Source organism: Tiliqua scincoides, chromosome 2 (genome assembly GCF_035046505.1).
Source record: "Tiliqua scincoides isolate rTilSci1 chromosome 2, rTilSci1.hap2, whole genome shotgun sequence".
Lineage (NCBI taxonomy): Eukaryota > Metazoa > Chordata > Lepidosauria > Squamata > Scincidae > Tiliqua > Tiliqua scincoides.
This window is the reverse complement of record NC_089822.1, coordinates 269611149-269668854: the sequence shown is the minus strand read 5'-3', so window position 1 is coordinate 269668854 and position 57706 is coordinate 269611149. Positions and strand designations below refer to the sequence as shown.

At 49.8% G+C, this 57706-nt stretch overlaps 2 protein-coding genes across 3 annotated transcripts; one reads left to right on the top strand and one right to left on the bottom strand.

Moving 5' to 3' along the window:
* Positions 1-9414: 9414 nt before the first annotated feature.
* LOC136640479 (major histocompatibility complex class I-related gene protein-like) lies at positions 9415-22163 on the top strand. Its single transcript, XM_066615643.1, has 8 exons — positions 9415-9653; positions 9982-10263; positions 11958-12233; positions 14983-15267; positions 15646-15735; positions 18051-18089; positions 19116-19148; positions 19693-22163. The coding sequence occupies exons 1-8, from the start codon at positions 9593-9595 to the stop codon at positions 19695-19697; spliced, it is 1071 nt and encodes a 356-aa protein (XP_066471740.1). The 5' UTR covers positions 9415-9592; the 3' UTR covers positions 19698-22163.
* Positions 22164-36666: 14503 nt separating this feature from the next.
* Positions 36667-53290, bottom strand: LOC136640477 (major histocompatibility complex class I-related gene protein-like). Of its 2 annotated transcripts, XM_066615641.1 has the most exons (8): positions 53176-53290; positions 47086-47361; positions 44833-45108; positions 42808-43092; positions 42292-42381; positions 41278-41316; positions 40187-40219; positions 36667-39643 (listed from the first exon to the last, which is right to left on the bottom strand). In XM_066615641.1, the coding sequence occupies exons 1-8, from the start codon at positions 53240-53242 to the stop codon at positions 39639-39641; spliced, it is 1071 nt and encodes a 356-aa protein (XP_066471738.1). In that variant the 5' UTR covers positions 53243-53290; the 3' UTR covers positions 36667-39638. The 2 variants fall into 2 exon arrangements, with proteins under 2 accessions (XP_066471738.1, XP_066471739.1); XM_066615642.1 differs by lacking the exon at positions 40187-40219.
* Between the last annotated feature and the right edge of the window lie 4416 nt (positions 53291-57706).

Here is a 57706-nt window from a genome sequence, read left to right as displayed (position 1 = left end):
CTTGACTTTGACCCAGAATACTGGACAAGGAGCTGCTGGGAAATATACATGTTTTGGGAAATAGATTTTTATTTTAAAAGTTTCATACTAAAATAAATAATACAAAGGAATTTTACATTTTCAACTACAGTCACATTGCATCAACTGTTTAACTAGAACACAGATACATCTCGTTATAGGTGGATTCACCCCATCTAACCACTCCCACCATTTTTTCCACCTGTCTACCAGTTCTCACCCTTTCGTAAGCCACGACGCCGTATATTCTGGACACCACAAAGCGGACCCATCCCTGTGTGTTGGTGGACTTTTTCTCCTTTATTTCTTTGCCCCTTTGGATGCCCAGCACAAAAAGGATATACAGATTTATCAATCTTACTGTAGACCATGGCACCTCCCACCTATCGTCTCCTCCCCTCAATTGTCCTGCATTACTTGTCCTCTTGGGTCCCCTCATACCTCCCGCTGGCTCCTTCCCAGAGACGATAGTCTCCCAGGCCTTTTGGGCCAGTTCGGACCACTTAAAGGCCCTCGCTACTCCCCTCCACAACTCCTTTGCCGGCATACACTCTTGGACGAAATGGGCTACTGTTTATATCAGCGGCGGGGCGCCTTCTGATCTAGAGGGTCCCGACCCCGAACAGGTCGTCCTCTTGCACCTCTTCTGATCTTCTTACAACCATGGGTTTGCCGCTCCCACCCTGAGGACCTGATGGAAAGCCCTCCACCTTAATTCACATACACTAAAGGGGATTCTCTTCTCGCTAAAGGCGCTGTGCACCACCTTCTCTTGCAAGAGGTACACGGAACAGTGCGTCTTACTTTGCTGTTTCTCTTGGTGAGGCCTCATGATATACTCCTGTACCATCGTTTCATACACGTAATGCTTGAGTTGTTTCCCTTCCAACCCGCTGGGTTTTTTTGTTTTTTTAATAAATATTTTATTTATTTATTTATTACAGATGGTGTAAGAACACAGCCCTGCTTCACGCCGCTTCGGAGGTCAAAGGGGTCTGATGTGGAGCCATCGAAGACAACAGTGCCCTTCATGACCTTGTGGAAGGATATGATGATGCTGAGGAGCCTGGGTGGACATCCAATCTTGGGGAGAACCTTGAAGAGGCCATCCCTGCTTACCAGGTCGAAGGCCTTCGTGAGATCTATGAAGGCTATAAAGAGTGGCTGTCGTTGTTCCCTGCATTTCTCCTGCAGTTGTCTAAGGGAGAATACCATATCAGTGGTGGACCTGCTGGCTCGGAATCTGCACTGTGATTCTGGATAAACGCTCTCTGCAAGTACCTGGAGCCTCTTTAGTGCAACTCAGGCAAACAACTTTCCTACAACGCTAAGGAGAGAGATGCCACGGTAGTTGTTGCAGTCACCCCTGTCACCTTTGTTTTTGTACAGCGTGATGATGTTTGCATCCCTCATGTCTTGAGGTACTCCACCTTCTCTCCAGCAGAGACAGAGGATTTCATGCAGCTCAGTAGCAATGATCTCTTTGCAGCACTTTAGGACTTCAGCAGGGATGCTGTCTTTTCCAGGTGCCTTGCCAAAGGCAAGGGAGTCCAGGGCCACGTGAAGTTCTTCTAGGGTTGGTTCACTGTCAAGCTCCTCCAGCAAAGGCAGGCACTCAATGTTGTTCAGCGCTTCTTCGGTGACTACATTTTCTCTGGAATATAGCTCAGAGTAGTGCTGCACCCAGCGTTCCATCTGCTGCACCCGATCTTGGATGACCTCGCCTGTGGCAGACTTCAGAGGGGCAATTTTCTTCTCTGTTGGACCTAGGGCCTGCTTGATAACGTCATATATCCCCTTGATGTTGCCTGTGTCAGCTGCTACCTGTATCTGGGAGCAGAGTTGAAGCCAGTAGTCGTTAGCACATCTCCTGGCAGTCTGCTGGACTTTGCTGCGAGCAGCTCGGAGGACCTGCAGGTTGCACTCACTGGGACAGGCCTTGTGTGCTGCTTGAGCTCTCCTCTTTTCCTCAATCCCTCCTTCCCTCAAAACGGCCATGGTGCCAGAAGATTGGAGGATAGCAAAAGTCACGCCTATCTTTAAAAAGGGAAAGAGGGGGGACCCGGGAAACTATAGGCCAGTCAGCCTAACATCCATACCGGGTAAGATGGTGGAATGCCTCATCAAAGATAGGATCTCAAAACACATAGACGAACAGGCCTTGCTGAGGGAGAGTCAGCATGGCTTCTGTAAGGGTAAGTCTTGCCTCACAAACCTTATAGAATTCTTTGAAAAGGTCAACAGGCATGTGGATGCGGGAGAACCCGTGGACATTATATATCTGGACTTTCAGAAGGCATTTGACACGGTCCCTCACCAAAGGCTACTGAAAAAACTCCACAGTCAGGGAATTAGAGGACAGGTCCTCTCGTGGATTGAGAACTGGTTGGAGGCCAGGAAGCAGAGAGTGGGTGTCAATGGGCAATTTTCACAATGGAGAGAGGTGAAAAGCGGTGTGCCCCAAGGATCTGTCCTGGGACCGGTGCTTTTCAACCTCTTCATAAATGACCTGGAGACAGGATTGAGCAGTGAAGTGGCTAAGTTTGCAGACGACACCAAACTTTTCCGAGTGGTAAAGACCAGAAGTGATTGTGAGGAGCTCCAGAAGGATCTCTCCAGACTGGCAGAATGGGCAGCAAAATGGCAGATGCGCTTCAATGTCGGTAAGTGTAAAGTCATGCACATTGGGGCAAAAAATCAAAACTTTAGATATAGGCTGATGGGTTCTGAGCTGTCTGTGACAGATCAGGAGAGAGATCTTGGGGTGGTGGTGGACAGGTCGATGAAAGTGTCGACCCAATGTGCGGCGGCAGTGAAGAAGGCCAATTCTATGCTTGGGATCATTAGGAAGGGTATTGAGAACAAAACGGCTAATATTATAATGCCGTTGTACAAATCGATGGTAAGGCCACACCTGGAGTATTGTGTCCAGTTCTGGTCGCCGCATCTCAAAAAAGACATAGTGGAAATGGAGAAGGTGCAAAAGAGAGCGACTAAGCTGATTACGGGGCTGGGGCACCTTCCTTATGAGGAAAGGCTACGGCGTTTGGGCCTCTTCAGCCTAGAAAAGAGACGCTTGAGGGGGGACATGATTGAGACATACAAAATTATGCAGGGGATGGACAGAGTGGATAGGGAGATGCTCTTTACACTCTCACATAATACCAGAACCAGGGGACATCCACTAAAATTGAGTGTTGGGCGGGTTAGGACAGACAAAAGAAAATATTTCTTTACTCAGCGCGTGGTCAGTCTGTGGAACTCCTTGCCACAGGATGTGGTGCTGGCGTCTAGCCTAGACGCCTTTAAAAGTGGATTGGACGAGTTTCTGGAGGAAAAATCCATTATGGGGTACAAGCCATGATGTGTGTGCGCAACCTCCTGATTTTAGGAATGGGTTAAGTCAGAATGCCAGATGCAAGGGAGCGCACCAGGATGAGGTCTCTTGTTATCTGGTGTGCTCCCTGGGGCATTTGGTGGGCCTCTGTGAGATACAGGAAGCTGGACTAGATGGGCCTATGGCCTGATCCAGTGGGGCTGTTCTTATGTTCTTATGTTATGTTCTTACCATTAGCACAGTGGCCAGCCTGGCAGCGCAGCACAGAGAGGGAGGAAGCGCCTGCAGGTGCTCTGAGATCAGTGGCATAGCAAGAAGGGATGTATAGCGCTTTTGCAGGGAACCTCACTGGAGCGGGCGAGGGCCCCTGCCCTGTGGAGCCATTCCGGGCTGGGAGAGTATGCCTGGCTCCAAGGAGGAGGGATGCTTGCACACTGTGGGGAGGCTCCCTGCAAGCACGCAGCTCTGCCCCCCTCCAGCTACGCTACTGCCTGAGATTCAAGGACAGGGCACCAGACTCCAGAGGGCTGAAGCCCCTCCTGGGCCACGCCAACATGCTGCATTTGGACCCCCCCCCCACAGGCAGCCCCCTTTTATCTATGCTGCTGGAAGGTCTGTTTTGGGTTCTATTCAGGTTGTAAATGAGAGCCATATGTGGGACTTGGGAAGGGATTCTCTTCCAGTCAAAACTGCTTAGTGTCCCTGCAGGGTGATGAAGGGTCGCTTGCTTGCTTGGCTCGCTTGCTTGAGCCACCCTCTGAAAGCCTTTGCTGTGCAGGATCTACCAAGTGGGGATAACCTCCAGAAGCACCTGAGCTCTGCTTCTGGCATGTTTTGGGTATTGATCGCAGGACAGGGCCTCAGTTGTGAAGCCTGGAAGGTCAGAATTTGTCTCTCTCTCTCCCCCCCCATATAGGATTCTATTCCCATCACACCAGACCCTCAGTGATGTGGGCTGGACGTTTCCCTCTTCTATTTTTGGATTCTGCAGCTTGATCTCCTCTTGGCATGTCAGAAAAGAGCAGAGGGAGCCCATCAGTCATGCTGTGAACACTCCGCTGCCCCCTGCCTGCCAGTCTTTCACTCCACTTCTCAGGCAACCTTATCCCGGCTCAGGCCTCACTCAAGTGTCCTGTCTACAGCTGGCAAAGCGATCTGGATTTGGGCGTATCTGAGTGGAAATATCTTTCTGGCAAAATCATCTTGATTTTCAGGGGACTATGAGAAGCATATCTGTTGATGGGGAAAGTGACACATATTTGCAGATAAAAACCTTTTTAATGGGACAATGTTCTTTGAATTGCACTAAGTTTACACTCTGACTTTAGCAGTGATTTGCACTAAGTTTAGCTGTGTGAGAGCTCAATCCTATGCCTGTCTACTCAGAAGTGAGTCCCATTATAGTTAATGGAGCTTACTCCCAGGAAAGTGCGGATAGGCTTGCAGCCTTAATCTCTTACCACCCAAATTGAATTACACACATATATACAATTGAAAATTGCTCTAGGTATATTATATGTGGAGTAAGCAAAATCCAACCATTGCCTGTGTGCTGCAAGCATCTTTGGTGTTTGGCTGGGCTGCTTTGATGCCATGGAATGTTCATAAACATTCTAACATCTGAGGATGAATGAGAACATGGACAGCACAGGTTCAGTGTGAGGGCACGGGGACCATTGGCAGGAAGAGGGGACGCTTAGCGGACAGAGAAGCTGAAGATAGGTACTTAGGAAGCTGAAAGCCAGGACCTCAAAGGTAGCGTTCTCTGAACCTGTTCCACACGCAGGGCCAGCTAGGCAGGCGGAGATCAGGGGTCTCAATGCGTGGATGAGACGATGGTGTAGGGAAGAGGGGTTTAGATTTGTTAGGCACTGGGGAATGTTTTGGGACAAGCGGGGCCTGTACAAGAGGGATGGGCTTCACTTGAACCAGAATGGAACCAGACTGCTGGCGCATAACATTAAAAAGGTGTCAGAGCAGCTTTTAAACTGATCCCTGGGGGAAGGCCGACAGGAGCTGAGGGGCATCCAGTTTGGGACTCCTCATCCCTATGGGACGAGGATGGGGAGGTTAGAGAACAACAAGACAAAGGCAGAGTAGGAGAAGAAATTGGGAAAGGTAGCGTGATGGGATGTGATAGACGGTTTGGCACAGTGAGAGGATGCAGGGACAAAGGAGCAAATAAGCAGCCCACCCTGGGGCATTCCATGTACAAATGCTTTTATGTGAATGCCCGAAGTCTCCGAGCAAAGATGGGAGAACTGGAATGTCTGGTGACTGGAGAAAACATTGACATAGTGGGCATAACGGAAACCTGGTGGAATGCGGAGAATCAGTGGGATACCGCAATCCCGGGCTATAAACTCTACAGGAGGGACAGGCAGGGGCGTGTTGGAGGTGGGATGGCTATTTATGTTAAGGAAGGGATAGAATCCAGCAAAGTAGAGATTGAAGGTGGGTCCGACTCCACCATAGAATCTCTGTGGGTTAAATTACCAGGCTTGTGGAGTGATGTAATACTGGGGGCGTACTATCATCCTCCAGACCAGAAATCTGATGGGGACCTTGAAATGAGGAAACAGATCAGGGAGGTGACAAGGAGGGACAGGGTTGCAATCATGGGGGACTTCAATTATCCTCACATCCACTGGGTCAATTGGTGCTCTGGTCACGAAAGAGAGACCGAATTTCTTGACATGCTAAAGTGCCTTAGAGCAGCTAGTCATGGAGCCCACCAGAGGAAAGGTGACTCTGGATTTAATATTGTGCGGTACTCAGGACCTGCTTAGAGATGTCAATGATACGGAGCCATTTGGGAACAGTGATCATGCTGCGATCCGTTTCGACATGCACGTCAGGGGAAGAATACCGGGCAAATCTCTCACAAAAACCCTTGACTTTCAACGGGCGGACTTCCCTCAAATAAGGAGGCTGGTTAGAAGGAGGTTGAAAGGGAAGGTAAAAAGAGTCCAATCTCTCCAGAGTGCATGGAGGCTGCTTAAAACAACAGTAATAGAGACCCAGCAGAGGTGTATACCGCAAAGAAAGAAGGGTTCCACTAAATCCAGGAGGGTGCCCGCATGGCTAATGAGCCAAATTAGAGAGGCCATAAAGGGCAAGGAAGCTTCCTTCCGTAAATGAAAGTCTTGCCCTAATGAGGGGAATAAAAAGGAACATAAACTGTGGCAAAAGAAATGTAAGAATGCGATATGGGAGGCCAAGCGAGACTGTGAGGAATGCATGGCCAGCAGCATTAAGGGGAATAATAAAAGCTTCTTCAAATATGTCAGAAGCAGGAAACCCGCCAGAGAAGCGGTTGGCCCTCTAGATGGTAGGGAGGGGAAGGGGAGATAAAAGGAGACTTAGAGATGGCAGAGAAATTGAATGAGTTCTTTGCATCTGTCTTCACGGCAGAAGACCTCGGGCAGATACCGCTGCCCGAACGGCCCCTCCTGACAGATAGAGGTTAAAAGAGAATATGTTTCAGACCTCATTGATAAATTAAAGATCAATAAATCACCGGGCCCTGATGGCATCCACCCAAGAGTTATTAAGGAATTGAAGAATGAAGTAGCTGATCTCTTGACTAAGGTATGCAACTTGTCCCTCAAAACGGCCACGGTGCCAGAAAGATTGGAGGATAGCAAATGTCACGCCTATCTTTAAAAAGGGAAAGAGGGGGGACCCGGGAAACTATAGGCCGGTCAGCCTAACATCTATATCAGGTAAGATGGTGGAATGCCTCATCAAAGATAGAATCTCAGAACACATAGATGAACAGGCCTTGCTGAGGGAGAATCAGCATGGCTTCTGTAAGGGTAAGTCTTGCCTCACGAACCTTATAGAATTCTTTGAAAAGGTCAACAGGCATGTGGATGTGGGAGAACCCATGGACATTATATATCTGGACTTTCAGAAGGCGTTTGACACGGTCCCTCACCAAAGGCTACTGAAAAAACTCCACAGTCAGGGAATTAGAGGACAGGTCCTCTCATGGATTGAGAACTGGTTAGAGGCCAGGAAGCAGAGAGTGGGTGTCAATGGGCAATTTTCACAATGGAGAGAGGTGAAAAGCGGTGTGCCCCAAGGATCTGTCCTGGGACCGGTGCTTTTCAACTTCTTCATAAATGACCTGGAGACAGGGTTGAGAAGTGAGGTGGCAAAGTTTGCAGACGACACCAAACTTTTCCGAGTGGTGAAGACCAGAAGTGATTGTGAGGAGCTCCAGAAGGATCTCTCCAGACTGGCAGTATGGGCAACAAAATGGCAGATGCGCTTCAATGTCAGTAAGTGTAAAGTCATGCACATTGGGGCAAAAAATCAAAACTTTAATTATGGGCTGATGGGTTCTGAGCTGTCTGTGACAGATCAGGAGAGAGATCTTGGGGTGGTGGTGGACAGGTCGATGAAAGTGTCATTCCAATGTGTGGCGGCAGTGAAGAAGGCCAATTCTATGCTTGGGATCATTAGGAAAGGTATTGAGAACAAAACAGCTAATATCATAATGCCATTTTACAAATTGATGGTAAGGCCACACCTGGAGTATTGTGTCCAGTTTTGGTTGCTGCATCTCAAAAAAGACATAGTGGAAATGGAAAAGGTGCAAAAGAGAGCGACTAAGATGATTACGGGGCTGGGGCACCTTCCTTATGAGGAAAGGCTACGGCGTTTGGGCCTCTTCAGCCTAGAAATTCATTCATTATGGGTTACAAGTCACAGTAGGTATGTGCAAGCTCTTGGTTTTAGAGACAGGCTGCCTGCCAGATGCAGGGGAGGGCACCAGGACGCAGGTTGTGTCTGTTGTCTTGTGTGCTCCCTGGGCATTTGGAGGGCCGCTGTGAGATACAGGAAGCTGGACTAAATGGGCCTGTGGCCTGATCCAGTGGGGCTGTTCTTATGTTCTTATGAAGAGGGATCTCGTCTCCCCCTGAAACGGTGCTGTTTTTCTCAGTTGAGTGCTGAATCCAGGCTAAGATGTTCTGGGGCAGCTTCCTCCCCTTTTTCTTGCTGCATGTGTGAACCCAGTATTCCCCCCCCCCAGCCTCCTGCTGTGTTCTTGAAGGCCTCCTGGAATTGGGGGCCAAGTGCAGGCAGGGGGGCTTTTTCTCGTTCTCTCTGATTGGATCTTTATCTTGGTACTGGGGACATTCCCCTCCCCCCACCCCATCGTGGAACCCTGTTCACTTTGTGGCTATGTTTGGAGGATTCCCTGTTGTTGTGGGTGTTTCTGGTCAGCTGCTTTGGGGGTGCTTTTGTGAAGTATGAGGCATGAGTGTGGACAAAGAAGCACATCAGATGTTCTGGTGCCTGAGGAGAGAGGTGCACAGAGGGGGCCATTGAGAAGGCCTTTCGAGTTCCCAAGGTGCCCCGGACAGCACATCTGGTGGTCCTAACCTGGAGTGCCTGCGCCCAGCTTCTGGGGTCTTTGTCTGCGAGGAAGACTTTCCCAGGCTCTCCACCTAGATGGTGGAGAGGTAGTTTGATCAGAGCTCAGGTCTCTTGTTGTCTTGTGTGAGCTACAGGAAGCTGGACCCGATGGGCCTGTGGCCTGATCCAGCGGGGCTCTTCTGATGTTCTTATTGGACAAAATTCTGGAGGAAAAGTCCATCACGGGTTGCAAGCCATGATGTGTACGTGCAACGTTCTGATTTTAGAAGTGGGTTACCCCAGGGGCTGGACCAGGAGGCACAGGGTGAGCAGAGGACACGGCGCCCCAACTTGTAGGGAAAATGTAGGACATGCCAAAACGAAAGCTAAAAACACTTGTCTGTGGATTTCATGAAGTTAATTTAAACACTATGACTTATTGTTGAATGTGAAACTACAGGATATGACCTCGAATTTATGGATTCCTGGAAGGCTCTGGGCTGCTCACAGGGCCAAGGAGGACGCTTTCCAGGACGCAGGCTGCAAAGGAGGACGCTGTCCGGGCACCGGGGCTCTTGGAGATGCCTTCAGGTTGCAGAAGGCCAGCTGAGGAGGGGAGTGCGCTGGGCTGCACTGAGCCCGCCCTCGGCCACGCGGACCTCCCCGCAGCCGCGCCCTTCCCGGACTGCTGCCGGAGGGCAGCCCCGCGCTTTCGCTTTCGCTTTCGCGGGAAGCGCTCCCCCGCGGTGCGGCAACGGCGCTCGTCCCACTGGCCGAAGATTCCAGCCCGCTCCTGCTCCGAAGGGCTGGACGGGCGTCCCCAGCGCCGCAGCGCGGAGAGGAGCGCGAGAGGCTCCGGCTCGGCTGGGGATGGGGCGGCTCGGCTGGCTGCTGGGCGCGCTGCTCCTCCTGCAGGGCGGGGGCTGCTGCGGTGAGTGCTGGCGGGGGCAGGGCCTGAGCCCGGCGCCGGGCCGGGCGTTTCCCCGCGGGCAGCCCGGAGCGCTTTGCAGGGCGCCCCCCTCTTCGCTTGGCGCCCGGTCTCCGCTGCTGCGCTTCCCTGCCGCTCGCCTGACGCCCCACCGCCGAGCCCTCCTTTCTCCCGCGCTCTTTTGCTGCTGCAGATTCCTCCCTACAGCGGCTTCGTGCCGTCCTCCCTCGGGTCTTCTCCAGGCACCTGCCACCCACCCCTGCCAGGTGTCCTCCAGGAGGGCTGATCCAGGAGTGTAGGAGGCCTCCTGACTGCCCCCCTCTCTTTCCAGGCTTCTCTTCCACCTCCCACTCTGCACGGTTTTTCTTGATGGAGGCGTCCGGGCCCACTCCGGGCCTGCCCCAGTTCGTCGCTGTGGGGTATGTGGATGGCCAGCTCTTTGGTGCCTACGATAGCAACGGGAAGAGGATTATGCCTAAAGTGCCTTGGTTTAGCACAATGGAGAAGGAGGAACCCCAGATCTGGCACATGCATCTACGGAGAGCACGCCATACTGATCTGGGTCTCCGAAAAGACCTTGTGTCTGTGCAGAATCTTTACAACCAGAGCACAGGTGAGTGGAAGAGGTGGAGCTGCAGCTAGAACTCTCCCCCCCACCTACTCCTGCAGGAAGGGACATCAGTCACTGTCTGTGACAGCTCAGGAGAGAGATCTTGGGGTGGTGGTGGTGGACAGGTCGATGAAAGTGTTGGCTCAATGTGCGGCGGCAGTGAAGAAGGCCAATTCTATGCTTGGGATCATTAGGAAGGGTATTGAGAACAAAACGGCTAGTATTATAATGCCGTTGTACAAATCTATGGTAAGGCCACACCTGGAGTATTGTGTCCAGTTCTGGTCGCCACATCTCAAAAAAGACATAGTGGAAATGGAAAAGGTGCAAAAGAGAGCGACTAAGATGATTACGGGGCTGGGGCACCTTCCTTATGAGGAAAGGCTACGGCGTTTGGGCCTCTTCAGCCTAGAAAAGAGACGCTTGAGGGGGGACATGATTGAGACATACAAAATTATGCAGGGAATGGACAGAGTGGATAGGGAGATGCTCTTTACACTCTCACATAACACCAGAACCAGGGGACATCCACTAAAATTGAGTGCTGGGAGGGTTAGGACAGACAAAAGAAAATATTTCTTTACTTAGCGTGTAATTAGTTTGTGCTCTTTTCCCTTTCATATAACACCAGAACCAGGGGACTGGGTTGGAATGGCCTAAGACAAAGCCCAGGGGGAGAGGATTCAGGCACCCTTTTCTTTCTCCCTCAGGTGAATTGCTCACAGGGATGGAAGGGAGGTCACTGGCCTTGGTGGCTGGCCACCAAGAACCCTGACGGCCTCCCACGTCAGGGTTGAAAGTTGCCCCAGAAGGCCCTGTGGGAGAACAGCCAGCCCTTGCAGCTAGTTGAAGATGTGGCCACCACATAATCTCCCTCTTGGCCCACTGCCTCACTATGCATGACTATACAACCACCACCTCCCAACGGCCGGTCCTGTCAGACTGCAGGCCACACTGTGGGGATCTCACCAGGGCCTTGCTGAGGGCACCTGCCAGGAGTGGACTCATCGCGTCACGCTGGGTGTCCATCTGGGACCCTGATTATTTTAGTATAGAACAGTCCAGGTCACCCAACAAATCAGTAACCAACAAAAATCCAGTGGCCAGCTTGATCCATCCATAACTCTGATCCATGGAAAGAGAGTTGACTCAGACTAACACCTGACTGGCTCCCTGCTGTGTTATAACAACACCTCATTGGCTCTTGGAACAATCAGTCTCGTTGGTCACTTTCAAGTTAGAGAAATTCACTTTTTACTTCAAAAGGCAGTTGTGTTTTCCGTTTCTGGCTATTTGGTGATAACATTTGATAGAATGCAGATATTTCAGTGTGGTTGTTTCATTACATTCTGCATTAAAATTCACATCAAATAATATATAACATGATGGTATTAGTCATCAAAACCACAGTTTCTACAATTTTGGTAACTAGTGTCATTCCCCCCCCCCATAGGTGTCACATGGTGCAGTCTTCCCCCTGCCCCTTCTAGTTACACCAGTGCCTAGCAGTCTGGTATGGGTGAGGAGGCAGCAGTATTAATGGTGGTGGGGCAAGAGAGAGAGAGAGAGTTTTAGGGGGGCTGCTTTAGGTGGCCTTTGACTCAGACTGGGTCTGTTCTACAGGGAAGGGGTGGGAGAGTGGGGGATTGGCTGGTCCTGCTTTAGCTCTGATGCCCCCACGTGTGTCTCCCATTCAGGGTTCCATACCTTGCAGTACATGTGGGGTTGTGAGCTGAGCGAGGATGGGCAGAAACGGGGGCTTGCCCAATACGCCTATGATGGGAGGGACTTCATCGCCTTTGACAAGGAGACTCTCACCTGGACGGCAGCCAGTGCCACAGCTCAAGTGACCAAGAGGAACTGGGATGCTAACTTGCCCAGATCGCAGCTCTATAAGTTTGATCTGGAGGAGACCTGCACTGGGTGGTTGCGGAAGTACCTGCAGTACGGAAAGGAGACTCTGTTGAGGAAAGGTGAGGGGGGAAATGGCAGGGAGGGGGGGCAATTCCCTCATGCTGCCCCTTCCCTTGTAGGATCCCAGACTGAGAACTGCACTTGAAGCAGGTGAGAGAAGCCTGCGTCTGTCCCAGCTGAGTGAGGAGAGTGCATTGTTCAGAATTATCCCAGATAAAAGGCCTGGTGCAGCAGAGACAGAACTCTTGGTCTTTCTTGTTACTTGCTTATGGAAAATTATTCCATATTTTAAAAACAAGAACCAGTATGGAACCTGCCTTCGGGGAAGAAGACTGGCCTGGATGTCCACATGCAAGATGAGAGCAGCCACGCTTTCATATTAATACCAAACTGACCTAAATGTAGCCCTGTCACACCCTGAAATGGACTCACATTCCCAGTTTGTATATATTTTGCTTTTATGATTGTCAGGGTCAAGAGGGGGGCTGCCAGAGACCACACGCTGATCCAGAACAGTAAGGAGTAGTGGTTAGCGTTTCCTCTCCACCAAGCTGTCTGTAATTTGCATCTCAGCTCTGAATGACACAGGGTGGGCTATTGAGTTTTAAGCTGGTTCTCACATATGAAAACAGACAAAACATACCCAGAAATGCACAAAATATAGACACTTTAGGACAACGATCAACACCAGTCACTGTATGAGATTGAGATGGTCCTACTGGGATCTTGTATTCACTGTATTCACAGCAGCACTGAAACATCCTCCAACAGTCCTTCTCCCCTGTCTTTTGCATGAAGTGATATAGTTAGAGGTGTTTGACCACAGTGCAATTTTTTTTAAGTTGAATTAAAATGCAAAATGTGATGTTTTGTGTTTTTATTCACAACTGAATACATGATTTCCGTGTTACTAATTCATTAGCTATGGACAGAGGTGTTTGAAAAATGTGGAGTTTTGTGTTTTTATTTAGTTATGAACAAAAACAAACACCTCTGGATACAGTCCACTCTCCCACTTCAGGAACCTCCTGCCTTTTTATGCTGGATGGCAAGAAACACAATGCTCAGAGTCCCACAAGCAGTCCTTTTTCTGGACTGAACCATGTCATACTGCATGTGGAAAGTAAAGACCCCTCCTCCATGCATCTGGAAAGTTCCATTTGCTTTGTACTGTTTGCTTCTGAGCTGATGGACACCCCCTCCCCATGGTGGCTCCATCTCCCAAGATTGGCAGGTTAAGGTTTCCCCCCACCCTAAATTGGGTACTCCAGAAAGTGGAGGAGGAGGAAGGAAACAGGTGATTTTTTCCTCTCTTCTCTGCAGGTATTTTCCTTTCCAGGTTGAGCAGGGTTGTCACTCCTTTGGGTCAAAAATTCAGACACTTTCCACTGATGTATCTCAGCTTCTGTAGAATAACTTTCCCCTTCTGACAGGAAGCAGATTGGGAAGAAAAGATCCATGTCATGTAAGGAGAGCCTTGGAGCAGGTGCAGAGAGCCCTGTGATAGATGGAATATTCTTTTCTTCCAGTATGACATCCTGTAAGAAGTATTTCTAGTTCTCAAGTGCCAACCAGGCTGTTTATGACTCTGGCTTGCCTCTCCTCTCGGTAGCTCTTCAGTGGAGGCCAATTTAAACCTTGTCAGGCCTTTGGCATCCCAGGCCCTGAATTGTTGTAAGCCAGGATGTGGCAGGAGGGGCCTTGATGTCCAGGCCTGGTATGAAATGTAAACAAAGGAACAGCAGCACTGTCTATGTTTGTGATTAGCAATTAGAAGCACCTTGTTAGGTGGGAGCCATGTGACCTGGGGAGATGTGTGCAGAGACATGTCGGCTATGGTGGAGTGGTGCAATGCACCACTGGACAGCCAATCAGAAAGGGTCACAAGACTGTCTTGTGAGGATGAGGTCGCCCTGTTCTGATTGGCCAGCCCCAGTATATAAGGGGCAGACACCATATATAAGACACCGGTATGTAAGAACAGACACCAAGTATGGGTTACTGTGGTGGAGTTTCTGTGTGTTGTGCTGTTGGTTTGTTCTGTGGCTTGGACTGCTTATTGTGACTGTGCCTCTGTATCCCTGACTCCTGGACCGCCTGACTGACTCCTCTTCTGCCTGCTCCTTACCAATACCTGCTTCTGCAACAAACAGGCCTTTGTCTGCTTCTCTGGCTCTGTTTGGGACCGTCTGCTTCCAGTGCTATCTCCCTACGCTCCCGTGCCACTCTGCTACGGGGAAAGCAAGGGCTATCCTCCCCTGCTGCCCTGACAAACCTCAGAGGAGCCAGTCAGAGTGCACAAGAGTACTGGTCATTCTTCAGTGCATGTTTGCACAGCTAATGTACGACTTGCACTTCATAAAAAGAAAGAAAATGCAGGAAAGGTGATAGTTCTGGAACCGCTAATAGTGACAATTTCAATATCCTTCCCTTGGAGTGAAAGCCCTGATCCCTGCAGTGATGTTCACTTGATACTCTCCAGTTTAGCAGGATCTGAACCAATTCAGCTACAGAGGTTGTACTGGTCAGTGACCGTAATAAAACATTCTTCTTCTTCTACAGAGGAGGCCTTGTGATATTTGCCCCAAAGCTCCAAAAGAGCTCACTGGGCAGTCCCAGAACTGCTAGTTATTATCTTGGAGAGTTTTCCCAGTTGGGTTGCACTCTCTGCATCTCCTGAGGAAGCTGCCTGGGTGGGACCAGTTCTGGAGTATGGGGGTTGAGTCACAGTACAAATGGGGGGTCTCTTTCTTCTGATAAACTACAGTATCCAACAAGCAAAAACCAAGATATTCCACTTTCCCACAGAGCGCCCAGTGGTGAAGGTGACCCGCAAGGACAGCCACGAGGGCTTGGAGACCCTCCTCTGCCGGGCCCACGGCTTCTACCCCAAGGAGATTGATGTTACCTGGAGGAAGGATGGGGAAGTCAGGGAAGGGGACACATTTCGTGGAGTTGTTGGCCCCAACGCAGATGGAACTTACTACACCTGGCTCAGCATAGAGATTGACCCCAAGGAGAGGAGCCACTACCGGTGCCATGTGGAACATGATGGGCTAGAGAAGCCTCTGGATTTGGCAGTGGAGGAGTCTGGTGAGAGACTGCGGGGGGGGAGGGAGGCCTCGGTTTTTTGTGGGGAGGGGGCTGGAGTGCTGGCCAGTTTCTGGGAGGTGAATTTTCACCTAAGGAGGAGGTTAAAGAAGAAACTCATCCGCAATTCCCAGTGAAGCCCCATTTTGGATGGGGCTGCCAGCAAGGGGGTGGATGAATAAACTGTGAGAGGCAGAAACACCTGCTTTTATTGCTCTGAATGAATGACAGGAGAGTGCCCAAAACTCTCAAAACTGTATGAACTCCATGGCTTGCATGCCTCAGGTTTCAGCTTCAGTGCCCCCATCTCCAGTTTCTGGGAATGTGTGCCCCAGACTTTGGAGAGCAAGTCTGAGAAGAGATGTGTTAATTTCATTTCAGCCTCAGTGCCTGGTTGGCTCATTGCTGTGGGAATCGTTTCTGGGGTCCTGGCGGCTCTTCTGCTTGCGGTTGTGATTGTCGTAGTCCTCAGTAAGTGTTTTTCCGAATGCCTTTCTTGGGCCAGTTGCATTCCTTGTTTGGTGATGGGGTTCAGATTTGGACCCCTGAGAGAGGGAACCGGCTTCTCATTCTGTGTCTTGCATCTCATACAAAAATGGCACCATAGAAATGGATGGTGATAAAGATGGAGATGATGTGCTAGAAATGGAGACCCCAAAGCCTGGCAGTGCCCTTCACTCTCCCCTCCCCCAAAATGACATTTTATGCTAGAGCAGGAGATACCTCTGGAAGGCCATCTCATTCCCCCACATGCTTTAGAAGGAAAGAACTTTGCATTTGATGTGAATAATGTAATACTGTTGTGATGAACCTGTGAAATTAGATCCTGAAATTAAAATGCCATGAAGCTGGAAGGTATATACGGTTTATATTTTCCAGCTACAGGGCAGCAATTAAGAGATGGGCTGTCCATTCTTGACATTTGCTCCAAAACTATATTTTCAAGAAGCACAATTACAGGGTCCTGATGGCAGCGTCTGACATCTCTCTGATGCTTTGCAGTGCCAGAATTCAAATGGGATGATCCTGAGACATGTCCAAAACAGATGTGGCAGATCTGCCTCTGGTTTGTCATGTCCACCCCAGCAATGATCAATCCAGTGTAGATTGACAGTGTATTCTGTCCGTCCGTCCGTTCTCCCCTTTGTTGGATATCCCATTGGTAAACCAAGGGCTTTTTTTGTAATGGAACGCACCAGAACGGCGTTCCGGCACCTTTTTTCCCCCCTGAGCATTTGAACTTCTGACCTTGTGCTCCACCTTTTTTTTTTTTTTGCACTGCCGGCTCCACCTTTTTTTTTATTTTTTATTTTTGCACTGCTGACTGGGGAGGGATTTGAACCTCCAACCTAGTGGTCCACAGCCCAGCACTCTCTCCATTGGGCTATAGGAAAGCCTATAGTTCAAGTGTTCAGAACTAATATATAAGGTCTTGAGCCCAGCTGGTGGCCATTAGCGCCTCAAGTATTAGTTCCGAACACTTTGAGCCTAAGAGCTCCTGTGGCTCAATTGCTAAAGTGCTGGTTTGTGGAGCCAGAGGCTGAGGGTTCAAATCCCTATGCGGAATAATTTTTTTTTCTTTTTTAGGTGGGGAGGTGCTCCATGGCTGCAAAATGTAAAGGTTGATTGCCAGTTGCCAAAGGGGGGGCCAGTTGAGGCTGCAAAACTCCTCAAAGTTCAGTCCCAGGCAAGCTTTTTTAGGACTTAAAAAAGTCTGCCTGGGACTGAACTTTGAGGAGTTTTGCAGCCTCAGCTGGCCCCCCTTTTGGCAACTGGCAACCAACCTTTATATTTTGCAGCCATGGAGCACCTCCTCACCTGAAAAGAATTTTTTTTTATTCCTCATAGGGATTTGAACCCCTCCACAGACCAGCACTTTAGCAATTGAGCCATAGGAGCTCTTAGGCTCAAAGTGTTTGGAACTAAGACTTGAGGTGCTGATGGCCACCAGCTGGGCTCAAGACCTTATATATTAGTTCTGAACACTTGAACTATAGGGTTTCCTATAGCCCAATGGAGAGAGTTTCCTATAGCCCAATGGAGCACCTCCCCACCTAAAAAAATGGGATGTTTCACTCCAGCTGTGGCAGGAGTGCTTTTGCTATCAGGGAGCTCACACGGGATGGACGTGTGTGTGTGTGTGTGTGTGTGTCTGTGTCTGTGTGTGTAGTTATTGACTACATCTAGTTGTATCTTATTTCTTATTTCTCCGATAAAAAATGGTTCAAAAATAAAGATTAACAAGTTGTGAGTTCCTGCACCTTTTTTTTTTTAAACAAAAAAAGCACTGGGTACACCTGTGTAGAAGATTCCCTCAGGATTGACACTGACAATCCTGGGTATTTTATGGGTGTTTTCTCTACCCAGTATCAAGTTCCTTCAGTGTTTCTCAGATCCCTTTCTTCTTTTCATGGATGTTCAGTTATGTTTTTCAGTACTTTTCAATATGAGGGCAAGAGGCTCTTTAGTTCTGTGCTCTCAAAGCGACCCCCAGCTCACTTCCTTGGCTGCTGATCTCAGTCACTGTCTGTGGTCATTCCAGAGCAAAGGTCCAGAGGCAACAAGAGTTGCAGGGAAGCCCAGCAGGTTGGGGCTTGATACCAGGACAGGCCTCCTCTAACTGTTGCCTGGGAAGCTTCCAGGGCCTCCTCCCCTAAACCACAAACTGGAGGAGCATCTGCTACCTAGGGATAAAAATCTCTCATTCCTTTCTCTTTGCAGGGGGTGGGATTGGATGGCCTCTGTAGGTCCCTCCCAGGCCTGACTTTTTGATTTTGTCTCTGCAGAGAAATGTCCAGAGAAAGCAGCCTACAGAGCAGCATTAAGTGAGTGCCTCCTTCCTCTTAGGAGTCCTGAAGTTCAAAAGCACTCTGTGTGTGTGTGTGTGTGTGTGTGTGAGTGAGTGAGTGAGTGAGTGAGTACATGCATGTGATGATCAGACTTGTTTGAAGGTGACCCATCTGGAGCACATTGTGTAACCCTGGGAGCAGGGTGATACGTGGGCCCCTTGATTTTTCTGAGTCCAACCCAAAGGTTATCTCCTTTAAAGCCCTGCTGTGCCTGGGCTGTCTTAAGGACTGAGGTGCTCTGGGGAGGCACTGCTCCAGGTGTCTGTTCCATCTGAGGCTTGGTGGGTGAGCACTCGGAGTAGAGCCTTTTGTAGGCTCTGGAACTCCCTTCCAGTGGAGGCTCCAGGTGGCCTGTCCCTCTCTGCCTTCAGAGGACTCACGAAACTCTGGCTGTGCAACAGAGAAAGAGTTTTTGCTTTTGTGCAATTGATCTGTATTATTGCTGATGCAGGATATTTGAAGTGCCTCCTTCCCTTCTGTGTGTTTTGCCATCTGAAGCGGTTTGCAGATGTTGAAAGGTGGGGCCCAAATGCAAAACTGGACATGTGCAAGAGCGCGTGTGTGCAGAGGGTCCTGGGCCTTGGCTTTTGGGGACCAAGCTGCATATTATATGAAACATGCAGTATGGCCCTGTGAATTTGCTACTCTAAGGTAAATAGTTGCTGGGGTGGGGGGATCAGGACCAAAGTCTAGAGGGGGTGCTTGAAACACTTTGCTCTTGCTACAGTCCCAGTTCAAAGCCCTTATCTCCACCTCATACTCTTGAAAGGAAGCTCCCACTGGTGATGGCAGCTTCCCTCCCAGGGCAGGTGGCAGTTGTGAGGGAGGGGCCATCCTGACTGCGTTTCCTCTGCAGCTGCTCTCTACTTTAGGATGAAAGAGCCATGCAGGGCCCTTATCCACTGCCCTGAGCTCCTCAGAGGAAGGTGGGAGACAGATGTAACCACAGAACATCTAAAGATGAGCAGCATCCCTCACTCTTTCTCTCTTCTCCCTCTGCAGCAAGCGATCCGGGTTCCGACAGCTCCGCTAGAGGTAAGAGGGGAGCATCCATCTTGAGGAGAAGACCTTTCCCTCAGAATCTGTCCTTCTGCTTTTCTGTGGGCCAAATTTGAAAACTTTCCTGTAGGTAACAGGAATTGGGGTGGAGATTGGATAAGAAGAGCTTCTGCCACTTTTGGCCCACTTTAGTTTCATCTGGATGGTGTGTTTCCTCCCTTGCTTTGAATATGGGTTCTGCTCAGGTTACGAATGATGGCCATATGTGAGCCTTGGAATGGATTCTCTTCTGGGTCAAAGTGCTTAGTGTCCCCATCAGATGGCTTCCTTCCCCTGAAGGATGCAGCATAACTTGCTTGCTTGAGCCATCCCCTGAACGACTTTGTTGCACAGGCCGCAAGTGGTGGGGCACCTCTAGAAGTGCTTCAGCTCTGCTTGTGCCACATTTTGGGTACTGGTCACAGTTTGGGGCCTCAGCTGTGAAGCTTGGAGGGATAATATTTGTGCACCCCCCAACTGTAGGATTCTAATGCCTTCACACTGGCTGAACTTTTCCCTCTCCTGTTTTTGGTTTCTGCAGCATGATCTCCTCTTGGCGTGTGAGAAGAGAGCAGAGGGAGCCCACCAGATCCATGCTGTGAATCCCCCCCCCCACACGCACCTCCTGGCTTTTCACTCCATTTCTCATCCTGGCTCAGGCCCCACTCAGGTGTCCAGTGTCCAGCTGGCAAAATGATCAGGGGTTGAGTGTATCTGTGTGGAAATTTTTTCTGGAGAGCTTGAACTAATCTTGGTTTTTCTGGGGACTTCAAAAAGAAGTTATTCTGATCCCATCTATATCACATATATTTCAAGTTAGTTATTTCACACATATTTTCAAGTTAGAAAAACTCTTCAACCCTTTCTCTATATATGCTCTAAGTTTAGCCTGTGATTTTAGCAGTGTTTTGCATGAAGTGATTTCAATGTGTCATTTCTCTGGTCCGTTTGTGGCCCCCACCTGCATGCTGTGACACCCCCTGCAGTAAGCTCAATCTTAATCTTACCCTGCACGTGCCTGATCTCGGAAGCTAAGAAGGGTCAGGCCTGGTTAGTACTTGGATGGGATACCGCCTGTGAATACTGGGTACTGTAGGCTTATACCATAGTCTTTCGAGACTGAAGGTTGCCAACCATCTCCCTATACTGAACACTATCTCCGGATCTTGTCTGATCTCGGAAGCTAAGCAGGGTCAGGCCTGGTTAGTACTTGGATGGGAGACCGCCTGGGAATACCAGGTGCTGTAGGCTTATACCATAGTCTTTCGAGACTGAAGGTTGCCAACCATCTCCCTATACTGAACACTATCTCCGGATCTTGTCTGATCTCGGAAGCTAAGCAGGGTCAGGCCTGGTTAGTACTTGGATGGGAGACCTCCTGGGAATACCAGGTGCTGTAGGCTTATACCATAGTCTTTCGAGACTGCCAACCTAAGCTACATCTGGCTGTTGCCTGCCTGCTGCAAGCCTCACTGGTATTTGGCTGGGCTGCTTTCTGTACCTCGGAATGTTCTCAAGCGTGCTAACAGCTGAGGCTGAATGAGAACATGGACAGCAAAGGTGCAGAGTGAGGACCATTGGCAGGAAAGGGGATGCTTAGCAGCCAGGGAAACTGAAGATTTGAAATACAGAGAGACAGGTTGGCTTAAGAGGCATACACATCTGGATTGCTTCTGATCTGGAGAATTCCCAGTCTACGTCACAGGATGAAGAGAGGGGATTATGTCTGCATCATTTATGAGTCAGGCCTCATGGGTGCCAGTGAGTGTGTTGCCCCCACCCCAGCTCCCATTGCTGCCATCGACCAAGGCCAAGAGGCTCTGAGCCGGAGAAGTTGCTAAAACTCGGCTTCTGCCTCTGATGAAACTAATTCCTGGAGTTTCACCAGTCTGGGAATGGAAGAAATCTGAGGATGCTGGCAACCTTCATTGGGAAAGAGAAATTGCTTGGCTCCTTCTCTGCAGGTGAGTTCCTGGCCAGTTCTCCAGCCTAGTTCTTGGACCTCCTGACTTCAAGGTGACTTGCTGCCACATTCTGGAGCTCTGCTGGGATCCACAGCAGAGCTGGTAGAGAGCCAAGAGGCAGAGATCTGAGGGATGGAGACACAAAAGTGGAAAGCAGAGATGAAAACATGGAGGTGAGAGAGAGAGACTAAGAAGGGAGATGGAGAAAGGGAGCAAGAGGTTTTTTGTGCAAGTGATATTCTTGTAGACAAGTATTTTTCAACTGGTGGTACGCATACACCTGTGGTACTTGAGGGACTGTCCGGTTGTGTGTGCAGCTCCCAGGGGACACCCGCCATCCAGCACCAAGACTGCAACACTGCAAATATCAGTAGGAGGCTTGGCTCAGCAGGCAGAGCTCCAACATGTGGTTTTCATGCACTTGAAAATCCCACCCGCTCACCTTGAGCCTCTTGAGCCTTGAGTTTATGGTGTCACATCTGGCCTCCTAACCTGGAACTAACTGTTCATGATGTCATTGCTAGTTGCTTCCAATGATACTTAAGATAACTAGATCACAAGAAGTGGCATATCCAGGAACAAAGGTTGAAAAACTGTGGCGGAGGATCAGGAGGAACATGTGCTGTTGGCAGGAAATGCAAAGATGGGCAAGGTGATTTCAGAGGCCAAAGAGGCACAGCAAAGGCTGATTTTCACCACCTTATTTAAGCCTTGCTGATCATTGTCTGACTCTCAGGGCCCTCCTGTCCATAAGGACTGGCTGGAGAAACTCTAGTCAGTGGCTGAGAAGGAAAAATGAAGTTAGTAATAGTAGCAAGGTATAATTAAGAACCTAAGAAGAGCCCTGCTGGATCAGGCCAAGGGCCCATCCAGTCCAGCTTCCTGCATCTCACAGCGGCCAGAAATTTGTCCAATCCACTCTTAAAGACATCCAGGCAAGATGCCATCACTACTTCTTGTGGCAAAGAGTTCCACAAACTAATCATACAGTGTTCTTTAGCACTAATTTATGTATTAAAAAAATAAAAGAAATCTAGAAAGAAAAACATTTGTATATCTGTTCTTTGAATGCAGCTTGTTCTGAGTTAATCTTTTGCTTAAAAACTATTTTGGAAAATAATGGAGAGGAAAGCTTTGCAGCCCAGCTGTCCATTCCCACCAGTCCAAGGTTGTCGGCACATTTGCTATCCCAGAAACCAAATGAAAGTAAGAGGAGCCCTGCTGGAGAAGCCGAGGAGATGCTTAAACCCGTAACAGAAGATGAAGTGCTGGAGGTGATAAGAAAGGGAAGAGACGGCGCCGCTCTGGGTCCCAATGGACTAAATTACACCGTTTATAAGTTGTTTCAGAAAGAACTGGCCGAGCCCCTAGCCGCGGCCTTTTGGGAGGAGGACACATTTAGAGATAGTTTTTATGGAGGAATCTTAACCTTCATTTATAAAGAGGGCGACCCTACGCTGCCTAAAAACCGGAGGCCCATTACTCTGACAAACATCGACTATAGGATTTTAGCAAAGATTTTGAATGACAGACTTTCCAGAACAGCCCCTAAGTTGATTATGAGGACCCAGACTAGTGCTGTCCCAGGGGGGAAGATGACTGATTCCTTAGTTCTGGTTAGAGAGATCTTTCAGATGGTGGAGAAGGGACAGTGGAAAGGGATACTTCTACAAATTGACCAATCTAAGGCCTTTGACAGAATGAACAGAAAGTATCTCTGGCAAATGCTGATGGCAAAGGGTGTCCCAGAGGTTTTCATAAACTGCAGTGCTCAAAACAATAAAGGGAACACTTAAACAACACATCCGAGATCTGAATGAACGAAATATTCCTATTAAATACTTTGTTCCTGACATAGTTGAATGTGCTGACAACAAAATCACACAACAATCATCAATGGAAATCACATTTATTAACCCCTGGAGGCCTGGGTTTGGTGTCATACTCAAAATTGAAGTGGAAAAACACACTACAGGCTGATCCAACTTCAATGTAATGTCCATAAAGCAAGTCAAAATGAGGCTCAGCAGTGTGTGTGGCCTCCACGTGCCTGTATGACCTCCCTACAACGCCTGGGCATGCTCCTGACGAGGTGGCGGATAGTCTCCTGAGGGGTCGCCTCCCAGACCTGGACTAAAGCATCCGCCAACTCCTGGACAGTCTGTGGTGCAACGTGGCACTGGTGGATGGAGCAAGACATGATGTCCCAGATGAACTCAATTGGATTCAGGTCTGGGGAACGGGCGGGCCATTCCATAGCATCAGTGCCTTCATCTTGCAGGAACTGCTGACACACTCCAGCCACATGAGGTCTAGCATTGTCCTGCATTAGGAGGAACCCAGGGCCAACCAGGCCAGCATATGGTCTCACAAGGGGTCTGAGGATCTCATCTCGGTACCTAATGGCAGTCAGGCTACCTCTGGTGAGCACATGGAGGGCTGTGCGGCCCTCCAAAGAAATGCCACCCCACACCATTACTGACCCACTGCCAAACTGGTCATGCTGGAGGATGTTGCAGGCAGCAGAACGTTCTCCCTGCCGTCTCCAGACTGTCACATCTGTCACATGTGCTCAGTGTGAACCTGCTTTCATCTGTGAAGAGCACAGGGCACCAGTGGCGAGGTTGCCAATCTTGATGTTCTCTGGCAAATGCCAAACGTCCTGCACAGTGTCGGGCTGTCAGCACAACCCCCACCTGTGGATGTCGGGCCCTCATACCACCCTCATGGAGTCTGTTTCTGACCATTTGAGCAGACACGTGCACATCTGTGGCCTGCTGGAGGTCATTTTGCAGGGCTCTGGCAGTGCTCCTCCTGTTCCTCCTGGCACGAAGGCGGAGGTAGCAGTCCTGATGCTGGGCTGTTGCCCTCCTACAGCCTCCTCCATGTCTCCTGGTGTACTGGCCTGTCTCCTGGTAGCGCCTCCATGCTCTGGACACTACACTGACAGACACAGCAAACCTTCTTGCCACAGCTCGCATTGATGTGCCATCCTGGATGAGCTGCACTACCTGAGCCACTTGTGTGGGTTGCAGACTCCGCCTCATGCTGCCACTAGAGTGACAGCACCACCAGCATTCAAAGGTCACCCAAACATCAGCCAGAATGCATAGGGACTGCGAAGTGGTCTGTGGTCACCACCTGCAGAACCACTCCTTTATTGGGGGTGTCTTGTTACTTGCCTATGATTTCCACCTGTTGTCTACTCCATTTGTGCAACAGCATGTGAACTTGATTGTCAATCGGTGTGGCTTCCTAGGTGGACAGTTTGATTTCACAGAAGTGTGATTGACCTGGAGTGACATTGTGTTGTTTAAGTGTTCCCTTTATTTTGAAAAGAAAGTGTATTTTGTGAGGACTGCTATAAATTATAGCAGGCTAATCACATTTCACTTGCCAGCCTGATCAATCCTCGTCTGTTGAATGTGATGGCTGAACAAAGCAAAATCTCCCCATCTCAGGCCTTTTTAGTTTTGAATATCTTGTGAAAGTTACATTTTATTACAGCATACTTAGTTTTTTAATGAAGTATTGGTGGGCTACTCATTAAATTGCCCTTTTTCTAATTTGATTCTTGACAAAAAATATTCAGTAACTTATCAGAGCTGAAGCAATTCCGTAAAAACATAATGGTCTCATCACCAAGAATTCTCCCTGTTCACTCAAGCAGCCCTTCATTTACACAGTTCCTGAGATCCCATAAGCCTGTATGGGAGCTGTTTGTTGCACATATTGTGGCTGTCACTTAGCAACCCACATTGTGATGCACACCTTCCGTATGCTGAAATACTAATGCCTATGAGCAGTGGAATGGAAAGGAGGGACAAAAAACAGTGGAGGCCAAAGGACCAAGGGAATTTGATCACAGCATGTGTGGCAAGTTCTTAACATAACAAAGAACATTGCAAGGTTGGTTTTTTAAAAATGTGTTAAAATGTTTGTGTAACTTCTGTAATTAAATTACACACCATGTATAGGTCCTCTTTCTTTTATGAAAGCAATTTTCAGTTTATTTGCCCTTAATTAAAATATTTTATTCAATTTAGTGTTTAGGGTATTCAAAGTCAATTTTGAGTTTAATCACCAGTACACTCTGAGTATAAGAAATAATACATGTTAAGGTCTACTCACATTTTCTTTTGATGGTGTCGCTTGTAGTATTTTTTTCTGCAGGAAAATACACTTGCAGGCGAAATAGTCTGGTCATGCACTGCTGTGTGAGGCCTGTTTTTGAATTGGCATCTACAGATACTGATTTCTGGAACTAAGAATAATATAGCATCATGAGTCTAAAGTGCCATGTTCACAGCATGGAAACAAAGGCATGCTTCACTGCTGTAAGGATTACAGTAGTTGCCAGGACTGTCACATGGAAATGATGAGGTTCTGCATGCCGTTGGTTTAGCAACGGAGTGCAACCTCAATATCTGCTATCTGAAGAGTCAGATAGGAAAAACTGCTGTTGCCTTTTGAATCTTGGGATCTTTTCATGAGACTGGCCATGTTTTATGTATCTAATAATCAGCCAGTAGAGAGGTAGCAAAGATGACTACCAGAATGTAAATGAGTGGAGCAATGAGTGGGTTTGCAGAGGGCGAGCAGGGAGGAGACAAACGGAAGTATTGCTCTCCCTTGCAATACCGGGTAGATGGGACTCGTCAGCCTAGGAAGGCAGCTCATCTAAGAGAAGGAAACTCTGACCTCAAACCTCCACTGACTTGTGGCTACATCCAGTTGTGGAAAAGGCTTCAGGAGTCAACCTCGAGGCAAAATCAGGAGCCGGAGTCCCTGAGGCAGTTCATGGCTGAACACAGTCATGTTCTGGCAACTCCTGCGACGCCGCTGGAACCAACCGTATTGGCTTCTGCCTTTCCATTGGACCATTCCAGCGACGTGGAGAGGGGGGATTTGCTGCATGGGTAACAGCCTATCCTCCATACCTTCTTTACTCAGGCTTCGCGCACTGGAGAGGACACTCCAACTTCGCCATACGGTGTCGGCACAACACGGGAAGCAGCAGTTTACCGGTTATAAGTCTTTGCTCGATTGGCGTAGAGCGTGACGCCAGGGGCTGCTTCCGACGGTGGGAGAGATCATTGCATCTCATTGGGCAGCTACCGCCCGCCTTAAGCTGGGCAGTCCCCAGCCAGTAAGGTGTTGCCTCGCCACGGTCCGTTAACCTCATGGGGTGCGTGGGGTTTAGGTTGAAAACCAACAAGCGGATCGACAACTCTGCACCATGCAACAGAAAACAGAAAACTACTGCCCTAAAGCTGGGCACCTGGAACGTTAGGACAATGACACCTGGCTTCTCTGATGACCTGCAAGAAATAGATGACACACGCAAAACAGCTGTCATCGACATGGAGCTGAGCAGACTGCAGATGGACATCGTCGCCCTTCAAGAGACTAGGCTGCCAGATTCCGGATCTGTCAAGGAGAGAACATAAGAACATAAGAACAGCCCCACTGGATCAGGCCATAGGCCCATCTAGTCCAGCTTCCTGTATCTCACAGCGGCCCACCAAATGCCCCAGGGAGCACACCAGATACAAGAGACCTCATCCTGGTGCCCTCCCCTACATCTGGCATTCTGACTTAACCCATTTCTAAAATCAGGAGGTTGCGCATACACATCATGGCTTGTACCCCATAATGGATTTTTCCTCCAGAAACTCGTCCAATCCCCTTTTAAAGGCATCTAGGCTAGACGCCAGCACCACATCCTGTGGCAAGGAGTTCCACAGACCGACCACGCGCTGAGTAAAGAAATATTTTCTTTTGTCTGTCCTAACCCGCCCAACACTCAATTTTAGTGGATGTCCCCTGGTTCTGGTATTATGTGAGAGTGTAAAGAGCATCTCCCTATCCACTTTGTCCATCCCCTGCATAATTTTGTATGTCTCAATCATGTCCCCCCTCAAGCGTCTCTTTTCTAGGCTGAAGAGGCCCAAACGCCGTAGCCTTTCCTCATAAGGAAGGTGCCCCAGCCCCGTAATCATCTTAGTCGCTCTCTTTTGCACCTTTTCCATTTCCACTATGTCTTTCTTGAGATGCGGCGACCAGAACTGGACACAATACTCCAGGTGTGGCCTTACCATCGATTTGTACAACGGCATTATAATACTAACCGTTTTGTTCTCAATACCCTTCCTAATGATCCCAAGCATAGAATTGGCCTTCTTCACTGCCGCCGCACATTGGGTCGACACTTTCATCGACCTGTCCACCACCACCCCAAGATCTCTCTCCTGATCTGTCACAGACAGCTCAGAACCCATCAGCCTATATCTAAAGTTTTGATTTTTTGCCCCAATGTGCATGACTTTACACTTACTGACACTGAAGCGCATCTGCCATTTTGCTGCCCATTCTGCCAGTCTGGAGAGATCCTTCTGGAGCTCCTCACAATCACTTCTGGTCTTTACCACTCGGAAAAGTTTGGTGTCGTCTGCAAACTTAGCCACTTCACTGCTCAACCCTGTCTCCAGGTCATTTATGAAGAGGTTGAAAAGCACCGGTCCCAGGACAGATCCTTGGGGCACACCGCTTTTCACCTCTCTCCATTGTGAAAATTGCCCATTGACACCCACTCTCTGCTTCCTGGCCTCCAACCAGTTCTCAATCCACGAGAGGACCTGTCCTCTAATTCCCTGACTGTGGAGTTTTTTCAGTAGCCTTTGGTGAGGGACCGTGTCAAACGCCTTCTGAAAGTCCAGATATATAATGTCCACGGGTTCTCCCGCATCCACATGCCTGTTGACCTTTTCAAAGAATTCTATAAGGTTGGTGAGGCAAGACTTACCCTTACAGAAGCCATGCTGACTCTCCCTCAGCAAGGCCTGTTCATCTACGTGTTTTGAGATCCTATCTTTGATGAAGCATTCCACCATCTTACCCGGTATGGATGTTAGGCTGACCGGCCTATAGTTTCCCGGGTCCCCCCTCTTTCCCTTTTTAAAAATAGGCGTGACATTTGCTATCCTCCAATCTTCTGGCACCGTGGCCGTTTTGAGGGACAAGTTGCATACCTTAGTCAAGAGATCTGCAACTTCATTCTTCAATTCCTTAATAACCCTTGGGTGTATGCCATCAGGGCCCGGTGACTTATTGATCTTTAATTTATCAATGAGGTCTGAAACATCTTCTCTTTTAACCTCTATCTGACTTAACTCCTCGGTCAGGAGGGGCCGTTCGGGCAGCGGTATCTGCCCGAGGTCTTCTGCCGTGAAGACAGATGCAAAGAACTCATTTAATTTCTCTGCCATCTCTAAGTCTCCTTTTATCTCCCCTCTCCCTCCCTCACCATCCAGAGGGCCAACCGCTTCTCTGGCGGGTTTCCTGCTTCTAACATATTTGAAGAAGCTTTTATTATTCCCCTTAATGTTGCTGGCCATGCGTTCCTCATAGTCTCGCTTGGCCTCCCGTATCACCTTCTTACATTTCTTTTGCCACAGTTTATGTTCCTTTTTATTCTCTTCATTAGGGCAAGACTTCCATTTACGGAAGGAAGCTTCCTTGCCCTTCACAGCCTCTCTAACTTGGCTGGTTAGCCATGCGGGCACTCTCCTGGATTTAGTGGAACCCTTCTTTCTTTGCAGTATACACCTCTGCTGGGCCTCTATTACTGTTGTTTTAAGCAGCCTCCATGCACTCTGGAGAGACTGGACTCTTTTTACCCTCCCTTTCAACCTCCTTCTAACCAGCCTCCTCATTTGAGGGAAGTCCGCCCGTCGGAAGTCAAGGGTTTTTGTTAGAGATTTGCCTGGTATTTTTCCCCCAACGTGCACGTCAAAACAGATCGCAGCATGATCACTGTTCCCCAATGGCTCAGTAACGTTTACATCTCTAACCAGGTCCTGCGTACCGCACAAAATTAAATCCAGAGTCACCTGTCCTCTGGTGGGCTCCGTGACTAGCTGATCTAAGCCACAGTCATTTAGCACGTCAAGAAATCCGGTTTCCTTATCGTGACCAGAACACAAATTGACCCAGTCAATATGAGGATAATTGAAGTCCCCCATGATTACAACCCTGTCCTTCCTTGTCACCTCCCTGATCTGTTTCCTCATTTCAAGGTCCCCATCAGATTTCTGGTCTGGAGGACGATAGCACGCCCCCAGTATTACATCGCTGCACAAGCTTGGTAATTTAACCCACAGAGATTCTACGGTGGAGTCGGACCCACCTTCAATCTCTACTTTGCTGGATTCTATCCCTTCCTTAACATAGAGGGCCACCCCACCTCCAACACGCCCCTGCCTGTCCCTCCTGTAGAGTTTATAGCCCGGGATTGCGGTATCCCACTGATTCTCCGCATTCCACCAGGTTTCCGTTACGCCCACTATGTCAATATTTTCCCTTGTCACCAGACATTCCAGTTCTCCCACCTTTGCTCGTAGACTTCGGGCATTCGCATAAAAGCATTTATACACGGAATGCCCCAGGATGGGCTGCTTATTCGCTCCTTTGTCCCCGCATCCTCTCATTGTGCCAAACCGTCTATCACATCCCATCACCCTACCTTTCCCAATTTCTTCTCCTACCCTGCCTTTGTCTTGTTGTTCTCTAACCTCCCCATCCTCATCCCATAGGGATGAGGAGTCCCGAACCGGATGCCCCTCGGCTCCTGTCGGCTTTCCCCCAGGGATCAGTTTAAAAGCTGCTCTGCCACCTTTTTAATGTTATGCGCCAGCAGTCTGGTTCCATTCTGGTTCAAATGGAGCCCGTCCCTCTTGTACAGGCCCCGCTTGTCCCAAAACGTTCCCCAGTGCCTAACAAATCTAAACCCCTCCTCCCTACACCACCGTCTCATCCACGCATTGAGACCCCTGATCTCCGCCTGCCTAGCTGGCCCTGCACGTGGAACAGGTAGCACTTCAGAGAATGCTACCTTTGAGGACCTGGCTTTCAGCTTCCTGCCTAAAAGCCTAAATTTGGCCTCCAGGACCTCCCAGCTACACTTGCCCACATCGTTGGTGCCGACATGCACCACAGCCGCTACCTCTCCCCCAGCACTGTCTACCAGCCTGTCTAGACGAGAAGTGATGTCCGCAACCTTCGCACCAGGCAGGCAAGTCACCATGCGGTCCTCACATCCGTCGCAAACCCCCCTCTCTATGTTTCTAATAATCGAATCCCCCACTACAAGAAGCCCCCGACCCCCCTCCCGCCGAGGAGTATCCCGAGTGTGCTCGGATACGGGCCCATCCCCTGGAGAAAGGGTCCCCCCTAGGGGATTGTTTCCCTCCTCTCCAGGATGACGTCCTCCAGTCCCGAGACTTCCCACCCGGGCAGCCGAGGAGCTGCACGCCTGAGGTTGGGACGAAGCCTGATCGTCCCCAGAAGTCTCCCCACGGTCCTCCTCTGGCTGCCTGCGCTTCTCCAGGTCGGCCACCAAGGCTTCAAGGGAGCGGACGCGTTCCCTGAGAGCCTGGAGCTCCTTGCATCGAGGACACAGCTCCTTGCATGAGGAAATTTCTCATTTTTCTGGCAGGGAAAACCACCAAACGAAACCAGGGAACATGGCGTTGGCTTTGCGGTCAGAAATACCCTGCTGAAATCCATCATCCCACCTACTGTGGGAAGTGAAAGAATTTTGTCCCTGCAGCTCCAGTCATCAGCAGGACCTGTCACTCTCATCAGTACTTATGCACCGACTCTGTCGTCTCCAGCAGAAGCCAAAGACAAATTCTATGATGACCTGGCCACCACTGTCAAGAAAATCCCTGTAAAAGAGCCATTGTTCATCCTCGGTGATTTCAATGCTAGAGTTGGTGCTGATAACAGTTCATGGCCCACTTGCTTAGGTCAGTTTGGCACTGGGAGGATGAACGAAAATGGCCAACGCCTGCTAGAGTTTTGCTGTCATCACGGTCTCTGTGTCAGCAACACGTACTTCAACACAAAGCCCCAACATAGAGTCTCTTGGAGACATCCAAGATCAAAGCACTGGCACCAGCTCGACCTGATCCTCACCAGACGCTCCAGCCTTCCCAGCATCAAGATCACACGCAGTTATCATGGTGCTGCCTGCGACACTGACCACTCCCTGGTGTGCAGCAGAGTGAAACTGCAAACAAAGCAACTGTATCACACGAAAAAGGAAGGAAGACCTCGCATTGATACCAGCAAGACCCGGGATCAGAGAAAAGTGGAAGAATTTGCACAAGCGCTTGAGGAATCTCTTCCAGGCCCGGCAGACGCAAATGCATTCAACAGATGGGAACATTTCAAGAATACTGTTTACAACACCGCCTTGTCCATATTCGGCAAGAAGACCAACAAGGCGGCAGACTGGTTTGAAGCCCACTCTGCAGAGTTGACACCAGTCATTGAGGAAAAGAGGAGAGCTCAAGCAGCATACAAGGCCTGTCCCAGTGAGCGCAACCTGCAGGTCCTCCGAACTGCTCGCAGCAAAGTCCAACAGACTGCCAGAAGATGTGCTAATGACTACTGGCTCCAGCTCTGTTCTGAGATACAGATAGCAGCTGACATGGGCAACATCAAGGGGATGTATGATGGTATCAAGCAGGCCCTAGGTCCAACACAGAAGAAAATTGCCCCTCTGAAGTCTGCCACAGGCGAGGTCATCCAGGATCGGGCGCAGCAGATGGAACGCTGGGTGCAGCACTACTCTGAGCTATATTCCAGAGAAAATGTAGTCACCGAAGAAGCACTGAACAACATTGAGTGCCTGCCTGTGCTGGAAGAGCTTGACAGTGAACCAACCCTAGAAGAACTTCACATGGCCCTGGACTCCCTTGCCTTTGGCAAGGCACCTGGAAAAGACAGCATCCCTGCTGAAGTCCTAAAATGCTGCAAAGAGATCATTGTCACTGAGCTGCATGAAATCCTCTGTCTCTGCTGGAGAGAAGGTGGAGTACCTCAAGACATGAGGGATGCAAACATCATCATGCTGTACAAGAACAAAGGCGACAGGGGTGACTGCAACAACTACCGCGGCATCTCTCTCCTTAGCATTGTAGGAAAGCTGTTTGCCCGAGTTGCACTAAAGAGGCTCCAGGTACTTGCAGAGAGCCTCTATCCAGAATGGCAGTGTGGATTCCAAGCCAACAGGTCCACCACTGATATGGTATTCTCCCTTAGACAACTGCAGGAGAAATGCAGGGAACAACGACAGCCACTCTTTATAGCCTTCATAGATCTCACAAAGGCTTTCGACCTGGTCAGCAGAGACAGCCTCTTCAAGATTCTGCCCAAGATCGGATGTCCACCCAGGCTCCTCAGCATCATCAGATCCTTCCACAAGGACATGAAGGGCACTGTTGTCTTCGATGGCTCCACATCAGACCCTTTTGACATCCGAAGCGGAGTGAAGCAGGGTTGTGTTCTTGCATCAACCTTGTTTGGGATTTTCTTCGCTGTGCTGCTGAAGCAGGCCTTTGAAACTGCAACAGAAGGCATCTCCAGACCAGATCAGATGGAAAGCTCTTCAACCTCTCCAGACTGAGAGCAAAATCCAAAGTCCAGCTGAAATGTCTGCGTGACTTCCTCTTTGCCGACGATGCAGCTATCACTACCCACTCTGCCAAAGATCTCCAGCAGCTCATGGATCATTTTAGCAAGGCCTGCCAAGATTTTGGACTGACAATCAGCCTGAAGAAAACACAGGTCATGGTTCAGGATGTGGACTCACCTCCCTGCATTACAATCTCTGAGCATGAACTGGAGGTTATCCATGACTTTGTGTACCTTGGCTCAACGATCTCTGACACTCTTTCTCTCGATACCGAGCTAAACAAGCGCATTGGTAAAGCAGCTACCACGTTTTCCAGACTCACAAAGAGAGTCTGGTCCAACAAGAAGCTGACGGAACATACCAAGATCCAGGTCTACAGAGCTTGCATCCTGAGTACACTTCTGTACTGCAGTGAGTCATGGACTCTTCGCTCACAACAGGAGAGGAAACTGAGCGCTTTCCACATGAGCTGCCTCCGACGCATCCTTGGCATCACCTGGCAGGACAAAGTTCCAAACAACACAGTCCTGGAACGTGCTGGAATCCCTAGCATGTATTCACTGCTGAAACAGAGACGCCTGCGTTGGCTCGGTCATGTCGTGAGAATGGATGATGGCCGGATCCCAAAGGATCTCCTCTATGGAGAACTAGTGCAAGGAAAGTGCCCTACAGGTAGACCACAGCTGCGATACAAGGACATCTGCAAGAGGGATCTGAAGGCCTTAGGGATGGACCTCAACAAGTGGGAAACCCTGGCCTCTGAGCGGCCCGCTTGGAAGCAGGCTGTGCAGCATGGCCTTTCCCAGTTTGAAGAGACACTTTGCCAACAGTCTGAGGCTAAGAGGCAAAGAAGGAAGGCCCATAGCCAGGGAGACAGACCAGGGACAGACTGCACTAGCTCCCGGTGTGGAAGGGATTGTCACTCCCGGATTGGCCTTTTCAGCCACACTAGACGCTGTGCCAGAACCACCTTTCAGAGCGCGATACCGTAGTCTTTCGAGACTGAGGGTTGCCAATACAATTATTGTTTTGAGCAGTGTAGTTCACATTTCACCTGGAAAGATCCTCAACAAGACGACATCTTGGCCCCTTCCGCAGGCCAAGAGCTCCACCTCTCAGTTCTTACATTTTCCAGGCCATCACTGCCAAGGTCCTGCTGCTTGCAAAAGCTCTCCTCTGACTGATTACTTACAAAATGGACATTCGAACCTTCCTCGCAAAGATTCAAAGTGACTCACTATGAAAAAGTTACAAGCAAAATAAAATAACAGTTAGAACATAAGAAGAGCCCCAAGATCTGGATCAGGCCAAAGGCTAATTGAGTCCAGCTTCCTGCATCTCAGGCAACCAGATGCCTCAGGGAGCCCACAAGCTAACAAGAGACCCCCATCCTGCTGCCATTCCCTCGCACCTGGCATTCAGAGATAGGCTACCTCTAGAACCTGGAGGTTGCATGTAGTCAACAAGGCTGCAATCCTATCCACACTTACCTGGGATTAAGCACTATTGACTATAATGGGACTTACTTCTGAGTAGATATGCATAGGGTTGGGTTCCAAGGCTTGTAACCTGTGATTGACTCCCCCCCCCAATAAATCTGTCCAATCCACTTTTAAAGGCATCTAGTCCAGATGCCATCACAAGATCCTGTAGCAAGGAGTTCCACAGATCAACTGCAAATCAATTGTTAATTTTTCCTTCTCAGCCACAGACCAGCATTTCTCCAGCCACTCCTGATGGCCAGGAAGGCTCTGAGAAAAGGATCTGCATCAACTGAACTTATTAGCTCAAATAAAGTGGGGACATTCAGCATTTGCTGTGCCTTTCTTCCTCCTCAGCTCTTGAAATTCCCTTTCCCTTCTTCAGATACAGATACAAACACACAGTAAAAGAAGTGATTTATAAAAACAACCCTTATAAGGGCTTGGAGGCTTTCCTAAGTGAAAAAAAGTCTTCAGGCTCCACTGGAACATTAACAATGAGGAAGCTGTCCTCAATTCAAAGGGGAGGGAGTTCCATAGTGCAGGTACCACCACTGAAAAGGCCCTGTTTCTGGCCGACATCCCCTTCACCACTCTCAATGATGGCACAACCAACAGGGCCCCTTCTGATGACCTCAGAGAATAGACTGGACGATGCTGAAGAAAGGCCCTATAGATTTTGAACCCCCATCCTGGGTGGCTCTTCTGAGTTATGCCAGGAGCAACAGGGCTGATGTAGCTCAGAGGAGTCCTCCAGGGGCTGTGTGACAGCTGGGTCAGGAGGTGTGTATTCCCCCCTTGCACCCTTCTCATCAGGACAACACATTTTATGCAGTGGCCTGCTCAGCAGCAACCCAGCATCAGATGTGCCATCTCTGGATAGGACTGAGCTGTAATTCAATTTCTGTGACAAAAACGCAACAGAGCAGGGGCCATGCGAGGCCACGGAGCAACCACAGCAACAGGTCAAACAGATCAAAATAGCCTGGAAATTCCATACAGATAATAAGAAAATATCTTCATACAAATAATAAGAAAATATTTCATCTTCATTCCTTTGCAAAGATTGTTTAGGTGGACACATGTGGCATTGTCCTATTCACAGAAATTGTTTTTGAGATCAGCTGAAACACACACACACACACACACACACACACACACACACACACACACACACAAGTCCAAGTCTCTTTGCCAGCTAGGAGGACGATACTTGAGGAGGGCCAGAGACAGATCTGGGCAGTGAAATGGTGAGAAAAGCTGGCAGGAGCTGTCCCCAAAATGCCCAGCTCACAATATTGAAATACCCACAAGGCCTAGATTTTCAAAGTCCTGCTTCTCTGGCTTAAAGCCTCTCTCTGACCCTTGTTCAAGAATGCTACCAGTCAGTATCTAACATCCTTCTTAGAAAACAAGCTGGCTACAAAAATAAGCCTGGTATGGGCCGCCAAGGACTAACAAACAAGACCAAGGATGTGAGACACTGGGAAGACGAAGGTCGTAGTGTGATTGATTACCAAACCTTCAATAACCCATCAATGCACATTGTATGGTCCTTCCAACCAAACATTCCAAACTGATAATGGGTGCTGATTTTGCTTTTCTGCCTGCTTACGTGATATTTTTCCCAGGGATGCTTTCCCCTCTCTTGCTACAACTCCTCTATTTAGAATGCTCTATAAAACCTGCATTATTTTAACTGTTCGGGGTCCTCCACTTGTGTTTGCGGGGGTCCCGTTTGCAGACGAATAAAAGCTTTTCCTTTCAGAAGTCCTCTGAATCGTCCTGACCTGTGTTGCTTCTCTGCTGATTCAGGAACAGTTTCTGGTGCCGTGACTCGGATGGAAAGCAAGGCTCTGCGAGAACCGAGACGAAGGCACGGCAGGGGCAGCACATCACCAGAAGTGAGCTGGCCCCCACACCCTTTGTTGTGTGTCTCCTTCTTCGCAAGAAAGAGCCCAGGAGGACAGGGCTTCACCCGTGGGAAGTAGAGCACGCTTAAGGTGAGAATTCTCAACAGGGTCCTAGTGTGGGGCCCTGGGTGAAGGGAGGTCCTAGTGTGGGGCCTCAGTGGGGAGGGTGACTGTGTTTTCATAGTGTTGTGCACATTGTTGTGTTGTGTGTGAATGTGCCCATCTCCGTGGTTTCAGAGCAAGGCCACATGGGTCTTTGCCTGACTGAGTGTTGTGTGACTGAGACATAAATGAGAACACGAGTGTGTGTGTCAAGGCAGCAAACCCCGAGGTTTTGAAGGACTGGCCCTGAGTGAGTCAATGTTTTGGGCAGTGTCGTACCCTTGGTCTCACACTCCCAGGGTTTTGGGGTGCTCAGAGTTGTTGGTTCTGAACCCTAGAGCCCTCAAAGATCCCTGTTCGGTAGTACTGCCACCACCCTGTAAGAGCCAGTGCCTCAGTCCAGGGACACCGAGACCCTCTAGGCTTAACTATATCCCTTGTAGGCACTGAGCGCTCTCTTTACTTAAAGTCTCAGTCCTCAAGTTACTAGTCCACAATGAGGATTTGGTAGCTTGCTGAATGGCTAGGCAGGATTCTGAACCTTTGTCCCCAACAGACAATGAACCAACATGGTAAAAAGATTTTTACTTTATTAAGTACATAGGGTTACAAAAAGTTACAAAAGGCAGCAAATGCTAGAGGTATGAAAACTTCTAGGAAACATATCAGCATAAAACACAAAGCTAAACTGGCTAACTCTATTATTCTCTAACTCTCACCTGGGTCAGCTTCTTTTGTAGTTCCTCAGGTCAGTTACCTAAGGCCACCTGGTCCTGACGGGGAAGGATGTGCACCCACCACCTATCTCACCAAGAGACAAAAAACCAAAGACCAAAGAAGTGGGTCTGGATGCTCGCCCCTCAGCTCTTCCCTCCCCCCCTGGAGATCTACAGCTGCATTCCATCCTTGATGGGCATCTTTCTGGCTGCCTAGGTGCTACAGAGCAGGATACCATAGTCTTTGGAGACTGAAGGTTGCCAACAAGGGGAGGTGCTACATAATCACCTTCCATTGAGTTGTAAATTCCTAGCAGCTAGGAAATGCAAGCCACTTCTGTGTTACTGTTTTAGCTTGGTTCAGGCTTTGCAATGCTGCTAGGCCTAAACTGTACATATTCATGACAAAACTTTTTGTTCCATCAATGATGGATATTTTCAAAGGTTACAGTCCCTCAGCAAATAATGTTAGGATCCTCACAGTCTTGCTTGGCCTCCTGTATCACATTCTTACATTTCTTTTGCCACAGTTTATGTTCCTTTGTATTCTCCTCATTAGGGCAAGACTTCCATTTACGGAAGGAAGCTTCCTTGCCCTTCACAGCCTCTCCAACTCAGCCATGGGGGAACCCTCCTGGATTTAGTGGAACCCTTCTTTCCTTGTGGTAAGCCAGATTTAGCTTAGGTTGGCAAACTTCAGTCTCGAAAGACTATGATATAAGCCTACAACACCTGGTATTCCCAGGCCTGGGGTCGGCAACCTGCGGCTCCGGAGTCACATGCGGCTCTTTCAGCCATCTGCTGCGGCTCCGTGCTGGGCCAACCCATCTGGGGGGAAAGGAGGTTGCTTCCCGTGGGTGCCAAGGCTGCTGGGGCTGAAGGGGTGAGCCGGACATAGCCAACGGGATTCTCCCGTGATGTGGCCGCCGCTCACCAGCCCGAGCAAGCACGCAGCTCCAACACCTCCTGCTGGCCAGCATAGACTGCTCCTGCGCCTGGAGGCTCCTCCTCTCTTGGGCTCAGCTCTCCCGGTGGGTCACAAAGTGCTGAGCTTCCAGCCTCAACACAGGTGAGGCCAGATCAGAGAGGGACGCCGCAGGCGGGACGAAGAGGATGGCACCGGAGCAGCTCCCGCCCAAGGAGCCCCCGCTGCCCCCGAGGGCAAGCCCCCCCACCGCTGCACGTCCCCTCCCCCCCGAGCTGCAGTGCCAGCTGCCTGCCCATGTGGGGGAGGACACATAAACAAACAGGGTTTTAACACCCTGATCACCCTTCCCACGTGCAGCCCTGACCCCCATGCAGCCCTGATTCCCCTTCCCATAAGCAGCCCTGACCCCACAGAGCCCTGAACCTCTCTCCCATGCAACCCTGACCCCTGTGGAGCCCTGACCCCTTCCCACAAGCAGCCCTGACCCCCATACAACCTTGACCCCCTTCCCACAAGCAGCCCTGATCCCCATGCAGCCCTGACCCCCTCTCCAATGCAGCCGTGACCCAAGCAGCCCTGACCCTGTCCCACGTGCACCCATGGGTGTTTGGATAATTGATGGGAATACTGGGGGGGGGGGCTACTGGACATGCAAGTGCAAGTGAGGACGCCAATCAAACAGCAATATGGAAATATCTTCAATAACAGTTTGTCAGGTATTTAATATTTTTTCATTAATATTTTAAAACTTTTTCTTAAAAAGTTTTTTTATACATTGCATAAAGGTAAAAAAAACTATGCAGTGTTATCTGTAGCAGCGCAATGCTGCTATGAGAGCAAACAAGGCCTCTGAGCCTTGGTGCTTGGTGGGAGTGCAGAGGGCACTGGGAAAGTTTAGACTATAAACAGGAACAGCGAGGCGCAGAGCAATGAATGAGAGCCGGCAGACAGGGCAAAAGGTTGATGCAGGGAGGCTTGAAGCTGGAACAGATCTGACTCTCTTGCCCCGCCTCTGCAAGCTTTATTCATACAAAGATACACTGCTAGGGAATTGGCTGTAACTTGCCGGCTCTCTAGCTTAACCACAACATTGATAAGAGGCGCTTCTTCATAACATTCTGTTGTTTTCTAGCACTGGGTTTCGGACACTCAGCGTATTAGCAAGGCCGAGAGTTTGCTCTCTGTGCAGGCGTGACTGTTGTCATTTGTCACATATGCCAAGGCATCTCAAAGCCCAGTGCCTGTGCATATTTTTCCCACAGTTATCTTCATTTTAGATGTCAAAAGGGTTTTGTGGCTCCTGAGGTTATCTTTTCTCCGTCCAAATGGCTCTTTAGAGTGTTTAAGGTTGCCTACCCCTGTCCCACGTGGTCTCCCATCCAAGTACTAACCAGGCCTGACCCTGCTTAGCTTCCGAGATCAGGCACGTGCAGGGTAAGATTAAGATTGAGCTTACTGCAGGGGGTATCACAGCTTCAGGTGGGGGCCACAAACGGACCAGAGAAATGACACATTGAAATAACTTAGTGCAAAACACTGCTAAAATCACAGGCTAAACTTAGAGCATATATATATATATGAGCATATATATATATATATATATATATATATATATATATATATATATATATATATATATATATATATATATATATATGCTTAGAGCATATATATATATATATATAAACCAAGATTAGTTCAAGCTCTCCAGAAAATATTTCCACACAGATACACTCAACCCTTGATCATTTTGCCAGCTGGACACTGGACACCTGAGTGGGGCCTGAGCCAGGATGAGAAAGGGAGTGAAAAGCCAGGAGGTGCGTGTCGGGGGGGGGGGGGAATTCGCAGCACGGATCTGGTGGGCTCCCTCTGCTCTCTTCTCACACGCCAAGAGGAGATCATGCTGCAGAAACCAAAAACAGGAGAGAGGAAAGTTCAGCCAATGTGAGGGCATTAGAATCCTACAGTTGGGGGTGCACATATATTATCCCTCCAAGCTTCACAGCTGAGGCCCCAAACTGTGACCAATACCCAAAATGTGGCACAAGCAGAGCTGAAGCACTTCTGGAGGTTCCCCACCACTTGCAGCCTGCGCAACAAAGTCGTTCAGGGGATGGCTCAAGCAAGCAAGTTATGCTGCATCCTTCAGGGGAAGGAAGCCATCTGACGGGGACACTAAGCACTTCGACCCAGAAGAGAATCCATTCCAAGGCTCACATATGGTCATCATTCGTAACCTGAGCAGAACCCATATTCAAAGAAAGGGAGCAAACAGACCATCCAGATGAAACTAAAGTGGGCCAAAAGTGGCAGAAGCTCTTCTTATCCAATCTCCACCCCAATTCCTGTTACCTACAGGAAAGTTATCAAATTTGGCCCACAGAAAAGCAGAAGGACAGATTCTGAGGGAAAGGTCTTCTCCTCAAGATGGATGCTCCCCTTTTACCTCTAGCGGAGCTGTCGGAACCCGGATCGCTTGCTGCAGAGGGAGAAGAGAGACAGAGTGAGGGAAGCTGCTCATCTTTAGATGTTCTGTGGTTACATCTGTCTCCCACCTTCCTCCAAGGAGCTCAGGGCAGTGGATAAGGGCCCTGCATGGCTCTTTTTTCCTAAAGTAGAGAGCAGCTGCAGAGGAGACCCAGTCAGGATGGCCCCTCCCTTACAACTGCCACCTGCCCTGGGAGGGAAGCTGCCATCACCAGTGGGAGCTTCCTTTCAAGAGTATGAGGTGGAGATAAGGGCTTTGAACTGGGACTGTAGCAAGAGCAAAGTGTTTCAAGCACCCCCTCTAGACTTTGGTCCTGATCCCCCCACCCCAGCAACTATTTACCTTAGAGTAGCAAATTCACAGGGCCAACTGCACGTTGCATATAATATGCAGCTTGGCCCCCAAAAGCCAAGACCCGGGACCTTCCCCACACACACGCTCTTGCACAGGTCCAGTTTTGCATTTGGGCCCCACCTTTCAACATCTGCAAACCGCTTCAGACGGCAAAACACACAGAAGGGAAGGAGGCACTTCAAATATCCTGCATCAGCAATAATACAGATCAATTGCACAAAAGCAAAAACTCTTTCTCTGTTGCACAGTCAGAGTTTCATGAGTCCTCTGAAGGCAGAGAGGGACAGGCCACCTGGAGCCTCCACTGGAAGGGAGTTCCAGAGCCTACAAAAGGCTCTACTCCGAGTGCTCACCCACCAAGCCTCAGATGGAGCAGACACCTGGAGCAGAGCCTCCTTTAAGCACCTCAGTCCCTAAGACAGCCCAGGCACAGCAGGGCTTTAAAGGAGATAACCTCTGGGTTGGACTCAGAAAAATCAGGGAGCCCACATATCACCCTGCTCCCAGGGTTACACAATGTGCTCCAGATGTCACCTCCAAAACAAGTCTGGTCATCACATGCATGCACTCGAGCTCTCTCTCTCTCTCTCTCTCTCTCTCTCTCTCTCACACACACACACACACACACACACACACACACACACACAGAGTGTGCTTTTGAACTTCAGGACTCCAAAGAGGAAGGAGGCACTCACTTGATGCTGCTCCGTAGGCTGCTTTCTCTGGACGTTTCTCTGCAGAGACAAAATCAAAAAGTCAGAGCTGGGAGGGACCTACAGAGGCCATCCAATCCCACCCCCTGCAAAGAGGAAGGAATGAGAGATTTTTATCCCTTGGTAGCAGATGCTCCTCCAGTTTGTGATTAAACATCTTTAGGGAAGGAGGTCCTGGAAGCTTCCCAGGCAACAGTTAGAGGAGGCCTGTCCTGGTATCAAGCCCCAACCTTCTGGGCAACCTCTTGTTGCCTCTGGACCTTTGCTCTGGAATGACCATGTACGGCGACTGAGATCAGTAGCCAAGGAAAGTGAGCTGGGGGCTGCTTTGAGAGCACTGAACAAGAGCCTCTTGCCCTCATACTGAAAAGTACTGGAAAACATAACTGAACATCCATTCAAAGAAGAAAGGGATCTGAGAAACACTGAGGGAGTTTGAAACTGGGTAGGGAAAACACCCATAAAATACCCAGGATTGTCAGTGTCAATCCTGAGGGAGTCTTCTACACAGGTGTACCAATGGGATATCCAACAAAGGGGGGACAGACGGACAGACAGGACTCAGTACAATCTACACTGTGATCATTGCTGGAGTGGACGTGACAAGTCAGAGGCAGATCTGCCACATCTTTTTTGGACATGTCTCAGGATCATCCCATTTGAATTCTGGCACTGCAAAGCATCAGAGAGATGTCAGATGCTGCCATCAAGACCCTGTAATTGTGCTTCTTGAAAATGTAGTTTTGGAGCAACAGTCAAGAATGGACGACCCATCTCTTAATTGCTGCCCTGAAGGGCACTACCAGGCTTCGGGGTCTCCATTTCTAGCACATCATCTCTATCTTTATCACCATCCATTTCTATGGTGCCATTTTTGTACGAGATGCAAGACACAGAATGAGAAGCCGGTTCCCTCTCTCAGGGGTCCAAATCTGAACCCCATCACCAAACAAGGAATGCAACTGGCCCAAGAAAGGCATTCGGAAAAACACTTACTGAGGACTACGACAATCACAACCGCAAGCAGAAGAGCCGCCAGGACCCCAGAAACGATTCCCACAGCAATGAGCCAACCAGGCACTGAGGCTGAAATGAAATTAACACATCTCTTCTCAGACTTGCTCTCCAAAGTCTTGGGCACACATTCCCAGAAACTGGAGATGGGGGTACTGAAGCTGAGTCCTGAGGCATGCAAGCCATGGGGTTCATACAGTTTTGTGAGTTTTGGGCACTCTCTTGTCATTCATTCAGAGCAATAAAAGCAGATGTTTCTGCCTCTCACAATTTACTTGCCCACCCCCTTGCTGGCAGCCCCATCCTTCTTCCACTCTTCGACAAAGGGGTCACTAGAAGCTTTGCCACCCAAAACGGGGGTGCTCTGGGAATTGCGGATGAGTTTCTTCTTTAACATCCTCCTTAGGTGAAAATTCACCTCCCGGAAACTGGCCAGCACTCCAGCCCCCTCCCCACAAAAACCCCTAAGGCCTCCGCCCCCCCCCCGCAGTCTCTCACCAGACACCTCCACTGCCAAATCCAGAGGCTTCTCCAGCCCATCGTGTTCCACATGGCACCGGTAGCGGCTCCTCTCCTTGGGGTCAATCTCGATGCTGAGCCAAGTGTAGTAAGTTCCATCCACGTTGGGGCTGACAACCCCACGGAACGTGTCCCCTTCCCTGACCTCCCCATCCTTCCTCCAGGTAACATCAATCTCCCTGGGGTAGAAGCCGTGGGCCCGGCAGAGGAGGGTCTCCAAGCCCTCGTGGCTGTCCTTGCGAGTCACCTTCACCAATGGGCGCTCTGTGGGAAAGTGGAATATCTTGGTTTTTGCTTGTTGGATACTGTAGTTTATCAGAAGGAAGAGACCCCCCATTTGTACTGTGACTCAACCCCCATACTCCAGAACCGGTCCCACCCAGGCAGCTTCCTCAGGAGATGCAGAGAGTGCAACCCAACTGGGAAAACTCTCCAAGACAATAACTAGCAGTTCTGGGACTGCCCAGTGAACTCCTTTGGAGCTTTGGGGCAAATAGCACAAGGCCTCCTCTGCAGCTGAATTGGTTCAGATCCAGCTAAACCAGGGCTTCTCAAACTAGGGCGTCACGCACCAGAGGGCCCTGGCCTCTGCTTCCTTAAGGGGCAGGCAGCAACGCGATCCCCAGGATGCTGGGAGCCCTGTGTGACCATCCGCAGGGCTCCCCGAAGCTTAGAAAGGGAAAGCGATTGCGCTCCACATCCAGTGTAGCAAAGGCGGGATGTGATTGCTCCGCTTTCACTTTCTAAGCTTCAGGGAGCCCTGTGGATGGTTGCATAGGACTCCCTGCACCGCTGGGGGACTGCTGCAGGGACTGGTAAGTGCATGTCAGTTCCTGTGCCCCTTTAGCGATGCCATCTTGGGGATTCCCCCAAGATGATTCCCCCCCCCCCGCTCCTGCAAGTCCCCGCTCCTGCAAGGACTCGCTGTGGTTCAAACTCTCCCAGAGAGTTTGAGAACTGCTGTGCTAAATTGAAGAGTATCAAGTGAACATCACTCCAGGGATCTGGGCTTTCACTCCAAGGGAAGGATATTGAAACTGTCACTATTAGCTGTTCCAGAATGATCACCTTTCCCGCATTTTTTTTAAAGGCAAAATTCATGTACATGAGCCGAGAAAACATACATTAAAAAATGTCTGATACTCTTGTGCACTTTGACTGGCTCCTCTGAGGTCCAAATTAGCCACCTCAAGTTTTCCACTGCAGAGTTATTCAAAGGGGAGGTGACTTTAGGGTCATAACCAGCCCAAACAGCCTTTGAGAGCCAAAAATATTTCCTAAAAGAAAGCATAAGATGCCGTTTTGGAAGAAGAAAATATTCCACCCTTCATAGGGCGCTCTGCACCTGCTCCAAGATTCTCTTTACATTACATAGATTGTTTCCCCAACAATTTCCTGTCAAAAGAGGAAAGATATTCTACATGAGCTGAGATGCATCAGCAAAAGGTGCCTGAATCTTTGACCCAAAGGAGTGGAAACCCTGCTCAACCTGGAAGGGAAAATACCTGCAGAGAAGGGAGAAAGAATCACCTGCTCCCTTCCTCCTCCTCTATTGTCTCAAGTACCCAACTTCTAAGGCAAGAGATCTTAACCTGACGGAGATGGAGGGCCGGGTTGGGGGGGGGGCTTGTTCTTCAGCACAGAGCAAGGTTAGTGGAGCTTTCCAGATGCACAAAGGAAGGGTTTCTGCTTTCTATGTGTAGTATGGGTCAGGGGAGGGGGTTGCACATGAACCCCATCCTCACTTCCAGCCTGAAATGGTCCAGTCTGGCAAAAGGACTGATTGCAGGACTCTGCTCATTGTGTTTCTTGCCATGCAACAGGAACAGGTCAGAGGTTCAAAGATATGATGTGCAAGTCAATTTCAGGGGGGCAGTGCTGGATTTAGGTCAGTCTGATAAGTAAGTCCACTTTGAGGAGCAGAACATACCTGGTCTCATCAGCACACGGCTGGCCATGCACGGGCGGGAGCATGAGGGAATTGCCCCATCCCTCCCCCCTCACCTTTCCTCAGTAGAGTCTCCTTCCCGTACTCCAGGTACTTCCACAACCATCCCATGCAGATCTCCTCCAGGTAGACCTTCGTGCCATGGCGGATGGACAAGTTGACATCCCAGCTCCGCTTTGTCACCTGGGCCTTGGAGCTGGCAGCTGTCCAGGTGAGGGTCTCCTTGTCAAAGGCCAGGAAGTCCCTCCCATCATAGGCATACTGGGCACGCCCCCCTTTCCGCCCATCTTTGTGCAGCTCACAGCTAGACATGGACTGCCAGGTGTGAAGCCCTGAGAGGGAGACACAATTATTATTATTATTAATTATTAACAGTATTTATATACCGCTTTTCAACTCAAAGTTCACAAAGCGGTTTACAGAGAAAAATCAAATAACTAAATGGCTCCCTGTCCCAAAAGGGCTCACAATCTAAAAAGATGCAAATGAATACCAGCAGACAGCCACTAGAACAGACAGTGCTGGGGTGAGGTGGGCCAGTTACTCTCCCCCTGCTAAAAAAAGGAGCACCCACTTGAAAAAGTGCCTCTTACTCAGTTAGCAGGGGTAACACAAGGTGTCTCAGTTAGACACAAGGTGGAGACATCAGAACCAAAGCAGGATCGGCCACTCACCCTCCGACCCTCCTGCCCCCTCGTTGTAGAGCAGGACAGTCTGATTTGAATGCTGCCTGAACGAGCCCCTCTCAAACTCTCATGCCTCACCACTGTCACTACTGCTGCCTCCTCACAAAAACCTGGCTGCTGGAAAAGCATCGCCTCCTTCCTCCACATCGGCCCTATTTAAAAGAAACACACTCCCAGCATGCTCTACTCTCCCTGTTTGACACAAGAAGGAAGTGGCAAACCAGAGTGGAAAGGAAAGGAAGGGTCCAGGCTCCCGAACATTAGGCTCCACCTTTCCTTGCCCGCTTGACTACCTTTCTAAGCAGCTGGAGAACTGGGAGAGTGAGGAGGTGGAGGAAGATGGAATCCACAAGTGTTATGCGCTCTTGTGTCCATGAGCATGTGCATGAGAGAAATGGAAAAAGACCTCATGGAAAAAGACCTGGGAAAAGGGAGCACTTCACTCCCTTACCGTTGCTCTTAGCGGACCCTGCTGGCACTCCTGGACTTGCCTGACAGCTGAGCTGTGACCAAGCAACTCTTGGTCTGTTCATCAAACTCCTGTTGGCCTTGCATGGCATTTCACAAGAAAACCAGGAAGAGCTGTGGCTTTTCAAGAGGGTTCAAAAAGATCTGTATGTCCCAGTTTGGGATGGGATACCACCAGGAATTGCTACAGGGATTTCTGCATGTTTGGTCTGGAACTAAGATGGTGAGGGGCCTGGAAACCTACAAGGAATGATTAAAAGAGCCTGGTACATTTAGCCTGGAGAAGGGAGATAAGCTAGTCACCTTCAAGTATCTGAAGGGCTGTCCTGATGAAAAAGGGGAAGACTCTCTCTGTGTGGCTCCTGAGGGCATGACTAAAACCAATGGAGTGAACCTACAGGGCAGTTGATTGAAGATGGAGAGGGGGAAGAATTTCCTGGCTGCAGGAACTGGAATAATGTGCCTGACTGGCAGAACTGGACTCTCCCTTCATAAGAACAGCCCCACTGGATCAGGCCAGAGGCCAATCTAGTCCAGCTTCCTGTATCTCACAGCAGCCCACCAAATGCCCAGGGAGCACAGCAGATAACAAGAGACCTGCAAGGCTTCCTGGGAATTGTAGTTAAGAACATAAGAACAGCCCCGCTGGATCAGGCCATAGGCCCACCTAGTCCAGCTTCCTGTATCTCACAGCGGCCCACCAAATGCCCAGGGAGCACACCAGATAACAAGAGACCTGCAAGGTTTCCTGGGAATTGTAGTTAAGAACATAGGAACAGCCCCACTGGATCAGGCCATAGGCCCATCTAGTCCAGCTCCCTGTATCTCACAGCGGCCCACCAAATGCCCCAGGGAGCACACCAGATAACAAGAGACCTGCATCCTGGTGCATCCTGCATCCTTCTCTTCAAGAAGAGACTGCATGGAAATCTGTTAGGAATGCTGTGGTCACCTGTGCTCTTGGACTAGATGGCCTCCAAAATCCCTTCCAGCTCTTCCCCAGCTTATCACCCCCTTCCCCTTCTGCTCCAAACCTCTTGCTGCTCAGATTGTCTTATTAGTACAGGAGACTTCCTGTCTCAGAGCCTCTGGGCGTCAAGGAGGTTCTTTCTTGAGCCCCTCTCCTGTTAACCAGCCTGTTAAGGCTCCACTCACCGCCGCTCTGGTTGTGGAGTTTCTGCACATCCGCCAGATGCCACCCGAGGTACAGCTCCTCATTCTGGGCCCTCTGCGTGTGCATGTCCCAGAGCTGGGGGTCCTCCTTCTCAATCTTCTGCACCCAGGGCACGGGAGACACAATCCTCCGCCTGTTGCTGTCGTAGTAACCAATGAGCTGGTCATCGGCGTATGCCACAACGGTGAACTGAGGCAGCCCCTGGCCAGGCTCCGACACCGCCGTCAGGAAATACCGTGCAGAGTGGGAAGAGGCGCCTGGAAAGGGGAGAGAGAGACTGAGGGGCAGCATTAGGAGACTCCAGGCATTTGGAGATCCTGCTGCCACAAGCCGTGGCGTGCTTGAGGGTACCATCTCTGTCACTGATTCCCTATGATGGAGCCTTTCCCTAACATGATCCTCCAAGGGGCCCAGAACCGGGGAGTAGGGCGGGAAGCAGGCAAGCACCATTTCTGGCCCAGCAAACAAAGCCAGCCAATAATTGTGGACACTTTACACGCATTTGGTCTTTTTGAATCTAATGAATGATGGGGAAGTGGAGGGGGGAGCCCTGCCCTATTTTCACACAAAGACATTCCAAGTCCCTCTTTTGTTGCCTTCTCTCACACTGAAAATGCCCTGCTCCAAAACCCAATAGGAGAGACAGAGGCTGCCTTGCAGAAACTATGAAGACATTAGAGAGAAACCCCATGGAAAGAAGGGTGGAAAGAAGGCAGCAGGTTTAACCTTTCAGACCCTGTACACAGAGATGTTGTTGTTAGTTGTGGGCAACCTTCAGTCTCGGAAGACTCTGGTATCGCGCTCTGAAAGGTGGTTCTGGCACAGCGTCTAGTGTGGCTGAAAAGGCCAATCCGGGAGTGACAATCCCTTCCACACCGGGAGCAAGTGCAGTCTGTCCCTGGTCTGTCTCCTTGGCTATGGGCCTTCCTTCTTTGCCTCAGACTGCTGGCAAAGTGTCTCTTCAAACTGGGAAAGGCCATGCTGCACAGCCTGCCTCCAAGCGGGCCCTGCTCCAAAACCCAACAGGAGAGTCAGAGGCTGCCTTGCAGAAACTATGAAGACATTACAGAGAACCCCCATGGAAAGAAGGGTGGAAATAAGGCAGCAGGTTTAACCTTTCAGACCCTGTACCCAGAGATGTATAGCTACCTTAATTGGGAAGAATGTTAGAAGAGAACAAGCATCGCTCCAGGTGATGTGGGGCAGGAAGCGGGTTAAAGCAGACCCATGGAGGAAGTCTGGTCCACCTCTGGCTTCTCATGAGGGGATGGGGTTTTTTTAATGGTGTTTCTGTTGTAAGCCACCTCCAGCTTCATTTTTGGATAGAAATATCTGACCAAGTGTTTCTCAAACTGTGGATCAGGACCCACTACATGGGTCATAAGTCAATTTCAGGTGGGTCTCAATTAATTTCAATGTGCATTTTATTTTAAATATACTAGACTTGATGCTACCATGGTATGTGACTGCATTTGGGGAAATGTGACAGATCAGTGTCTTTAACAATGACAGTTAATGGGGCTTAGGGCCCAATCCTATCCAGCTTTCCAGGACTGGTGCAACCGGCGCATTGGGGTATGTGCTGCATCCTGTGGTAGGCGATCACAGAGGCCTCCTGCAGATAAGGGAATGTTTGTTCCCTTTCCAGCACTGGCATTGGAAAGTTGGATAGGATTGGGCCCTTACTCCCAGGTAAGCATGATAGGATTGCAGCCTTTGGTTCGCTTGGGGAATTTTTTTTTAAACAGATCAGCAAGTGCTTGGGAGGGCTAGGACAGTTCTTACCTTTAAACAAATTTCTAAACTTACACTTTTTATAAACTTTTAATTTACTTAATTTGATTAATCAGATTTGATTTTGCTGTTTGGGGGTGTTAAAAGTTTCCTACTTGATGTCACTTCCACCCATGACACCACTTCCACTGGGTCCTGACAGACTGTCATTCTTAAAAAGTGGGTCCCAGTGCTAAAATGTTTGGGAACCACTGATCTAATCAATTTCAAATCCCTCTCTATGGCCACAACCATTTCAGTTGGTAAAACTATGACCAGAATTATAAACACAGCACACTGTTAAAACAGCAAACCCAAAGCAGCTGATATGAAAAGCCCCCTTTAAAAGTCATGTTTCTGTCTGTTGCCAACATGCATCAAGGGTGGGAGTCTGCCCGCAGGGAGGGCCTTTGCAAGAACCAGAACAACCCCTGAAAAGGCCCTGCTCCTAATGACCCATCACCCCACCCCCCACCCAAAAAAGATCAACACCCAGACCAGGGCTTATTATTAGGTTTGGAGGGGGGATGCCCATGGGAGAAGGAGGCACACACAGCTGCTTCATCAGGCATTCAGGACCCAAACCATGAAATGGGTCTGGCTGGAAGCAAATAAGCAGCCAGTCGAGGAGGATGGGGGTCGCACGTTCCCCAGGAGCTGCCTGTAGATGAGCAATCAAATAGTGCCCTTAAACTACAGCTCCTGAATGTTTTTCAAGGGCAGCCTGTTGCAGGAGGCTGATGTCAAGGGGACCAGACCCAGGAACAGGTGGCTGGATGCAGCTGCCTTTTCCAGGAATAGCTGCAGTTGCAATGCAAGCTGAGAAGGGAAAGAGAGCACCTGCCAGTCTCCCCAGCAGGGTCCCTTCCTGGTAGTGTCGTAGCTAGAGGCGGTGCAAAGCACTAAGTTTTACAGGGAGGCTCCCCAAGCACGTAAGCAGCCCCTCCCCTTTGGAGGCATTTGCTCCCCCCCAATGGCTCTGAAGGGGAGGGGCTGCTTGCAGGCTGCTTGGAAGCTCCCTGCAAAACTCAGCGCTGCTGTGAGGCTCCCTGCGAGACTCACAGCCCAATCCTCTGCAGGTCTACTCAGAAGTAAACCCTATTGTATGGCTGGGCTTTGTCCCAGGATTGCAGCCTTAGGTGCTTTGCACACTGCAGGGAGGCCCCCTGCAAGACTTAGTGTTTTGCACCCCCTCTAGCTATGCCACTGCAGGAGCCTTTCTTTCTCCAGCAGGAGCTTCGAGCCCCGCGAAAGTGGGCTCGGTACACGAAAGTGGTCCCTGCACCAGGCAGGGGCGGATCCAGTGTCTGTGTTTGAGGGGGCCATGAGCATCAGCCTAACTCCAGAGCCCAGGTCAATCAGACCTGGGCTCCTACCTGGACTTGGAGCCCTGATCTACCTGCCAGGTAGACCAGGGCTCCCAGCTGAACTTGGGCCCTCCATGGCTGGGATTTGCTGGGCAGGTGGACCTGGACTCTCAGTCTGACTGCTCCGTTGGTGCTCCCTTTTCTCCTGACTTTGCTCCCCATTCCAGTGGGTGCCCTTAAATTTACTGACAAGTTAGAGGTGTTTGGGTCCATAGAGTTGGACTGTAGCATATGCATAGGCACTGGGCTTAGCCTTAGTATGTGGCAACAATCGCAGGCACGCCTGCATCTGTGAAAGAGCACACACTGCCAGCCTTGAAATACGCTGAGTGTCTAAGCCCTGGCAGTAAACAGGAGAAGCGCTCATATCTAGGAATGTGTTTGTGGTTAGCTAGGAACCAGCTAGTTGCAGCTAGTGTTTATCTTTGCAACCTTCAGTAATTTTCCGTGTTGTACAGGATTGCTTCATGTGTTTGAAAGTCAATAAAGCTAGGAGGAAGCTAAGCAACAGAGGCACTCTCGCACGCGCTCGCACGCGCGCTCTCTCTCATTCTCAATCTCACTCTCACACGCATTCTCTCTCTCTCAGATCTCAGAGCTTGCTCTCTCTCACTCCCTCTTCCGGCTTCCTCCCTGCATCTCCATTTAAAACCTGTCTGTCCTCTCATCGTTTTGCTTCTTCGCCTGCACTACATCCAGCAGCTGGGCTTTCTGAGTCCTGCTGCTCCCAGAGTCATTGCAACATGGACAAACTATCATCATTATAATATGAAATCTGTAATATTCAGAATGGCACATTTGCATAGGATATTTTTCAGGGACTCTAATCCCTGCATCCAATCCTGCAAGCCAGTCAAAAAACACCACCTTCTTTTCTGGGGTTCAGCTCCCTATATTTCTCATTTTGCATCTGACAGCAACACAGATCTCTCCTCTGTGAATATGCCCAGAAAATGATCCTGCCCTCATATCATATTTAAATCTGACTCAAAACAAAGGTGCAGCTAATCAGTTACAAACACTTCCAAATAGAATCATTTAGCCAAATTTCTGCTTCTTCAACAAGCCCATACCACACTTAATGTGGAAAGTCTGCTTTGGAAACTGAGGGTCCAATCCTATCCAATTTTCCAGTGCCAGTGCTGCTGTGCCAAAGGGGTATGCACTGCTTCCTGTGTTGGGGAGGCAGTCACAGAGGCCTCCTCAAAGTATGGGAACATTCCTTCCCTTACCTTGGGCCTGCATTGCGGCTGCACCAGTGCTGGAAAGTTGGATAGGACTGGGCCCTTAATGTGGAAAGTCACAGGTCTCCTATGCCTTTAACAGGGGCATTCTACAACAGCAGCTGTTCTTTTTGCACCAAAGACCAGCTAAACTAATTAAGGGTCCAATCCTATCCAACTTTACAACACCAGTGATGCTGTAATGCAGCCCCAGGGTAAAGGAACACATGTTCACATACCTTGAGGAGGCCTCAGTGAGTGCCCCTCCACTCCAGGATGCAATGCATGTCCCATTGGTACAATTGCACCAGTACTGGAAAATTGGATAGGATTGGGCCCCTAGGAAAGGCTGGGATTCTCTCATCATGTAAAAGGAACAGAGGAGCACTTCAAGAGCTCCCCCCCCCCACCGTAAATGTGGACAGCTCTGCAGTCTAAAAGAGAATCCAAACCTTGGCAGGTCTACCCCCCCCCCCAAAGTTTCACCATGAAACAACCTTTATTTTTTCCCCAATCCACCTCCTTTTGGGGGGGATGCTTAACATCCAACATGAGAGTGAACTGAAAAGGAATGTTTGCTCATGCTTTGACTTGATGCAGGGGTAGCAGTTGCACCAGGCATCAAGCTTTAGGGGGGCGACAAGCTGAGCTTGACACTAGTGACCAAAATTGTGAAAATCTTAGCATGTATAAATAATACCATCATATTACATATCATTGGAAAGGTAATTTAATGTAGAATGCAGTGAAGCAAACTCCACTGGAATATCTGTATTCTATCAAACGTTATGGCCAATTAACCAGAAATGGAAAACACAACTGCCTTGTGGAATAACAAGTGGATTTGCTTAACTCCAAATTGACCTATGAGACTGATTGTTCTGAGTGCCAATGAGATGTTGTTATGATACAGCATGGGACCAATAACTTTTTGTCTATTTCCTCAATTAAATTTGATTTTTTCATTGGGGGGGGCTACAAAATCTTCTTTGAACCTGGGTAGCAGATAGATGCCTTAGCTATGCCACTGACTGGGGGGAGGCAGCAGAGCAATTAGGTGGCAAGCTGCTGGGGGGAGGAGGTGGGTTCCTCCCCATTTTCCCTTTTTAAAAAGCCTGGGTGTGATGTCACTTCTGGTTGTGCCATCGCTTCCGGGGTGGGCTCCTTTGCAGCCAGCTCGTGCCCCTGAGCTGCTCCTGCTGCTGGTTGGCAGCCTGTGGGAGGGAGGACAGTGCCCTTAGCGGAGGAAGCTGCCTTTTAGTTTGCCACCCTGTACGTCCCTACCTCGGAGTAAGACCCACTGAACACCATGGGACTTACTTCTGAGTAGATCTGCTCAGTGCAGCAACTTCTTCCACGTCAACTCTGTCGCTTTGAAAAGAAACTAGCTGATGGGGGGATGATGAGGCTTCAGAAGGAAGTTCCGTTTTGGAACTCCCCCTCCCCCATAGGCTGCCCGATGACCTGCGGCTCTGCAAACCAGCAGGTGGGTGGCAGGGCAGCCCAGCGCTCCCGCCACTCCCCTTCCCCACTGGTGCCACAGCTTTGGGGGTCGCACACGCCGGCCCCCCCCTTGGATCCGCCCCTGGCCCCAGAGCGCCTCCCCAGCAGGCGGGGGAGGGATGCAGGTTCGGCCCTTCTCCCGCGGAGACCCCTCTGCACCCGCCCGCCAGCCCCGCCCTGGGTTCAAGGTCTGCTCCTCACTCACCGGGGCAGCCCCCCTGCAGCAGAAGCAGCGCCCCCAGCAGCCAGCCCGGCCACCGCAGGCGCCCCATCCTCAGCGCCTCCGCCCGCAGTCAGCGCCGCGCCCAAGTGAGGCGCAACAAGGAACTGCGGCCGAGGAGGGGAAGATTCGACCAATAGGAAAAGGGAGCGCGGCCGCGGAGGCTGTTGCCGGGCAGACTTCGGAGCGCTCCTGGGAGAACGAAAGCGAAAGTTCCCACGCCCGGGAGCGGGGGTGGGGCGAGCGGGGCTTTCGCACGGCCCAGGAGGGGGCACGAGCTCCGGGGAGCCTGGGGCTCAGAGCCGGAGGGCTCCTCTTCCCAGGAACGTGCGGTGGGGTGGATGGGGAGGCAGAGCTCCCCACCGGAGTCCTTCTGAAGCGCTCCAGCATCAAGCGCACACCCCACGCGCTGGAGCGCTTCCCGCAGCGGCGGCTGCGCTTTTGGGAGGGCTCCGGTAGGGAGGCTCTCGGGCTGAGCTGTCCGCCTGGCACAGGCTCGGGCGTCATCGCGGGAGGGGAGTTCAGCCCTGCAGCCTTTGGCCTTCCGAAGAGAAAGCCCTCCAGAGCAGCCAGGCTCTCCGGGAACCGGAGAAGAGGTGGGGCCCCGCAGTCAAGCCAGGAGGGGTGAAAGAAACCCGGAAAGATCCCAGCTGAGGACGCGGGACCCCCAAGACAGGCACCCACACGTTCATTTTCCACTGTAGTAAGCACAGCCTGTCTGGAAAGGAGCAGATACGATGGCCTGATGTAGAAAATAGTTCACGTTTCACCTGGAAAGATCCTCAGCAAGACGACATCTTGGCCCCTTCCGCATGGTAAGAGCTCCACAGCTCCACCTCTCAGTTCTTACACTTTCCGGGCCATCACTGTCAAGGCCCTGCTGCTTGCAAAAGCTCTCCTCTGACTGATTACTTACAAAATGGACATTCCCACCTTCCTCACGAAGATTCAAAGTGACTCACTAGGAAAAAGTTACAGGCAAAATAAAATAACAATTAGAACATAAGAAGAGCCCCAAGATCTGGATCAGGCCAAAGGCTCAGCAAGTCCAGCTTCCTGCTTGCCTCAGGGAGCCCACAAGATAACAAGAGACCCCCATCCTGCTGCCACCCCCTTGCACTTGGCATTCAGTGATAGGCTACCCCTAAAACCTGGAGGTTGCATATAGTCATCAAGGCTGCAATCCTATCCACATGTACCTGGGAGTAAGCACTATTGACTATAATGGGACTTACTTCTGAGTAGATATTGTAGCATAGGATTGGGCATAGCATAGGATAGCATAGGATTGGGCTCCAAGGCTTGTAACCTGTGATTGACTCCCCCCCCCAAATAAATCTGTCCAATCCACTTTTAAAGGCATCTAGTCCAGTTGCCATCACAAGATCCTGTAGCAAGGAGTTCCACAGATCAACTGCAAATCAATTGTTAATTTTTCCTTCTCAGCCACAGACCAGCATTTCTCCAGCCACTCCTGATGGCCAGGAAGGCTCTGAGACAAGGATCTGCATCAACTGAACTTATTAGCTCTAACAAAGTGGGGACATTCAGCATTTGCTGTGCCTTTTTTCCTCCTCAGCCTCTGAAATTCCCTTTCCCTTCTTCAGATACAGATACAAACACACAGTAAAAGATGCGATTTATAAAAATAGCCCTTATAAGGCCTTAAAGGCTTTCCTAAGTAAAAAAAAGTCTTCAGGCTCCACTGACCTCAATTCAAGGGGGAGGGAGTTCCATAGTGCAGGTACCACCACTGAAAAGACCCTGTTTCTGGCCGCCATCCCCTTCACCACTCTAATGATGGCACAACCAACAGGGCCCCTTCTGATGACCTCAGAGAGCAGACGGGACGATGCTGAAGACTGATAGAGAGATTTCTGGGACTTGGTCTCTGGGTCAGATGCTAAGCAGACATAGACTTCTTTAAAAGCATATATAAAATTTATTTTCATGCTATTTACAGATTAAGAATAGATTAGGATGGATACAGGTTCCAAGTTACTCCATGGTGGATCTTTGATTTCTCCCCAACCACACCCAAAACTCCTTTTCTTGTACTCTATGAAAAACAAGTGACCCATGTGATATTCATGTCACTTCCCTCTCCTTATTTGGCATACTAGTGCATGGTTCCAGCCCTAACTGGGAAGTCTGTTAGCCATGTATGGAGAAGTTCTGGCCTGCAACTTTGATTTCTCAAGACCCTGGAATGTTCCTTTTGGGAAAGCTATGACGCACATGTTTTTCTCTCTTTGCAGGTCATCTTGACATTTTCTACCTTGTTTTTTAACAGAAAAACACTAGTCATGCTTTTTCCTAATGTTCCTCCTCTGAGAGAAGTTAGGTTAACCCCTAAAATCTCTATCATGACAGGCCATATAGATCTTGAACCCCCATCCTGGGTGGCTCTTCTGAGTTACGCCAGGAGCAACAGGGCTGACGTAGCTCAGAGGAGTCCTCCAGGGGCTGTGTGACAGCTGGGTCAGGAGGTGTGTATTCCCCCCTTGCACCCTTCTCATCAGGACAACACATTTTATGCAGTGGCCAGCTCAGCAGCAACCCAGCATCAGATGTGCCATCTCTGGATAGGACTGAGCTGTAATTCAATTTCTGTGACAGAAACGCAACAGAGCAGGGGCCATGTGGGGTCACGGAGCAACCACAGCAACATCTGGGCAGTGAAATGGTGAGAAAGCCGGCAGGAGCTCCCAGCAGGTGCAATTCACAGCAGAACTCTGGTGGGTTCCTTCTTCTCTCTTGTCTTCTCTTCTCAAGCTACAGAAACCAAGAACAGGGAAATTTAGGCAACATCATGGGACTTTTGGTGTGAGGATAAAGGAATCACAGAGCTGGGGTGACTCAACCCTCTGTCCTGAAGCTCCCTGTCCCTGACCTCTCATGCCATACACAAAACATGCTACAAGCACAGCTCAGGTGCAACACTTAGGGCACAATCCTAAATAGGTCTACTCAGAAGTAAGTCCTATTTTGGTCAATGGGGCTTACTCTCAGGAAAGTGTGATTAGGATTGCAGCCTGTGTAGCAAAGGCATTCAGATGATGGTGCAAGCAAGCAAACCAAACTACACCCTTCAGGAGAAGGAAGAAAACCTACAGGGGGGACACGAAGCACTTTGATCCAGAAGGCAATCCCAAATGCCTTCTTCCCTCCACTGAATGGCCCTCACTCAATGATGCTCTGGCCTCTGCTCCTCCCATCTCTGCCTGATGCAATAGCTTCAGCTGGCTTTACTGATGGGCCAGCCGTGCTTCTAAAAGTTGAGAGGGACGGGGCTGCGCATCCCTCCAGCAAGAGGGAATTTCACAAGCTATGGCAAAAGCCTTGCCCCATGAGCTCACCCAGCAAGCCTCAGATGGCTCAGACATCTGGGGCAGACCTTCCCCAGAGCATCAAACAGGATCATACCAAAGCAGGCAGCCCAGGCACAGCAGGGCTCTAAAGGAGATAACCAGCACCTTGAGTTGGACTCAGAAAAATACAGGGAGCTCATGTAGGTCAAAGACAATGCGCTCCAGATGGATCACCCCCAAAACGAGTCTGGCTAGCACACACACACTCCTTTTCAGCTTCAGGATTCCCAAGAAGAAGCAGGAACATAATTGCACATCCACTAAAACAAGAAAAGGATCTAAGAAACGCCATCACTGAGGAAGTCTGAAAATGCGTAGGGAAAACACCTATATTAATTGTCAGTGTGAGACCCAAGGGAAACATTTACACAAGTGTATCAACATCGAATCCAACATCTGGGGGGGCGGCGCACAATACAATATATATGCTATGATCATTACTGGCATGGATGTGACAAGCCAGGGGCATGTGCTAGGATCACCCTCTTTTGGACAGATACCAAAGCATCAGAGGGTCAACAGGATACTGTATTGGAATCGCAGAAGATCTGGCGAGGAGGTAGATGTGGTGTCAGCAGTGGCCCCTTTAAGGGTAAGGCCTGGGCACCCAGCAGAGTGTGCTGCACAGCTGCAGCCACTTGAAGGCAATAGGGCCTTCAGGGATATAGGGAGCACCTGAGGCAGGAAGGGTTTGTGGGTTGTAGAATGAGTGCAGGCAGGAGAGGAGACTGACTTGGCTTATTGATTTTGGAATCTGACCTTGGACTGTGACTTGGCTTATTGACTTTGGACTTTGCCCTGGATAGACTGACTGACTTTGTGACTGCTGGAGACACTGGATTTTGGTGTGTGGCTGCTGTGCCCAAGACCTGCTGAGGACCAAGGGTCTGCTTTAGTGGTGGGAGGCTGCTGGCAGGAGAGAGGACCTCTGCAGGTTGAACAGGTGAGCTACACTGGAGCTGGGGTCCAGCAGGACTTCAGGGCAGAACTAGGGTCATTTGTTGGGGGAAAGAAGGGGAGCTAATTTGCTTAAAGTGGGCATAATTCTCCAGGCAGAGCTTGGCCTTGGAATCTGGCAAAACAGATACATGTTGCCATCAAGGCTGTGTTTCTTGGAAATCTCTTGGAAGAGGCCTCAACAGTTT

Excerpts from the sequence above, each read along its gene's own strand:
- LOC136640479 (XM_066615643.1), top strand. The coding sequence starts at position 9,593 with ATGGGGCGGCTCGGCTGGCTGCTGGGCGCGCTGCTCCTCCTGCAGGGC. Across the intron at positions 9,654-9,981 it reads GCAGGGCGGGGGCTGCTGCG|GCTTCTCTTCCACCTCCCAC; the intron begins GTGAGTGCTGGC and ends CTCTCTTTCCAG. Across the intron at positions 15,736-18,050 it reads TGTGATTGTCGTAGTCCTCA|AGAAATGTCCAGAGAAAGCA; the intron begins GTAAGTGTTTTT and ends TTGTCTCTGCAG.
- LOC136640477 (XM_066615641.1), bottom strand. The coding sequence starts at position 53,242 with ATGGGGCGCCTGCGGTGGCCGGGCTGGCTGCTGGGGGCGCTGCTTCTG. Across the intron at positions 42,382-42,807 it reads TTTGGCAGTGGAGGTGTCTG|CCTCAGTGCCTGGTTGGCTC; the intron begins GTGAGAGACTGC and ends ATTTCATTTCAG. Across the intron at positions 40,220-41,277 it reads AGCCTACGGAGCAGCATCAA|CAAGCGATCCGGGTTCCGAC; the intron begins GTGAGTGCCTCC and ends CTCCCTCTGCAG.